Genomic DNA, 70,360 nt, shown 5'->3' with positions numbered 1-70,360 from the left:
CTGGGTTCAGTTAGTGTAAGTGTAGATAGTGGTAGGGCTTCACAATATGGACAAAATATCATTTGTCAATATTTATGCCAGATATCTTAATAGCAGTACAACATACAATATGACTCTGGGTTCAGGTGCAGTGACAGTGAGAATTAAGCATTCTTTAAAGAACAACATAATATCAAATGGATGTAGGAAATGCAGTTACTTCACAAAGTATTTTTTGACCAGAACAGACCAATCAGTGTCTTAGGCTAATCCCTAAATTTGATATCATCCATATTGGTACCTTTTTAGATATTAATATCTCGCATGTTCATATCTATATAACAGTTATGATATATGGTTCAGCCCCAGTGACACCTCTTCGCCATGGACCGATGGCTTTGTGACTGATCAGCCACATGCACAATATTTATGATACAATTCTGTCTGTCCTAAGGTCTGAAATCTATTTATGTATCCGTTTTTTATATTCCAGTATATTGCTGTGCACATCGTCCCTGACCAAATGATGATGTTTGGGGGAAAGGGAGACCCCTGTGCCCTCTGCTCCCTCCACAGTATTGGCAAGATCAGCGGCGCCCAGAACAAAAATTACTCCAAACTGTTGTGTGGACTGCTCAACAAACACCTGGGCGTCTCTCCTGACAGGTAGCAAACACAGGCAGCGAGCACGTCATCAGCACATGCGTTGATAATGTAGTGACATGTTGACGCGAGCTTTCTCGAACTGCTGCATCTCTCAGATCTCACACAGTGTTAACGTCTAACCTCATTAACCCGGTGTCTCTGCGTCTGTTTCAGGATCTATATTAACTTTGTCGACATGGATGCAGCCAACGTGGCCTGGAACAACAGCACCTTCGGCTGAGCTGGAGGTGAACACAAGCTTTCAACATAAGAGCATTCCAGTATTGTCCTACATGTGTGAGCTTAGTTAAAATTGGCTAAATGAAGAATCGGAGACACCCAGCAGTCCACTGGGCGAACACAAGAGTAGTTTAAAAGCACTTAGCTGGACCCCTTTCATTGACACTGGACCTTTCACCTTGACTTCCAATAAAGTTAACCCTAGACATCACAAATGGCTCTGCATTTTCTTGTTAGATATTATGGGACATGATTATTGCATCAGCCTGGTATGAGGCCGCAATCATTTTCATTGAACTGAATATAAAACTAAATTGATTGGCAAATGCTTTTTTTTTTTTTTTTTTTTTTAAATGTGTCCTACACATGAGTTCAGTATTTTATTTTGTATACATTTCTGCTTTCATCTTAACGTCCTTACACTGCTTGTTTAAAAAGTTTGTACACATTTTGACATAACTCGATCTCTTTTAAGAATCCGAATCAGAAATACGTTATTGATCCCCGAGGAGGAAATCGGGTAACTAGAAGATTGCCTTTCTATCGATTGCAGTTCGTTTTATTGCCAGTAGGTGTCAGTAATGCACCATTTCCACTTGCAGACAAAGCTGAGAGTGGACATGCAGATTCCACTAAATGGAGTTCAGGCTAAGGGATCTTGTATTTGTATGCATTGTATTTTTCAACAAATTTGTGTAAAATGTCGATATTTCTTGGCTGTTTTACACAACTAAAACAGCCTGGGGTCAAACTGACCACAGACACATGGTGATGCATATACATACACTACTCACAAAAAGTTAGGGATATTTGGCTTACGGGTGAAATTTACGGAAAATGTAAAAAGTTCACACTACAGTGATATTATATCATGAAAGTAGGGCATTTAAGTAGAAGCATGCACTGGTGATTTCCTCATCTCAAACAATTTCTTGAAACAAAAGCCAACAACAGTGGTGGGTATACCACAACAAAAAATGTCAATGTCTCAATAACTTGTCATGTGCCCTTGAGCATCAATTACAGCTTGACAACGACGTCTCATGCTGTTCACAAGTCGAGTTATTGTCTGCTGAGGCATGGCATCCCACTCTTCTTGAAGGGCGGCCCTCAGGACATTGAGGTTCTGGGGTACAGAGCTCCAGCCTCTACACGGCGACTCAGCTGATCCCATAGGTTTTCTATGGGATTCAGGTCTGGAGAAAGTGCAGGCCACTCCATTTGAGGTACCCCAGTCTCCAGCAGCCGTTCCCTAATGATACGACCTCGATGAGCTGGAGCATTGTCGTCCATGAAGATGAAATTAGGCCTGCGTTGTTTATGCAGGGGCACAATGACTGGATTAATGATGTTATTCAGGTAGTATGGGCTTGTCACAAAGTGTAGGGCAGTTCTGTACTGACCAGACACACCTGCCCACACAGTAACACCACCACCACCAAAGGCTCGTCTGGTGACAACAGTGGCTGATCCATAGTGCTCTCCTTGACGTCTCCAACATCGTTGGCGGACATCATTTCTGCTCAACATGAATCGGCTTTCATCAGAGAACAGCACTGAGGCCCACTGGTCCCTCGTCCAGCGTAAATGCTCCCTGGCCCATGCAAGACGATGACACCTGTGCCTGGTGGTGTGGTCAGGTACCCTTGCAGGTTGTCTAGCACTCAGACCATGCTGATGTAAACGGTTTCGAATGGTCTGATGTGACACTTGGGTGCCTCTCACCTCCCTTAAACGTGCCTGGAGTTGAGTGGCATTCATCATCCGGTTCCACAGGGCACTGTTCACAATGAAGCGGTCATCAGTGTGGGATGTGGCCAAAGAACGTCCACTTCTATGCCTTTCTGTGACTCTTCCAGTCTCTCTGTATCTCTGTTGCAACCTGCTGATGACACTCTGTGACACTCTAAGCTCAGTGGCCACTTCCGTCTGAGAACATCCTGTTTGAAGCCTCGCAATGGCGAGGTGCTGCTGATCAATTGTTAGGTGTCGTCTTGGTCTCATGATGTCAAAATGTGAACAGCATGATGAGGAGGACTGTTTAAATACCAATTCTAATTGAACCAGGAAATTTATTGGTCGATTCATGGATCAAACACCTGTTGTGAATTTTGCCGTTAAGCTCCTTGTTAGAGAACAGCAACTTGTGCAAAAAGTACTGAAACATTGAACAGTTGGACATGTGCATTCAAAAGTTTACAGAAGGTCACATTAAGTTCACCTGTAAAGGTTATAATGCTTTTTAGGTTCATCCTGAAATTTCACCCGAAAGCCGAATATCCCTAACTTTTTGTGAGTAGTGTATGTGTACAGACCATTGAAAACATGACGTGAAGAAAAAAAAGTCGATCAGATTAGAAAAGAAAAAAAGAAAGAAGAGAGGGGGTGAAAAAAAAATTTTTTTTTTGGATGATCAACAGCACTGATTGAATTAATGACCAGCATGTACACTGATCTCTGATCTGTCGCACAGGACGCAGTGGCAGTAGCTGCAGCCCTGAGATGCTGAATGTATTTGTAACCCTGTATTTAGTGTGAAACTGAACTGTAGTCCAGCTGCCACCTCCACCTGGGCTGGTGCTGCCTTCATGTGCACCTCGTAAGCTATTACCTCGGAAATTAGAAGTTGTAAATAAAACTCATTTGCACTTTGATCAGCAAATGCATAGAGGTGGAGGCAGCGACCCTGCGGAGCTCTGTGCTCATGACTTCCGGGGACACCCTCATCAAACACGGCTGGGAAACTACACGCCAGCTGGATGGGGTATGAACTCCAAAATAAGAGCTTTATTACACGACAACATGGTTTCTGCTGCTACAGCAACATTTTATTGGAGTGATTATGTTAGTGATAGTGACTGGAAAAAAGTTTGGTCCTGACCACAAAAATTCCCTTCAACAAATAAGGCAAAAGAAGTCTCATTTAAGTTGATCCATAGATTTTATCCAGCAAAACTTTTCTTATAAAAGTTAAAAAGTGACGTAGATGTGAATTGCCTCCTGAAACTTGCTCCCCATTTATTTTGGTCTTGTAAATGTACAAATGGCCTGTTTAAGTCACCATTCACAAATGCAAATTTACAAAAAAACAAAACAAAACAAAACAAAACAAACAAACAAAACAAAACAAAACAAAACAAAACAACTAAATTCTTTGTATTCATGAACGAACTGGACCGATTTCTTCCTCCCAAAACAAAAAAGCGGTCAAAATGAATGTATGCATTAGTTTCAAAATCTTTGAGTAAGTTTTATTTATTATTATTTTTTTTTTCTGTTTCTGTCTTTGTTGCAATGGTATTATCTGTGTTAACTGTCTTGAAATAAAGATTTACAAAAATAAATAAATAAACACACAGCAGCACGATGCCAAACACCGTGGAAAGGAAGAAGAAAACTACACAGCTAATGCTCTCGATGATGATTTGAGCAGGTAAATCTGAAAGTCTCCAACATACAGTGCTAAAAATTTTATGTTTCGTGGCAACTTGTCTTTGTTTCATACCGGTTGCTATAGTGACGGCGTTGCGCAGCGTACGCAAGCGTTTCAGCCGGCAGACACAGTACAGACGGAAAACCTGTGCAGTAAAAGCTACAGCAGCGTTACATTTGACGTTGGAACAGCGGGTTAAAAATACCCTGTTTTTAGATTAGGATTTTTTTTTCTATTTTTCCCAATCATACTTGACTGCTATTGAATTGTAAAACTCATTGTAAGTTATTTTTATATTATTTATTTTTATTTTATAAATGTATTATATATTTTATATATTATTTATATTATTTTATAATATTTACACTGAAGCATATTTACAGCAACTTGTTTAATGTAAAATGTACTGTAACATGTACTTTGAGGAAAAAGAAAAAGGACAGATGTTGGAGCAGCGGCAGTGACGTGCAGGTGAAGTTCGCGCATGCGCGGCGCCCTCCCGCTGGTGCTTGTCGAGGAAAGATGGCGGAGGGAGAATTTGACTATGTGGTCCCTGCACAGTAATTAGTTCCTTGACGCCAAAGAGGTCGAGTAATTGGATGTTTTCTCGGGTCCGGGGGGAAGCTGTCGACCTTCGTCACGGTGGACGAACTGCAGTGTTGCCCTTTGAGCCCCCTGGTCAGTACTTTTGCCCCGACTACACGCACCTGAAGACACAGCGCATCATGGTCAATAGACCGCCATGTCTAACGCGCTGAATGTAAATTTATACCTGCACTTTTGTTCATTTTTTCCTCTACAGCGTGGAAACTGTGAGCGCAGTAGTTTAAATAATAACACAAGTGCCGGCGTCTTGGTTTTTCGTTGAAGGCGAATATTTCCATTGAGTCAGTCATCGTTGTTTTTAGTTAACTAAAGAAGAGTAAAAAAAAATGCTAACGTTAACTTTGTCGACTGAGCTTCCATACAGTGTACATTAAGGGATTTGCCATGTAACTGCATTGTGTAAGGTGTGTTTGTTTTTGTTGCCTTCAGGCTAATCTGCCTTCTTGTTTGACAGATCAGCAGCAACCCTCCCCATCATTATGCACTGACGGCCTGTGGGTGGACAGTAGGCTGGCATTAGGGACGCTGCTCTTCAACAACAATTCCCAAGGTTTGAAACCCTTTTCAGCAAGAATGTCCCTGAACAAGAAATTGAATCCCTACCAGCTGCACAGGTGCTGTTCTCTGCCTGAGTCAAACCTCTCAATCTCTGTTTACAGGGAGCGTGATAAGAGAGAGTTTCCTTACTTGGATCACTGCAGTATCGTGAAGGGCTATCTGAGCCAGGAGGCGGCTGAGCAAGCCGCCAATCCTCTGCAGCGATGTCGGACTACCTAAAGAGAGGCTTCAGGGCACAGGTGACCCTGACTATGGACTCGGTGCTGAGGACAGCTGTGTTTGAAATCTCCAAGATCTTTGAGACCTGCCTACATGACCATCAAGTGGAGCTGGCGCAGAAAGTAGAGGAGATATCCAGACTTCAGATGAAGCTAGAGAGGGCAGAGAGGAGGCTGAAAGAAGCAGAGAGTAAAGACCTTGAGGGAGACAGGCTGAGTGAAACGCAAAAAGAGCCTGAAGATGGGTTGAATGCACCTGCGGAAACATCCATCGTTCCTGAGATTGATGTTGAAGGTATGGTGTGTAAACAGTTTGAGGTCGTTCAATAGAATATGCTGTTCACTGCATTCAGGCCCAGTTTATTTTTCAATTCAAACATGGCTTTTTGAGTGGTAACACTAAACAGAAAAACTCATGGTTCATTATCTAACCAGCCGTGGCCAAACCATTTTACAGTCAAATTTATGCTGTTATCATTGTTTGTATTTACCCATTTGCAGTATTTTTGCATGTTATGATATAGTTTAATTCACTATAAATATCACTGTTTATTTTGCTAAAATGTGGCTGGCTCTTGTTTTAAATGTATGCATGGACGAGGGCGGCTGCACAACACCAGCAACCAAAAATCGTGATGTTGAGAGCTGCATGGGCTTTGATGTCGAGAGGCTGAAGTTATTCATAAAAGAGAAAGTAAAAAGAAAATTGCTTGACAGGATAATCTGGTCTTGTAGCATGTCTCACTTTTATATCCATGACAGATAAGCTTTTTGGATTTAAAAAAAAAAAGAACTGATTCATAAAATTTGTGTGCATCATAATTTACGAGTGCGACAAGCAGAATTAATAACAGTATTATACAGCCTGGATATTTGTTGAAATCATGCGGTCCAACTCATCAGTTTGTCATTTGTATGTGTTTCTTTGTGCAGTACCTGATGACTGGTGTGCTCCACTGGGCTACGACAGCATGGGCTGGACCAAGCAGGACGATGGTGCATGCCCCAGCGTAACCCTGCGGCCGCTCTCCATCTCTCTGTGGCACCTCCCAAACATCAAGCAGGAGGTGTGTGACATTAGAATTTAGCAGCAGAGATCAGCAGAGAGCAGAGGAAATCAAACTTGATGATGCATATTGTTTGAAGCCACAGATTGGAGGAACAGTCTCAATCAAGAGAATTGAAATGCTGATTTTATAGTTTCATCCAGGATAGTTGCTAGTGCCTTTGAGGGAGTGAGACATGGTGCGGCTAAAAATACTCAAAACCCAGGAGCTTTGTCAAACAAGGCTGTATAAATGGTGTTATGGTCAGTTTCTGCTTTTACCAGACCAGATTGCAATTTGCTCCTCTGATGAAAAGTATAATAAAAGTGAGGTGAGAAGGCTTAACCAGTTAGAAATAGAAAAATAGAGTCCGCATACCAGATGATATGCCCCCATCAACATTTAATTGTGTTCCACTGTTACAATTAAATGTTGACAGGAGCATATCATCTGGTGTGCAAACTATTTTCTATTTCTCATATGTTTACATGTCCAGCACCTAGTATTTATCGTTTGAATGTACATGCTTTTGTGAACTTTGTACATAGGCCTAACCAGTCAGTCACAATATCTTTGACCAAATATCTGTGTTGATATTGTAGGGATGACTGTTTGAGATTTCATAAGATATTAATACATAGTCGATGGTCGAGTCATTATTAATGTGGATATGGTCACCACGCAGGTAGAAGCAAATAAAGCAACAGCCACAACAGAAAATTGTATCCCTTTACTGCAACACAACCTGTAAAGCCAGGACAAGACAACACTCATGCTAGTACTATATTATGATATACTTATGATATTACAGTATCCAAAATTGTAGACATCTAGTGTCATATTATGATAACAGTAAAATACTGATAAATCGCCCAGCCCTGTTTGGCATGTAGTTACTGTCTAACAACCTTCGGTGATAGACTGAGTGCACGATGTATTGCATTTTCTTCAGATGCATTGTCTTGCTGTGTTGCACCCGAGCTGACATCAGGATGTCCAGGAGAAGCTAGGGGCTGACATACAGTACTAAAGAGAGTTAATCTTATTTTTCTCTTCTGTTGGAGATGATGTTCCTAATGAAAATACACCCTGACTGCTTTGTTGTATTGTTAATTACTGCAGAATGTAATCAGTGCATATATTTTAGGTGGAGGATGATGGCTTTGAATCCAGCAAGCTAACAACTAGGCCTACTCACCACAGATCCAAGAAACGTGAGTGTTGTAAATAATTATTGTTTTGGTCAGCATGTACACTGCTACATCTACCCTCACTCGTTTACAATCCCCATGGCTGTTGTGAATATGAATACTGCTACTTGTGTCCTTCAGTTTAACACAAATTTTCAGCTCAAATTAGGAATTCATACCCCTTTTCAGTCTAATGTGGACTTTTCCACATTTTGTAGTAATACAGTCTGGAATTCAAATTGACATTATTGTGCTTCTTGCCATGGTGCATTGAGGGAAAGGGGGAGTGCAGGAGGTGGTGGCTGAAAGACAGCCATAAGAAGTCCCTTTGGAGTTTGTTAAAAGCCATGTGGGAGATAAAGCAAACATGTGGAAGAGGGCAATCTGATCAGATGAGGCCAAAATTGAAGTTTTTGGCCCTGCTGCAAAACACTATGTGTGGCAGAAATGGAACAGTGCACATCTCCTTGAGCACACATCATCCCCACCATGAAACACGGTGGTGGCAGCATCATGCTGTGGGTGTGCTTTTCATCAGCAGGTACTGAGCAGGGCAAGATGGATGTTGCTAAATATAAGGCAGCTCTTAATGAAAATTTGTTTTCAGGCAGCAAGAATCTTGAGCCTGGGGTGGAGGTTCACCTTCCAGCAGGACACTGACCCAGAGCAGACAGCCAGAGCTGCACTGGAATCATTTAAGGCAAACAATGTTAATGTCTTTGAATGGCTCAGTCAAAGCTCAGACCTCAGTCCATTTGAGAGTCTGTGGGGAGACTTGATAATTACTGTTGACAGGCATCCATCGGGACTGATCAAGCTATTTTGCCAAGAAGAATGGGCAAAAATTACAGACTCTAGATGTGCAAAGCTGGTAGAGACATACCTTACAAGACTTGTTGCTGTAATTTCAGTGAAAGGCACTTCTACCAAGTATTGCCTTTTGGGGGGGGGGGGGGGGGGGGGACCAAAACAAATTATTGTTTGTGTCACAACAAAAAGTATTTTTTGCCTTCAAAGCATTGTGCATGTTGTATTTATCAAATGACAAAAAGCCAAATAAAATCCATCTGAATTCTAGGTTGGAACACTGCAAAATGTCGAAAAGCTCAAGGGGGTTGAATACTTATGCAAGGCACTGAAACTTTGAGACCTTGAGCATCCTGAAATAATGGAGGCATGCACCTGCAAGAAGATAGGAACTCAATCTGTTTATTTCTGTTGGTAACCATAAACAAGGTTTTTCAAAAGCCGTCAGTCAAATCTCACAATACTGACATAATTTGGGTATCTTTACATTACCAGCTCCCTTGTTTAAATCATACCACAAAATTGAGAAAAGCAGATTACATTTCACCGCACATTTAAATTACAGCATAACTTTGTTAGAAAAATACAATTTCTTCCACTGCCAAAGACAGAGGTCTCCCTACTGATGGGAATATCTGTAAAGTAGATTCTTAAAAAGACAGGTATTTCAAATTCATGTAAAACCATCATGTTTTATGGTCATTATTTTAATTATTATCAGTAGAATTAGTTTTAGTATTTGTTGTACTTATCTTGTCCTGATTAACCTTCCTGTGTGGGGAAAAAAATATAAAGGGGATAGTTAAGACATTGCAACATCAAGAGCATTAGCTTTAATAAAATATTATAAACAGTGGGCTAAGGTGTGCACCTTGAATTTACATCATGGGTTCAAACCTGGACATTACCCTTTTCAGACCTCACTTTCTCACTCTCAGCTATCTTTCCTGTCTCCACTGCACACTCACCAAGCAATACCAGAAGTAAAATAAAACAGTTTTCATTGTGATAACTGATTTTTGGGTGTTGTATTCATGTCACAGATTAAACACTTTTCACTCTCCTCTGTTGTAGGCTCATCAGCAAACAAGAGGCTCAAACATATCAAGGACCAAAGCCTGTCCCTGCATGGGCCAAAACGCCGCGGTCGAGGTCGAGGTCGTGGTCGAGGTCGTGGTCGCGGTCAAACAGGCAGCGCTGAATATCTGCTCAAAGCCATTAAACAAGAGGATTCTGACCCACCAGCCCCCTTGGGTAGTAGACGGAGAAGTAGAGATTCTCAGACAGAGGAGATCAAGAGGACAGAACAAAGAAATGGGGTGATGACCAAAACTGAACCTGGCTCAGATGAAAGACAGCACGCGATGGTGAATGACAGTGGCAAGACTTACTTATGCAAGTTCTGCAACAAGGTCTTTGACACAGAGTTTGGCCGAAGTGTACACACAAGGTCACACAAAAAATGCCTAGCTTGCCATAAGGTGTTCAATTTCCCATGTTATCTCGCTACTCATAAAAAGACTTGTCGGAAACTCAAGAAACTAAACTTAAAAAAAGCTAAGACAGTTGACCTACCAAAACAAGAACCTGAGTGCGACAATGCGGACGAACTAGTCTCACCAGGAAAAAAACAGCCTCTCAAAAACAAGGATTGCAAACCTACCTCTGGCAGCAACAACCCAGCTCCTCCCCTCAAAAACGCATCTACTTCCAGAAAGCACTCCTGCCCAGTGTGCAAAAAGAAGTGCTATTCTCGCTTCACACTCAGAGATCACATGCGCATTCATACCGGTGAGAAGCCATTTGCTTGCACTGAATGCCAACGGACATTTCGCATCAAACACTCACTGAAAATACATATTTGTAAAGCCCACACGGGGAAGCCTAAATATGAAGAAGCTAATGGAGACCTTGCATGGACCAGACCTTTAGACGGCGCTGAAGCTCATCGAGTGGACTCAACTTTGCCCGGCAACAAGCTGAACCCACCAGATAAACACAAAGATGATGTGTTAGACCTCAGCCAAGGTAAAATAACACAAAGTCGGCCTGTGGCGTGGCAAAGCATGGGCACGCAGGGCCCTGACGGTTTCGTCTGCTCAGCGTGCGGGAGGGTCCTGAAGTCCAAATACTTACTGATAGAACACTTTCGCATCCACACAGGGGAGAAGCCCATCAAGTGTGAGAAGTGTGGCGCGATGTTTCGCTGCCGGTCATTAATGAGCCTGCACAGACGCAAGTGCCAGGGTACTCTAAAGATCACTTGTCAGAAGTGTGACAAGAAATTCTCCACCCAAATGCTGTACAACAAGCATGTAGTGAGTTTACACAAGGATTGGCCTCATGTCTGCCAGCTGTGTGGCAAAGGCTTCATCACCGCAGGACGCCTCAGCAACCATTACGAGCGTGCCCACGTGTAGGGGAAGATAACCGACATTTTTTACCTGTTAATTTCACACCCAAAGTGATGCGATCCTGGAGGCAAAATATCAGTGTGCTGCTGTTCAAGTACGCATAGGAGTCACTGGACATGAGGGGACATGTTTAAATCTGTAGCTTTGTCCAGCACTGATCTGATGGAGTTGGTTTTTCAGAACATACCCCGTTCAAAAGAATTGATCAGATTAAATGTAGTGTTTGTATTTTGAAAGTAGTTTGAAGAAATATACCCTTTCTTTTCTTTATTTTTTTTTTATTTTCCAAACTGAAAACTGTTTATTTTATTATGTATGTTTTTGTTTGTTTTTTCATTGTTCTACATTGTTGTGGTTGTACTGAGTGAAACAACTACCCACTGTCTTATTTTTATTAACATAGGTATTAACATACGATTACTAGCTGCATCAAAAACTTTTTCACTTTACCTCAATAAAGTCCATTTTGTGGCATTATGACTCAGTTTTTATAAATGTGTGTATGGACATGGTGTTAAGGTGCTTTCATCTTTAGCCCTCTTTACAGTAATGGGAAATGCCTTTTGTAGGAAATAGTAACACAAATTAGACCAGAACACCCTCGTTATTATCAAATTTAAATAAACCTAAACTTAAGTAAAGACAGGTTGACAGCATCACATGATTGCTGTTGACTTTCTTCAGTTTTTCTCTCTGCAGTATGACAGAACGACCTCCTTGCAGCTTCAATAAGTTATCGCGAGATTTGTCAAGCCCATCACATCACACATACCTCGACCTGCTAGCGTTAGCAGGACGACGAGTTACCACATCTCTGAATGTGATGGCTAAGTATTTAAGCTGTATTCTTTGATTTAAAGGCCAGTGAGAAATAATTCTGCGCCGGTTTCGAGGAAATAGTTGAGGCCTTGTTTTAGTTCCCTTTGCCTTTAGCCAGTTGGCACAATGGCTAGCCCGAGCAGTAACGTTAGCTAGACCAAAACCAGTAACGATACTGGCTACGCTTCGGTGGCTCCCTTGTTTACACGTTAGGTCGCCAGCATGCTCACAGGCTCACTGACGCTGGCGAACTGGTGACAACCTGTCTGCTGTTTGCTTGTAGCTGCGTAGGTAGCGCCGACAGTGGATTCGGGGTGTTTTATTAAGACTATGCGGTTTGACCATCGCTACAGTCGCTGCGTCATTTGTTACTGCTGTGGATTACACTGTAACATTAGCTTTCGAGCTGAAGTAGCTGATTTGACTGAGATCTGTGGAAGACCACGCTGAGTAACCCCCAAGAGGCTCCAAACAAGGACGACTGGAACATGTCGATTGCAGCAGAGGTGGTTGCTGGAGAGAGCATGACTCGCAACATGGCTTAATCTCAGGGTGAATTCATACATACAAGTGCAGAGGTGTGGATCTGGCTGTGGTCTTTGTGAGACCCCTAGTTCCACAGTTGCTTGTGGAGGCCAAACATAGAATCAAAACATAGTAGTGTCAAGACCTGGTCAATATTATCGTCATTACCCGAAACAAAGGACAATGGAGTCTGTGAGGAGTGCCTTCCATGCTCAGCTGGCCACCGTCATGGACTCATTGTTGGCAGCTGCTGTGTGTGAGATTGCCAAGATCTTTGAGAGCAGCCTGTGTGAGCAGCAGGCGGAGCTGGCGCAGAAGGCTGAGGAGATCGCCCTGCTCAGAGGCAAGCTGGAGAAAGCAGAGAGGAGGCAGAAAGGAAAGGGGGGAGGGGGAGGAGGAGGAGGCGAAGAAGGGGAGATGTCAACAGGAGACAGACCAGAGGACGGCTGCTTGAGGCAGCAGACTGTGACAGGACCAGGTGAGATAGCTGACTTTAACTCAATCAGGTCAGGTCAGTGTTTGTGTAGAATACCATAAAAGAACTCCTTGCAAACATCAGTTTACCCAGGATAAACCCAAATCCTGAAAACATTTTAGATTGCAATTAACCCTCTATGATATGGTCAACAGATGGTCCTTTGTTGGATGTCAGTTGACTTTACTCATAGGTCTTATTTGACTCTTTCTGTGTGTGTTTGTGTTTGTTTCTACAGGATTGATTGTGGGGAAAGATGTGTCGTCTCATTCAGACCCGGTGGAAGGGCTCACTCAGAGTCTCCGCAGGCTGAAAGAGGAGGCTACAGGCCAGGATGGAACCTCTGTGAAACATGAGGTCGGACCCTCTTTTGCCTTCAAAAGTTGTCTCTTACATGTTCTGAATCAATATTTGCCGTTTCTGCACAGAAAGCATCACCTGACATTTTAACAAGTCTATGTTCTTGGGTTTTCTGCATATTGCAGACCTAATGCTGCTTGTTTCCCACAGCGTACAGGATCACGGCCCTCCCTGGGCTCTGTGGCAGTTCAGGCCTCAGAGGGAAGCCTTGCTGCTGGGGACCAGAGGCAGATAGACCCTCTGTCTGCCACACAGGCCAAAGCTAAATGTAAGCATTCTAAGCACATACTAAACCTGCACAGCTGTTGGTATAATTTCAGGGTAAAATATGAATCACAACAGCTGTTTTCGTTGGATTCCTCTGCAGTGTCTCACTGGGACCAGGGCAGTCGAAGTGCAGACCACAGAACCCTCCAGGAGCAGGCCTCCACGCCTTTTCTTTCTATTTCCCAGAGCGGCCGCTGCTCCCCCAGGCCTGACCCCAGCCTTGCCCAGCCAGGGGAGTGGTTACCTGGTTTAGATGCCAGCCGAGCTGGGGTGTCTGGTCTGGAGAACCTCCAGGCAGAGGGCACCAGCTGCTCTGGTCCTGCAAGCAGCAGCACCGGCACCGACACGCCCTGCTTCCGACCTGGCTTTGGCTCTGATGAGACCAGCAATGAGGATGATGATAACTCGTTCCCTTTTCTGGACCAGGAGCCTGAGAATCAGAACTCCAACCAGAACTCGGTGCAAGGCCAGGTGGCAGGGCAGAGGGAAGGCCGGCAGGACCAGTCCCAAGCCCAGTCTGGGGATTCACCATGGAGGCCCAGAGATGACAGGGGTGGGAGGGGCCCTGTGCCTCAGACCAGGAGGGCCACTTCCTTTGCCACCAGAGACCCTCTCCGACTGCAGTCCAACACTCAGTCACACACGCTCCGACACACAAATGCTCTCGGCCACCCTCCGGCCTCTGGCGGAGGGAGCGGACGACCCTACACCTGCCCGTACTGCACCAAGTGTTTCACCTACCCCTCCCACCAGCGCAGACACCTGTTACGCCACACAGGAGTCAGACTGCACCCCTGTCAGTTCTGCGACAAGAGCTTCCTCACTCCCTCCGAGCTCACCGTGCACACTCGCACGCACACGGGCGAGCGGCCGTTCGGCTGCGCCCAGTGTGGCAAGCGCTTTGCCCGCAGCGGGAACCTGAGGGCTCACCAGCGGGATGTGCACATGGGGAAGAGGCCCTTTGCCTGCACAGAGTGTGGGAAGAGGTTCGCTCACAGGGGGAACCTGAGGGTGCATAACCACAGGGTTCACCAGGGGGACCCCTATTACATGGATGATCAGCCAGAGCCAGACATGGGCCAAAATCCCATCTGAAAAAGTAAAAAAGGCAGTTCTGAAATGGACATTATTGATTTGTTCTAGGATTGCTAATGTGGCCTGTCTTGCACGCCGCACCAACTTTTAAACAAACGCCTCAAACTATTTCAAAGTGTTACATTTTTTTTTACAGCATTTATATTGCCGCCATATTCGATGTTGAGGAGTCACCAAATTAACCGTTACATTTCTCTCTGTGGTATTTAACACTAGACAGACAAGAAATACAACTTTATCGAATGTGTTAGTGTTGTTTTGTTCTCACTTAAATATGGGTCACTGTCAGAATGATGGTGTATGTTAAAGGGGAAAGCCTCCTTGATGGTCCATTCCATTTCCAGTTATCTATGCATTACACTGTACTGTAAACGACTTTGGATATAATTATCCATGATAAGTATGGCTATTGTTGTAATAGGAATGATTTCACTCCAGCATAAGCTAATCTTTTTTCTCATGTCATTCCTCACTATTAATGGAAAAACACTGAACAGATGTGAGGGCAGCTTCATTAGCTGAGTTGAAAGACCTGCAAAATGATGAATTTCATAAAGCCAATAAAGGAACACTAATAGGGATTAGATAGTTTAATTGTGTGGCATGCAGAGGTAGGATAGTGCATCTCTCCCCTTGAATATTGTGCTCATGTACTACCCATCTCTTCAGGCTTTTTTTTATACTGACTATTGTAAAAACATAAAAGTGTTTACTGGAACAAGTACACAAGAGCAATGGTACTTTTCGTATTCATGATGTTTTTTGTTCATGTAAAGTGAAATAAAACAATGTATTCACGTCCAGAACATTTTGTGTACATCAAGATGAGATGCTGTGCAGATACTGTTGCACCATGCCTTAACTAGCCACCAGAGGGCAGTGTTCACATATACCAGCCAATCACAGCTCAAGCGGAGACATTTCTGAAAGAAGTGTGCTCTCTCAGCATGTTTCACCATGTGCCCTGAATTTTCCAGCCTTTTTTTTTTCTCCTGATGTATGCATTTATGTCATCATGCCATCCCACTCATGAAATTGGTGTGTAAGCATGTGCTTTTAAGGCAATGTCAGAAAGTGGGTATGCGTGTCCTGCAGAGAGAGAGAGGCTTGGAGAATTGGGTCACTCAGTTTACCTGCATGAAACCCAATATCTCTCCTGCTGTCTTGTATGCACAGAAACCCCTGGGGCCGCATGGCTAGAAAAATTAATCAAGTGTAATTCTGCTTGGATTTATAAACTGCACCCTCAAAGTACAAATGTACCTTCAGTCTTGTAAACTGTTCCCTAAATACAAGGGTCCAGATTTGCATTTTGGAATTGGTTGAATGGAAATATACTAAAATATCCGTGAACTGCACAATCATAATTGTAAACCATACCATTGGACTGCTAAACTGCACCATATATATGCAGTTCCAAGTCAGCCGGTGATATAGGCCAGATAAGTCTAATTTATCAGTTAAGGATATATGTAACAGTCAGTGCTTGTATATTGTGCTTCTCATATAGTTTTCAAAGGGTATGGCTTATGAATCTGTGCATACAGATTTGTAAATCGAGTTTTAGATTTGCACATTATTTTTTTTTTCCATCATGTGACCTCAGGGCGATTCTGTGCGTGTCTGTGGTCTGCAAAATAAATCCATGTGCACATTAATGCACAGTGCCACTTCCTCTACGGTGACCATCTGACCCGAGTCGTTAAGCTCCACGTCGCCTCTATCTGCTCTCCTCTCCTAAAGGCATGACCCATATTTTGCCTCAGCTCAGGGAATTCCTCACCTAATTGCCTTGTATTCCTCTGTCATTATCATCACCACACTACTACTTCACCTGCTTGTCCCACATATCCGAATGTGTGAGGTATATGCAGGTTACAGGGGTCAATGGGACATTTGTCTCTGTCTTTCACTCACTCTCTCCGGTCCTCACACACACATACACACACACACAGTCTCAAATGCTGAGCGGGGCTTGGCCGAGCTGTGCCAATATGTATTCCCCAGGCTGCTGAGTCCTTGGTTTGCTCACTGAAAGATTACATTCAGTGACCCCCTCCAGCGACCTCCCTTCCCCCCAAGGTCACCTGTGTCTGTCTCTCCCTCTGGGTGTTTGCGCTCCCGCTGCAGAAATGAGACACAGTTTTAACAGTGCACCAGCTGTAAGGCACTGGCTCCAATACGGGGCAGAGAAAGAGAGGATGGCGTGCAGGATGCAGTCCTTTGGCAATGTGCATGCGTGTGGGACTGACCACATGCACAAACTGTTCACAACTTTTAAAATCAAATTTGTCGGCCTCATGCAATTCAAATCAGTGTCATGAATCAGTACTTTTAGCGGAAAGTTTATATCCATTAAAGCTGCAACAATTTACGTTTTGAAAATGAGGGTGGTTTAGACTAATTGGTGGAAAACAGAAAACGAGTAAGATGTTGATTCCCCATTTTTTTGTGAGCTGAGTCTCACTGGCCTTCACTTAACCCTCTGAAACTTGGATTGATGTCCTGAACAAACTGGCTTGATTGCTTTCAAAAACATAGGGGGAGAAAAGCCAATGAGCAACTTAGCAAAAAGAAAGAAAGAAAATGTCCTGAATTTTGTTTAAAAAAATTATTATATATTTAATGTCATATTACAGGAAACATATTCTCTTTTTTTTTTTTTTTTTTTTTTGTGGCTAATTTCAGGTCATTTTTTAAATTTTAAGGACTTAAAAAAAGAAAAAGTCAAGTCATTTTAACTTAGTAATTTCTTGCAAATTTCAGGGTCATTTCTTGGTAAGTTGCCTTTTCCCCATGATTTTGAAAGAAATCAAATGAATCTGCTCAGGTTTCAAACAGTTAAATAAACCTTTGACAGTTCTATTTACTGCAGCTTTAAATAAACAATAAAGGAAAACTATATTTTTTCCTTTGCAATGTAAAAACAATCAGGCAACAGCATTACTTGGCATAAATGTTCGGGGAAAAACAAAATTACATGACGCCGTTTATTGCCGCTTTAAGTCTTTCCTTTCAAGAATCATAAACAATTCGATTCAAAGCATTTAATATCGACTCAGTCTGAAGTCGGAATGATTCAAGCTATTTATTTCTTTTAGCAGATCGATGAAGTTGAATCGGCAGGATTTGTAACCGGTGCATCAATGAATTAATCTTTGTACCTTTATAACACACACACACACACACACACACACACACACACACACACACACACACACCATTAATGTCTTCCTTTTCTGTTTATGGTTTTCTGAGTCAGAGAGGGCAGTGTGTGCGAACGAGTGTGTGAGAGAGAAGAAGACTATTGATGGGGGAAGATGATGGGATTCTCTCTGAGTCAAGCTGCAGGCTGCTACAGACCTTTTAGGTGCATGTACAAGCATTAATGTGAATGAAGGAGCCGGGTCAGACAGAGCTGTAGACAGATTTGGGTCTCAAAATAGAGTTGTTTGTGTGTGTGTGTGTGTGTTTACAGGCTTGGCTCGCATAGGCTTTGCTGTGTTTTCTGTTTATATATTTGGTATGTGTAATCTTCTTGCTAGCCCTAAGCAGCTTTGCCCCGGAGGAAAGGCAACAAATGAACAGTTCACCAGGCTGTTAGGACTCTATATAGTAACAGCAACTTCAAGTGTAAAAAAACATAAAAACCACTGGTATGCCAGAGTGAGGAAATGAAGGGCTTTGCTGCGCTGAATAAAGTCATCTGACCCAAATCGAGCGCTAAATGTAATTCTTCCGCCGCACATACCTGCACTTTCTGGATTTGCCCTGCATTACACCATTCTTCCGGTAGCCATATTAGGCCGATAATAACATCTATAACACTGGCAGGTTACCGTGTCCCGGTCAGTGTCGATCAGCAGCCAGTTGTGTTATCGTTCTGTGTTGCAGCAGGGATCAGGCTATAATGTCCTGTTTGCCTTTTATGTTGCCCTGTTTTAGTTTATGTTTCCTACCCCTCAGGCTCTTGGTTTAATTCTCCAGGGAAAAAAAAAAAAAACCTCAATCTGCCATTGCCTCCCTCGCCTCAGCCCAAAAGAACCGTTCCATCACCGTCCTGCAATCCTCCAGAAGCAAAATTACCCCCCAGACACCCCCATTCCTGCAGCCCCTTCCCCAAACAAGTCATACACAAGTTTAAAAAAATGAAATATTTCCCCCCGCTCAGCAGGGGGTGTGTGTGAAGTGAAGTCACTCACATCCTTATTGACGTTTTGTTTGTGCGTCTGTCTGTCTTGCCACATTGATCTATGTGATTTCTTTTTCAAAAATGCTTACGCATGTGAGTTTGAGTGTGTGTGTTGTGTTTGCGTGGGTTTATCCACTTATCTGGGTCTCCTTGTGTGTGTGTGTGTGTGTGTGTGTGTTGGGAGCCTCTGTCAGCAGTGGGGTTTAGCATCGCCCCAAGGCTGTTCATAATCTACCCAGTCCCACCGCTCCCCAGGGGCGGTGGTTTCATTTGGGCTGCCATTACTGTAGTGAAACCCCGTTTAGGGGATTACAGCGCTGTCTTGCGCTCAAGGCCCTGAGATGATCCATCGTCTGCTGACTGTATTTAAGCACTCACTTAATGTGCTAATAGTGTTAGGCTGGGGAGACGCTGTGGAGCTTTTTAACTTTCATCTGCTAAAGCCCTTTGTTGGTTGGAAATAAGAGATTTCATGGCTGCCAGGCTTAAATCCACTGGAAATCATTCACTATCATAACTATCAGTGTTTTTGTGGTTTTGGATGTAGATGTGACATGATAACAGTTTTTATTATTATTATTATTATTATTATTTATCAAAGACACAGGCTGAATTGTTATGTATGTGTGACGCCTACTCTACTGTTGAATGCTTGGAGTGAATTGTAGGAAAGCTTTTTGCTCAGGCTCTGGGCTCTCTCTCTCTCTCTCTCTCTCTGTGTGTGTGTATCAGCACTGAGGAGCAGTCACTGGGCCACGGTTACTGGGTTGAATCTCCTCCAGGCAGTGGGCCTGCAGATGACTGGGAGCGTGCTACCCGACCTTCCCTCTCATGTTTGGGGAGCACGGAGCGTGATGGTGGGGTGGAGTGGGAGTTCATTATCTTCCTCCCTCAGAGTTGCTGGATTTTCCAAGTGTGTGCCTGTGCGAACAAGCGTGTGTGTGTGTGTGTGTGTTCTCCATAGGCTGCTGTTACGTTGCTAGGCAACCGTGTGTCTGCACGGTGGAGTGGGGGTGGGAAAGAAGAGGAGCACCAGGTCAACAGAGACAGACAGTCACAAGCAACGCCACATCTGATTGGACGCATCAGCGCTCCTGATGAATGATGATGCCTGATCATTATCATGCCGACTCGGTGTCTGGTGGGCGTTGGGGTCTCTGTGTCCGCTCCCTTCCTTTAGGTAATGTCCATTTATGTGTATCAGGAGCTCTGCCTGAGATCCTGTGCTCCCTGACTCTGAGCACAGATGGACATGTTGTATTTTTTGAGAATTTTTGAGAATTTCTCAGTCTTTTTGGACAGTCCTTTTGTTTCTGATGCAGGTTGGCACCTTTTGATATGTGACAAGGCAACTGGTCTGTGAATCAATGATGAGTCATCGGTGATTCAACAGATGAACTGAATCACCCCTCATTACATTTCATTTTGTTTTTTAGTTGTTTTTCTTGATAGGAGTCATCTTTGTTCAGTGTGTGTGTGTGTGTGTGCATGGGGGTGGGCTCACCACCTCTTCCCTTTTGCCCACAAATATCATTCAAAGATGCAGCGCAGCCTTGAGATTCACCCCAGTGCACTGAGTTCAAGCAAAGGTGGTGGTGCTCTGCGATCACCGAGGCAACAGGGCCGGTCCAAGGCCAAGCTTTCACGGCTGAGTGGTGCAGTCGCTATTGGAGACAGACCTGGGGTTGGCGCCACACAGGCCTGGGGGGCGGGGGTCAGGGAGGCAGATTAGCAAGGACAGTCTGAACCAAACTCACCTGATACACTAAGATTACCTGGAAGGATTACGAAGAGGAGGAGGATAATGACGACGTGACGCTGATGATAGACAGGCTGTCTGGCCAATAGGAAGTGCGTGTTGCAGTAAACATCTCAAACCGAGTCCTTAGGTTAGAAAAAACAAAGTCTGTGATTGGCTGTTGATCAGTTAGTATATCCACTGGATTGTCTCTGTGAGGCAGCTCTCCTCTCGGTACATTTTCCTCCACATAAAAACTGTAATTAAGATGTTTCTTACAAGTTTGAACTAAGATTTCCTCAGAAAAAAAAATAGGTGTGCAAATTTAACTTAATTTCTGTCCCAAGGAGGCAAAGGCAGACTTAAATGTTTGTCCTTTAAAAGAGTTTATAAACTTAATGAATTCCTTTAAGGACTATTTTGCTCAATTTGTTATCAGCTGATTCTATCTGAAGTTTATTTTTCTTTCTCGATCTTCATGGTACTAGTATGTTTTTTTAAATACAGAAACCAGTTTTCAACAAATATCTGGGGAAAATGCTTTTTTCTTAACCCCATAAAGCCATTTGTATCATATATGATACACATTTTCGTTTTCAGTTTAATCAATACTTGACCAAAATACTGTTGTATACCTTTGAACACTTCCCCTGTTCACCCTGGACCATACCATTGGCACTTCAAGTACATATCATATATCATATACCAGAAAGGTTGTGTAATAACATATTTTTTGAAATTTTATATATATATATATATATATATATATATATATATATATATATACAGTACAGGCCAAAAGTTTGGACACACCTTCTCATTCAATGCGTTTTCTTTATTTTCATGACTGTTTACATTGTAGATTCTCACTGAAGGAATCAAAACTATGAATGAACACATGTGGAGTTATGTACTTAACAAAAAAAGGTGAAATAACTGAAAACATGTTTTATATTCTAGTTTCTCCAAAATAGCCACCCTTTGCTCTGATTACTGCTTTGCACACTCTTGGCATTCTCTCGATGAGCTTCAAGAGGTAGTCACCTGAAATGGTTTTCACTTCACATGTGTGCCTTATCAGGGTTAATTAGTGGAATTTCTTGCTTTATCAATGGGGTTGGGACCATCAGTTGTGTTGTGCAGAAGTCAGGTTACTACACAGCCAACAGCCCTATTGGACAACTGTTAAAATTCATATTATGGCAAGAACCAATCAGCTAACTAAAGAAAAATGAGTGGCCATCATTACTTTAGGAAATGAAGGTCAGTCAGTCCGGAAAATTGCAAAAACTTTAAATGTGTCCCCAAGTGGAGTCGCAAAAACCATCAAGCGCTACAACGAAACTGGCACACATGAGGACCGACACAGGAAAGGAAGACCAAGAGTCACCTCTGCTTCTGAGGACAAGTTCATCCGAGTCACCAGCCTCAGAAATGGCAAGTTAACAGCAGCTCAGATCAGAGACCAGATAAATGCCACACAGAGTTCTAGCAGCAGACCCATCTCTAGAACAACTGTTAAGAGGAGACTGCACGAATCAGGCCTTCATGGTCAAATAGCTGCTAGGAAACCACTGCTAAGGAGAGGCAACAAGCAGAAGAGATTTGTTTGGGCCAAGAAACACAAGGAATGGACATTAGACCAGTGGAAATCTGTGCTTTGGTCTGATGAGTCCAAATTTGAGATCTTTGGTTCCAACCGCCGTGTCTTTGTGAGACGCAGAAAAGGTGAACGGATGGATTCCACATGCCTGGTTCCCACTGTGAAGCATGGAGGAGGAGGTATGATGGTGTGGGGGTGTTTTGCTGGTGACACTGTTGGGGATTTATTCAAAATTGAAGGCACACTGAACCAGCATGGCTACCACAGCATCCTGCAGCGACATGCCATCCCATCCGGTTTGCGTTTAGTTGAACAATCATGTATTTTTCAACAGGACAATGACCCCAAACACACCTCCAGGCTGTGTAAGGGCTATTTGACCAAGAAGGAGAATGATGGAGTGCTGCGGCAGATGACCTGGCCTCCACAGTCACTGGACCTGAACCCAACTGAGATGGTTTGGGTGAGCTGGACCGCAGAGTGAAGGCAAAGGGGCTAACAAGTGCTAAACACCTCTGGGAACTCCTTCAAGACTGTTGGAAAACCATTTCAGGTGACTACCTTTAGGGTTAAATTAAGCACAATGGACTTGTACTTTTGCATATTTCCCAGTACATTTTCGAGTTAGAGTAGATTCCTTGCCGCTGTTGTGAATGCTTGTCTGCCACGCATGTTCACTAAAATTCCTGTTTTCCAGGTAATTAAAAAAAAAGCTTCCTTATAACTACACTAGAAACAGTGGGAGTGCTATTCAGCCTGGCACACACCTCAACCAAGCAGCTAGCTTCAGCATTCCACTGGTGCACTTGGGAGTTAATAACAAGCGGAGTGAACAAAGTCTCAAGCTCTGTGTGCAGATCAGTGTGCATATTTTAATGAATTCCTATAGCATAAAACAGTAATTTTAGCAAAAGCTTTTGCTGGTTGTAGGACCATATGGATTTACCTAATCATGGCAAGTTTGATTGTTAATGGAGCAGTTTTTTAAAAACATTTTCAACATGAATAGGGTAGGCTACATTTGGGTTAGTAGCCTAAGCTTTGACTTCTAAGCCAAAGCATATCCGCTAGACACTTATGCAACCAATATTGGACGGTATAATCCTTTCAAATCAGTTTTAAAAGTGGAGAACAACATACCTCAAGCAACTCCATGAATTATGTGCTTTATTCAATCCAGTTGGTACCTTCATGATTGGAATGAATAATTCGCTTGAAGCTTTAGTCCGCCTGCATGGCTATATCATAGGATTTGAAAGCATGTCAGAAAATATTAAATGTGATAAATCATATGTAATGTTTTTTTTTTTTTTTTTTCCTTCACACCTTTGCTTGGAGGTGAGCAAGAGGGTCAGAGCCTGCCTTTAATGAGAAACGAACTTGACATCTTGAGCCATGAGGGGGTTTTTGGGGGGCATATGGTTCAGGGTGAAGCACGGTTGGTTGAGCATATAGACAGTAGGTGTATGCAGGAGCAGTGGGTGGGCTTTGGGGGGGGTTTGCGGTGGATGTTAGGCTGGCAGGGGGCAGCTAGGAGGGCAGATATGGCCGTGGTGTGTGGAGCATGTCATTTGTAAGTGTGGGGGGTGCGGGGAGGAACATGTTGGCAGTCTTGGGGCAAGTCAGATAAACAGCTCGTCTTGTTCCCTGTTGAGTGTGAGGGGTGGTTAAAGCCTAATGGCAGACTGCCAGCACCAGAGATGGCACCAACTGTCTACTGCCCCACCACCCTTCCCCATGCACACACACACACTCTCTGTCTCCACATTTACTGTGTGTACATGTGTGTGAGTGTGCGTGTCACTCTGTACATGCTCATTTCTGCTCTCTTCAGTGGTAACCTGCGCTCTAAATTGGGATGCATGTATGTTTTTAGCTATTGTGTGTGTGTGTGTGTGTGTGTGTGTGTTAGTGCTGTGTCAGTGTGCCTCTGTGTTAATAGAATTATGTCTCTAGGTGAATCCTCTAGTAGTCTCTGTTTGCCAGGCCAAGTCGTCGATCCCCCCCTCCCGCCTCTTTCACTCCCTCTTTCTCTCTTCTTTTTCTGCCTCTCTGCCTTTAATCACCGCTTTACTTCAGCCACTTCCGCTCTCCCACACTCTCTTTCATCCTTCTCTCCATCTCTCTCTCTCTCTCTCTCTCTCTTTCTCATATTTAATCACCTGCAGTCAGTGGCCAGGCAGATCTCAGCTCTGCGTTGATTGGCTGGGTCGGGGAGTAGGTGGGGCCTGCTGTGATGCATCACACACGTACCAGCACAGCAGGACAGATCCTCCTCTCTCTCTCTCTCTCTCTCTCTCTCTCTCTCTCTCTCTCTCTCTCTCCCTCTTCCTCTCTCTCTCTCCCACACCGCCTTTCACACATACGCCAGAGCTCAGACTGCCGCAGAACGCAGAGCCGGTAGGATTTTCCTCCTCCTTTTACCGGAACAGCAGAGGGAAGAGAGAGACAGACGTTATTCATGGAGGATCCACTGAGGAGTACCTGACCCAGAAGCTGCCGTGTGTGTGGGTGAGTGTGTGTGTGTGTGTGTTTGTTAATGTGCTAGGCACTCACGGTGTGTGTGTGTTTGTGTGTGTGTGTGTGTGTTCACTGCAGAAGCAGCAGCACTGCAGATACACAGACCAGGGGCTCCGCTCATCCCTCTCTCTCCCCTCCCCCCCTTCTCTTCCTCCTCTTCCTCCTCCTCATCTTCTCTGCTTCTTTTGGAGCACGGAAGGAGGCACCCCCCTCTAAAAGCACATGTGTAATGCTACGTGTGTGTGTGTGTGTGTATGTGTGCGCCTGTGTTTATAACAGAGCCGAATTCGCCTGGCCAGACCCAGGCCCAGCAGCTCTAGGACAGACATGAGGAGCGTTTGATTTATCTTAGCTCATGAATCACAAGTCCCCTTGTGAAGCACTTGCGAGTGCCTGGGCAGTATAAATCAAGTGCACCCCCGGTACTGTTTCAATTAAATACCCATATTCAAACACACATCCTCCGCTTTAGGTTTGGCACCTGGCTCTCAGAAGCGGTCTTTGGACTCCGCCGCCCGGCCACCTACCCAGCTACTCTTTTGGGACCATCCCGACTCCCCCTCACTCCTCTCCCTGCCCCCTCACCCCCCTCCTTTCACCCAGCCCTCCCACCCCTCGTCCCGAGGATAGGATGCCCGGCTCTGCGCCCCTGTGCTGAGGAGGCGTCGGCGGGCAGCAGTATGGGCGCTGTACTGGCCGGCATCCCCACCATCCCCACCACCACCACCTTCACCACCTTCACCACCGATCTGCCACCATTACGCTGCCCCACCAAGACGGGCGCTCCCCCCAGCCCCGCTGATGGGCGAAGACACTGACGCCACCCCGACGCTCAACCACCGCGGCTTCCTCCCCGACCACAACTATGTGACTGAAGGTAAGCGGGCGGGAGTGGAGGCTGTGTGTCACCATGAGTGTGTTCTAAGTGTCCCACCATGTGCTGTCTTTATTTGTACATTGGCCTGCTGAAGTTTGTGTGTGTACGTGTGTGTGTGTGTGTGCGCTTGCCTGTCAGACAAAACAAGCCCCTGCGTTCAGGATGGCATCCTAATCTGCTTTTATTCCGTTAAGCCCTCCTATGATCAGTGTAGAGTTGCAGACAGAGCAGTGAGATCTCGGCAGCGAAACACTCCTCCCCTCTCCTCCTTTCTCTGAAATTAATCCCCCTCTCCTTCCTCGGCTCCGACTTTCATGTAATCTCACTTTCTTTCCCTTTGTCCCGCACCTTTCCTGTCTCTCTTTCTTTTATTATCTGACTGTTTGTGATTGTGTAACCGCTCTTTACCTTGTGTAACACCACCGTGAGGAAAGAGCTGATCGGCTCTGTGTGTGTGTGTGTCAGTGTGTGTGTGTGTCAGTGTGTGTATGTGTCAGTGACAGTGAGAGAGAGAGAGCATTTTTTTTTACGTGAACAGCAGACAAAGTAGAAATCCCATCATGCCACGTTCTTTCATACTCCCCTTTGAGTGGTAGCAGTATGACATGTCATCCATCACATGGTAATACAGTCACACACGTTCGCTCTCTCTCTCTCTCTCCCTCTCTCTCTCTCTCCCTCTCTCTCTCTGCCTGAATGTAACCAGGCGTGGGCATCAGATTGAATATACGGCATATCAGATGAGAAGCTGGGGGGAATCTAAGCGGCAGCAGCATGCAAGGCGTGCAAACCCTGAATTTGCGCTGGTTTGTTTCATAAACCAGACGGACTATAAGCCCTCAACAATCTCCTTCTGCTAATCTCAATTACACCACTAATCTCACCTGTATGTTGGCTTGCATGTGTGCCTGTCTGTCTGCCCCAGTGTGTTTCTTACATACACTCAGCTCATTGTTCACCACGCCTCTGAAACCACGCCAGTGAGTTGTGATCATTTGCGGTGGCGGGGTGGGTGGATCATGAACATGTTGTGAACTCATTTGTGATTCCCACATCACGACAGAAAGGGCATTATGATGCTTCCTGTGTCTGTGCTGTAATGTCATTTCCCTCACAAGCAGAAGCATGGAGAAAGGAGGAGAGCCATAGTGCTGCCTGTGGATTATGTGTAAAAAAAAAAAAAAAAAAAAAAAAAAAAAAAAAAAAGCGTGTGTGTGTGTGTGTGTGTGCAACATATTCTGTCACTGAGAGGAAGCACATCTGTATGTGCATTTGTTTGTGGTTGTGTATGTGTGAGTGTGTGTGTGTGTTTGTCTGTCCATTTGTTCTTGTTTGTGTGTTTGTGCCACATGTGTCTTTGGCCACCTCACATGCTCCCATAAAAGGACTTTGTCGTATGAAATCGGTCTTAACGTTCATCAACATCCATCCATCCATCCATCCATCCATCTATTATTGCCATAGCAACAGCCTGTGATGATAAACATGCTGCTTTTTATGGTGGGCCAATATGATTGACAGGTTGTGTCCGCCCACCAATAATAGCTGTATTAATTATTCCATGCCACTCAGCCAGACACAGCCATTATTCAGGGAGAATTGATTATGAGCCCAAACCAAGGTGGACACACACGTACACACACACACACTCTCTCTCTCTCTCTCTCTCTCTCTCTCTCTCTCTCTCTCTCACACACACACACACACACACCCACACACACACACACAAAGGGCTAAAAGGCTTGTGCAACACATGCATACGCCATGCTGGGAATAGACGGCTATATAATGTACAGAAGAAGAGGAGGAAGAAGAATCAGTAGAAATTGTGAGCTGAGTCTGGATCGCTCTCATCAGACTCCTCCTGCAGACCCTAGGAAATCATTTTCTGTTGCAGATGAACAATATGATTCATCATCTGCTTCTCCCTTTCCATCCACTCCAACCCCCCTCTACCTTTTTCTCCACGTTCACCCCCCATCCCCCGTCCTGCTCCCCAGCTCCATCCCCCCTCTTCTGTCCCTGCCTTTCCCCATCGGTCCTCTAATGCAACTAACAGCATTGCCTCGCGCTGAAGTGGTGCGTCTGCCAAACAATTATCCAACAGTGCTCTAAAGCCTGCTCTAAAGCCTGTGTTTGTGTGTGTGTATGTGTGTGCATGTGCGTGTGTTAAACAGCAAGAGTGAGAGAGAGAGAGTGGGAGCAAAAGTAAGAGAGCCAGAGTTCATGTGATTTTTATGCTTGGGGGTATTTTGCTAGCTTCTGTGTGCCTCCACCTCTCTTTACTTTTTTTTTGCCTGTGTTTCATTCATATATGTGTGTGAGTCTTTGAGCATGTATGCCCTTTTGTTTGCACAAGCCTGTGTGTATGCAAGGGTGTGTGCATGTGTTTATATATATATATATGTGCGTGTGTGCGTGCGCATCTGTGTGTGTGCGTGCTCCCGCATACACAGCAGTGTGTCTGTAGGACTTCCCATGGGGATTCCCTTGCCCTATAAACACAGTACACACTACAGGGGAGGGATGCTTAACCCTCACCCCTCCTTCCCTTCCTCCCTCCCTTCATCTCTCCCATCCCCTCCCTCATCCCTTCTGCCCTCCTCAAATTCCTACTTTTCACCTTCAGATGGGGTAGCAGTGGGTTCAAGGATGGAGATGGAGGAGGCTTAGCACTTTGGCTAGTTACAGTAATTTTAACAAAAGCAGCCAAGGCTTCATGTCAACCTTCAAAATTTTGACATTCTGTGAAGTTTTGCTAGACTTTATTTATATATTTATTAATAGTTAAAAATAGGTGGAAAGCTTCTATTTATTAACACAAGTTGGTATGGTTTACTGGCTCTTATCGATGCACTGACATTATCTCCAAAGGTGACTCCTGTGGTCAGAGCTGCAGCTAATTAAGCCACAAAACACTCACTAAAAAATGTTTAAATAATCCACGACAAAATTCCAAGAATAAGAATGTACTCCAGTGCTTATCTCTCCCATAGACTGATGCTCTACCTTTGAACTATTTTGTTCTCTGAATAACACTAGTGCACATTTCCTCCCTTGGAGTGATAGGTGAGCAGATTCTAGTGCGATGATATTCAACCTGTGGGCCCCAGCATGGAGACAGGTGGGTCATGAGAAAGCCACATCGATGCATTCTTTTCTTCATAACAGTGGACAGAAATTCAGAAAATCGTGTCATGCAGGGGCAGCATCTACGTCCATCAGGCCCTCTACAGCACCACTGAATGTGATGCCCAATGAAAGCGACAGTGACTGGAGAATGAAAGCTGTCTTCTTAGCTGGCTACCAATATGGACAGGCTTTTAAAACCAGCAGATGCACTGCAAAAATATAATACTAAGGATCAAACTCCAAAGCAAACAAAAAAGGCATCACAGGAAATCATGATGAGTTGTCTATCCACAATGGTTTTATATCCTGTCACAGACCTGATGGTGAAGTAGCTGCCAAAAGTGGTGGCATGTTAATGTCATGCAATATCCAACACATATTTAGGAATTTGATTGATTGGCTCATACTGAATGTATGGCAGTGTTTTATAACTAAATGTAGAACAAATACAGAATGGTGAGGCATATACATGTGGCTTAACTACTTTTTAACAACTTTATTTCACGTCACAAAATGTTCGGTGAGCCTCGAGACAAATAGTACCCCTACATGTGGGCCTTAGCATGAAAAGGTTTGGCAACCCCTATTCTAGCATGTAGTAATACAGTGGCATCATTCAGTGACCAAAATAGTACCAAGATGTAGTGTCAGTCTAATGGGAGAGATTGGACTGCATTGCTGTTGCTGCACTTTGTTGTGCATGCTTTAGACATTTTTTTTGCAGGTTTTTTGTGGCTTGAAATGCAACTGATTGGTTGACCCTGCTGACTGCTATTAACCTTTTACATTTTACCTAGCTGCTCTCTTGGATAATTATCCACAACCTGACCACATCATTTCTGGAGATAATATTCATGCATTCACATCAGCCTTGATACAGCACGGATACTAGAAGCCAATAAATCATACCAACTGGTGTCATACCAACTTGTCCCGTTAATGTTTTCTCAAATACAGAATGAAAGCACAATTTTTTACCCACTACCACACACGCATTGTGTAGCTTATATAGGCATGGGATTCTGAAAATTGTTGTTTGGGTGAACATCTCTTCTATCCAAATGGTAAGATTTACAGGAACTACAAAAACAGCCTTGCTTTAGCTTTTCTGACAATGCATTTGTTGACATTATGCAATTGGCTCTGAGAAGGTTTCATCAGCCCAGTGGGTCAGAGAGCTTTTTCAGCACTTAGCCTCTTGAACCCTGTTGGTCCCGGCAGTGGATTTGTCCCTGCTGCGCAACTGAGCATTGTTCAAACCCACAGAAGTTTATTTGAAATTTTAGAGATCCCAGAGTTTCCAGAGATGGCAAATATGTTTGTTTAGTTACAGGCAAATGTGGAGAAAGATGTTGCATAAAACATCTCGATATTTTCTGTTGATGTAGTGGTTCAGCCTTAAAACACTGGCATCTTGGTTTTTAATATTTCCCGCAGTATAAGTGTAATGTAGCTTCAGTGAAGTGTTGCAACCAGAATACATATGTGATATTGTCATAGCAATGTTGTTTTTAGGGAAAAATTGAGTTTGAGGGTTTTAAAGGAGCATATAATCCTTCAGTTGCAGTGAAAACATTAAAATGACCAAACTGGTTTCATGCAAAATTAATGTGCCTGACTCCTCGGACAACACAAGTGAACCAATAAAAAAAGACAAAAACAGAAATACTTGTATATTAACTGCCCATTGTAAACAGAACACATATATTTATACACATGGGGAAGTTAGCATTCACTCCACTCAGGCTGCTTTAAAGTCTTACTACTGAGAGTGAGTTTGTTAACTTTAGTCATCACACCTGGAGAATCCGCACTATCTCGCTTCCAATCCCTCGTGAACTGTAGCACACAAACATTTACCCAGAATGCTTTGCTCACAAATGCTTTGGTAAAGATCAGGGGAATAACATGGAAAGACTGAGATTCCAAGCTTTCCTGTCCCGTGTAGATAGCCGACATAATGCTGTCTCGACGTGGTCACAAATAGTGTTTTTTGGTGGGTGCACATGGCCGATGTGGTGATGCAGTAACTCAGTCCCTACCCCCGACCCCCCCGCCTAACCCCCTCCACCCCCATCCACCCTTCCTTACCCCCTGCTCCCCCTTCCCCCTGCTCTCCCTGTCCCTCCATCCTTGCTCCTCTTGCAGGGCTGCTCCTGGCTATAGCCTGAAGAGCTCCGCCCATCCTGTCCACCCCTCTCCACCCTGGAGTCCTCCCCCAGGATGTTGAACCCTATCCAGGTCCTGTGCTCCGACATCACTACCCTTTCTCTGGAGCCCGAGCCGTTTGCCTCTTACACTGAAGGTGTGTGCTCTATCCTCCTATTCTATCCCGAAGATCCATGTCACACACACGCTATGTGGCCCCGATGTGAGATATGAGGTCAGAACCAGAGTCCTGTATATGTGTGTGTGTGTGTGTGTGTATATGTGTGTGTGTTCAGTGGTGAGAGAGTGTGTGCATTTGAGTAGTGTTTCTGCACACTTGTGTGTGAGAGTGAGCATCTGTGAGTCACTTAGGGGAATGGTAATGTGAGTCTGAATGGTATAAATATCCCAAACTTCATTTTGTCTGTGTGGACGTGTGTGTGTCTCATCTTCTGTGAGTGTGTCTCTATTTCTGTTACAGTCTTTTTTCTCTCAGTCAGTCTGAGCTCTTTGATTATGTGTGTGTGTGTGTGTGTGTGTGTGTGTGTGTGTGTGTGTGAGTGATCAATTTCTTTAAATAGTTTGACCAGACAACGCCCTGTCTCCTCCACAGCAGAGCTGTCCTACTTTTTCTGTCTGAGACTGAGGAAAGCACTGATCTAGGGGTCACACACACACACACACACACACACACACACACACACACACACACACGCACACACCTATACACATGCAGGCACGTGAATATACACAGATGCACATACATATCCATACACACATACAAACTCACATGCACACCAAGGCAGAAAGATAGAGTTAACAGAGAGAGCAACTGAGAGAGATGGAGCAAGTTAGAGTGTATTCTGTTAAAACCTCCTGAATATGGGATTACATATCAGCGCTTATGCGATGTCGACACATAATCTGAGTTCTCAATATAGCTTGCGTGACACTGGGTGTAAAACAGCTAAGCTCTTAATCTTTTTACATTACATTCTTCACAAATCTTTTGGAGACATAAATTGATTTTTATCAAAAAAGAAAAAAAAAAAAAAATGAAATCACACATCAGGACTTGGAGAATTAATGCACTGTGATTGACCGCTGGAAGCCGCTCTCACGGCTCGGTAACGCGGGATCGGACGTGTGTTCCACGCGTGCGGGAATTGGCTCGATGTGTGATGCTAATTGTTTGTGTCCATAACCATTAGGCTCACACCAGCTCTGCTCCATTGTGCCATTGTGTGTTTGGAGAAATGGCAGATTCCCTGCTGTGCCAGGCTTAAATCACTTCTCCCCACACAAACACACACACACACACACACAGACACACAGTTTTTTTTCCAGATAGCTCCAAAACTGCAGGACAGGGATCAATTTAACTTCTCCCTCTGGCGATCTCTCCACTCCTCTACTTTGCCGCCTCGCCTCCCTCCCCTCCTGCTCACCCTCATTCCCTTTATTTCTTTAGAGGATAATTGAGTACACACGCTTGTGCACACGTACACAGGAAATATGAGGTGCTTGAGCCACAGCACACACACACACACACACACACACACACACACACACATCTCCTGCTGGGCGGTGGTTTGTTGTCATTGTTAAAGAGTGTGTGTTTTCTGCTGGGCTTTAATGCCAGACCTAATCCATCTATAACTGGGAATGGAGGATGTCTAGCCCCTCTCCATCCATTATTGTGGCCCATTGCCAAAAAATATACATTTCTCCCTCCCTCCAAACATCATTATCATCCCCATATCCTTACACCAACACGTTTCTCCTCTCTCCTCTCCTCTCCTCACTCTTCAGGCCCTCAGCAGTGTGTAAGTGTCTTGGCCAATTTTGCAGCCACACATGAGTCCTACTCTCAAGGTGCATAGTGGAGACTCCCCCATTCTTTGATCTGAGATGAGCTGCTGTCTGTAGAAACATCTCAATGTGTGTGTGTGTGTGTGTGTGTGCTGGTTGTGTGGATGCATCACTAGTATAGATTCTTACTCCCAGCCATGCGCAATATTCAGCAGAGCAGCTACATGTGGATGAAGTGTCACCGGGTGCGTTTGTATTTGTGTTCATGCGTGTTCTCCTCCCGGTTCCCATTCACTTCTACTGCATCTACTGCATAATTGTCTGTGTGTGGGTGTGTGTTGTGGATGTGTGTGTGTGTGTGTGTGTGTGTGTGTGGGCGCGTGCACTTGCAAATCGCTGTGTGTTCCCCCAGCTCCTGCAGTGTGCTGATGAGTCAGACAGGGCTGCTGATGCTAATGGACTGTCTGTAGGAGACGGAGAGAGCCAGCTCGCTATAGCACACGCACACATGCACGCCACAGGACATCGACTTAGAGCTTGACAGCCTAACAGACAGACCAGCAGATACACACACACATGCACACACACACACTCACACACACATCAGTACACTGGCCAGTAGTGATTCTTGGAAGGGATCCATAGTGCTGATGATGCTTGCGCCTGCGCTTGTTGTTCTTTCGTTCAGTGGTGGGGTTTATGTGGTGTAGAGTTCTTCCAATAGCACGAGAGAGAGAGAGAGAGTGAGCGAAAGAGTGAGAGAGAGAGCAAGATGGATGCAAGATGTAAAAGAGAGAGAGAGTGAAAGATACAGAGGAGTAGGAGGGAAGGATAAGGGACAGAGGGAGTATGGGAGCAGAGAGGAGAGAGTGTGCTCCATATTTTGTTCAGCTATTTTGTGCTTTTGCTTAGCTTAGCTATTTCTTTGTGACTAGAGATATGTGACTATGAGTGTGTTGGACATGCACACACACATGCACACACACACACACACACACACACACACACACACACACACACACACACAAGGTCACACTTATTTGCATCCCTTTGTAACCGCCTGCATTCATGTTTATGACTACTTGAAAGGGCTCTAGTGTGCATACATTGGACTGCATGTTCATGGGTCTGTGTGTGAGTATGTCTCCTCATGTGTGTGTGAATGTGTGTGTGCATGACCTATCTGCACATCCTCTATATGAAACACAGTGCCTGGTCCATCTCCTGGTATTAATCCAGCATGTGTGTCAGTGGACAAAAGTGCAGTGCCCAGACCCGTAATTATTTTACCACGCTGCCTCTTCCTGGGAGGATTGGATTGATGATTCCTACTTCCTCCTTTTGCTAGAATGCCATATACAGCAAACTGTTACGACTACCGCCGCCGCTGGTTGGCTCAGCCTGTTACCATGGCAACCCATGTTCAACCAGAGGACCCCCCACCCCCCACCCACCCACCCACCCCACCCCTCAGCCCACCGCCCCTTCCCTCCACCTCGCTTTCCATCCCTTCCTCCCTCTCCCATTCTTCCACCAGCAGCACCACCATACATACACACTAACATACAGCCAAACAGTGGAGTGGCGTGGGGGAGGGACGAGCGAGAGAGAGAGAGAGAGAGAGAGAGAGAAAGAGAGAGAGGGACAAATGGGGTGAAAGAGAGAAATTGAGAGATGGAAAGATGAGAAGGGGCGGTTGGAGAGGGAAAGAGAGAGGAAGACTGAGCTAGAGGGAAAAAAATTGAGAGGAAGAAATTAAAGAGGGATTGCCATGAGAGAGAGATGTAAGCTTGGCCAGAAGGGAGGAGGGATCAAGAAATGGTGAACTGGTAGGTAGAAAGAGGCAGAGAGAGAGAGAGAGAGAGAGAGTAATAGATGAAGAGTAAGAGGAGCAGGGTGAATAAGGTTGTGCTGTGGTGATGAGAGAAACAGGGGGAGCCATCCCCACCTCCCCCCATCGTTCAGTCTCTCTCTCAAGGCCACCTTATAACAGGCAGGGTTCACAGCTCTGGATCACTCAGCCTCACAATAAATAGACTATAGACTCTATTTTTTATTGCAGTCCGCGCTTATTAAAACCTGCACCCTTTTCTATCAAATCCGATGCTCAATGGACTCACCCCTATTAACCTCTCAGTTTCAAGCAGCATTCAGTCTTGAAAATGTTATGAGAGAAAATTTAAGACATTTTTTTTTGTTGTTGTTATTTGCACAGAGCCACTGCGGAAAGAGAGACAATCTAATAGGCCTCAGCAAAACTTCAGTATGCAAGTTCACTAACTAGCACACAAGGATCTCTAGTCAAAATAGAAATCTGACATATAAAAAGTAATCAATCACTATTTCCTTTATGCATGACCGTGGCATTGAGGGTCTTTTAGTTTAGTTTATTAGCCAGCCTACCTAGAAGCCCTACCTAGAAAGCCATCAGCTAGTTTGGTTCATTTGAATGGGGAAGGTCAGCGAGGCTTACTTGCTAACCTAAATAACTAAATAAGGCTGGCTTGCATTTTATTTTTTTTTAGTTTATATAGTATGTAGTATAGTTTCTCTCTCCTTCTCCTCTTGCTTTTTTCACTGTGTCTACAAATGTAGAGGAAACACTTCTTACGCACACATTTCCAATGTAATCTCACAATACAACGCCAATAGAGGCACATTTACAAAATGCCCTCTTGTTGTTTTCTCCATGCTTCTTTTTCACAGAGACTAAATGGCGGTTTTATCACTTAACTTTACCATTACTGCCACCAAGATGGTATAGAACCAAGATGGTTCACTTGCGGGCTACAGTTCCCTTGTCCTTATTTTTTTTTTTCATTGCTGGAAAAAATAAGGACACCTTGGCACCGTAACTTTATTGGTTCTGACGTATTTTTGCTCCGACCAATAAAAGTGCATGACAATTATTTGTTTGAGCAACATATTTGAAATATCGATGATATCAGCAGTGTTGTGGCTTTTCACTCAGACTCTGATTAAGTGCTTTTTGGACTGGGTGTGATGTGATGACATGGCCCTGTGGTGTTCGAATGGCCAAGTTAGTTGTGGCTAAAAACTGTCTTAGCAAAGGGTTGTATTTGCTGACAATGCACAATGCATATAAAACTGGCTGTTAAAAAGTAACAGAATTATGCCTACAATATGAATAGATAATAGTCGCTTCATACATGAGGTCCATTAGAAGCAATAGCCAACTGGTTGAGGATATAATATAACATCAGGGCTGCTCACTGTATTTCTACGGCTGAATCGTCCCAATTCACAGGTGCTGGCTTTGACAGACACAGTCCATGAAGTTGTGATCTCTTCCTGCCTGTTGTAGGGCGTAAGGGGATGAAACATCTGTCTCTCCACAACTAAAGTTTGACCCTCAGACAATGGATGTAGCCAGAATCCCAGAGCTTCACTTTAATCAGCACCTCAAGAAACTTTTAGTTATGCCAGTTATCGTCGCCTAATGGAAAATGTGAGATAAGGCGTTTTAATTTTGCATTCCCTCTAAATTGTCATGTGTATAAACAACGTGCACTATTTGCATGTGAAATCTTCATTTTCCCTTTCAACGCTCGCAGCCACGTAGCTTTCCATAGTGACATCTGTATGGAATGGATTTCGGGATATGGAGAACAGCAAAGGATACGTTGGTTGTGTCCTCCAAATTCTTCCGAAAGAGGGCTCCATATCTGGGCCACATTCAGAGGACACTTTGGATTGGGGCGACCTTGATGAGCGAGTATGCGGTCTTGAAATGTGACCTTCAAAGGAGGCAGCCCCTGAATTGGGACACCGCTATTTTTTTTTTTTTTTAGCATGATTAACCTTTATTCTTTGGCTCCGCCCACTGAGATGTAACTCAACCAATGAGAGTATTTCTGCTTCTGAGATGTAGCTACACAAGTGGAAGTGCAATCTGCAGGAGCGACAGGAAAGGCGTATGTGGGAGACAGGGTGGGTGACATGCAGTGTAAAAAAAAACAGTTTCAGAGGTTATGGTGTGTTTATGTGCTTTAACTGAGACTTCCACTGACAGAACAAAAAAAAAGTGATTTGTGTTTCATGCGCCTCGTGTTGTGCGATGTAGGATGGGGACACTGAAAGCACCAACTGAGTCGGTAAATCATAAGCAGTTAATAATGTGCTTACTCCTCACATCACCGCCGAGTCTCGTCACTGAGTCAGACTGTGTGGGTGTGTGTCAGTGGGACACAGAGCTAGTGACGGGGACATGCCTGTCACACATACACACACACACACACACACACACACACACATGTCCCAGTGATGAGCTCAAGAGAGTTCACATTGTAGTATTGTGTACTGAGTGGAAATGTGTCATACTGGCACATTAATAACACCTTCGCCTGGTGTGAAACAGCTGCATGTGTGCGTGTGTGTGCATGTGTGTGTGTGTGTGTGTGTGTAGGTGGGTGGGTGGATGAATATGTATGTGGGCCAGCACTTGCTGTATGGTCTTTGTAGTGCCTGTGCAAGTGCATACACATATAGAAAAACATTTGCATTAGTGGTCAAATATTTTTGAAGCATATTCATTTGCATATTTTAATCCAATTACATGTTAATGTATTCTCTGTTGACTTGGTTGAATAATATACAGGCAGATGATCATAAACAGATTATGCAGATGAATAATAATGTGTGTTCAATTAACTAATGGATACCCTCTCTCTCTCTCTCTCTCTCTCTCTCTCTCTCTCTCTCTCTCTCTCTCTCTCTCTCTCTCTCTCTCCAGCTGATATTATCTCCACTGTCGAGTTCAACCACACAGGAGAGCTCCTGGCCACAGGGGACAAGGGGGGCCGAGTGGTCATCTTCCAGAGGGAACCTGAGGTAGGGGCACACACACACACACACACACACACACACACACACACACACACACACACACACACACACACAGTTTTTACTCCAGCTGTGATAGTAGTGATGAGCACACACTGTTCCTCTCCAGCTGCAGTCCACATTGACAGATTGATAGTTGATGCCCCTACTGTGTGTGAGAGTGTATTATTACAGGTGTGCAGGGCCCGTGTCACACTATTTCTTGAGAAAATCAAGGTGGAGGTGACTGACTCGAACCTCCTGTGCTACACTGCACTTTGATTTCACATGTGATCGAGTCAGTGCACAGTGGAAATTTATCGCTCACCTCCTCACCACTCCACCAACCTTGATTCTCACCTTTTTCCTTGCCCACCTCCATCCCTTCCTTTCCCCATGCCTCTCTCTCTCTCTCTGAGCTTCTCTTTCTCTTCTCTCCATCATCCCTACCTCTTGCTCTGTCCTTCCTTCCTTCCCTCTCTTTCCCCACTAGAGCAAAACCGAACCATTCTCCCAGGGAGAGTACAATGTCTACAGCACCTTCCAGAGCCATGAGCCTGAGTTTGACTACCTTAAGAGTCTGGAGATCGAGGAGAAGATCAATAAGATCCGATGGCTGCCTCAGCAGAACGCCGCCCACTTCCTCCTCTCCACCAATGGTGAGACAACCCCAACTCCGAAGAAGCACAAAGTTGGAGCATGCTGAATTGTTGTCGGAGCAATGTGACGCAACAGTCGGCCTTTATAGTTCTTTGATGTCAGTTCGGTGTGTGTGTGTGTGCCTTAAGGTTATGGTTGAGTGAAAGCTTTCCAAGTTATGTCCACTTGGTTAAGGTTAGACTCATGTTTACGTGAAGGCTTATATCAACACTGTTTTAATGAATGGGCAATTAGCTAGTGGGATTTATAATAGTATGCTGTGACGTACTGGGGTGATATTGGCTGAAACTGGGTCTGTCTCATTTAGAAGGAAACTTCCTAGCACTTTGGTACTTAGTTAGGAACGTCCCCTTGATACCAGTTTAGTACAAAAGATAACATGAAGTCTGTGATCTCCATGCAGTGCTGTGCCAAAATAAAGCCCAGTAATGTAATGTGATGTAATGTAACTTAATGTAACTTTGTGATGTTTTAACTGACCTTGTTGCCGCTCATGCCCAACATGTTCCTCATGACAAACAGAGCCATGACGAGGCTGTGTAGGAAAAAGATGTTGCTTTTGCGAGAGAGTACATGTGACAGTCTGCATCCAGCCGGCTGTTACACTGTTTTCAATGCTGAAACCCGTGCGTCTTCTGTCTCCATCCTACAGGAAATCTCTGATATTAGCGACTACACAGCTAGTTGGCCAATGTTGAGTAAGGCTTCTTCTCGTGACGAGCGCCTATGTTAGGGGAAAAAAAAAAAATTCCAGTTGTCAAGGGACCTAACTGGGCTTAACTAACTTAGCATAATGTAACTCATTCCCCGACTGATGAATTTAAATTAAAACCTAAAATAACAGGTCTCATAGTTTTGGTTTTAATAAACATTAATATAAACATGCCTTTTAGTGATCCATATGTAAACAATCCTAATCCGGCATATTTCCAAAAATCATACCACATTAGCAACCTTCCTTGCAAATGAGGCAGAGGCCAGATTTCACCCTGCATATGAGTTATGACAAGAGATCATTTCTGTCTCTCAGGGGGGGAAAAAAAAAAAACCTATCTATCCAATATTGTGGCTTCTAGGTAGGAGATAGGCATGGTTTCTAATATTTGACTTTGGCATGGTTGTTTCAACTATCTGTGCTCACAAGTGTTTACTTTCCTGGCAGATATTTCACAAAATATATCCATGCAGCGTGTAGAGCATGGGGTTGATCCCACCAGTTGGAATAAAGCCCACATTTGAATTTGGGTCACTTGGGTCAGAAAGCAATTTTTCCCTAAGAAGATGGGATATTTAGGCTTATAGGTTTGCAGTGCATTAAGGGCTTTTTTTTTGCATGCATTGCACAACATAATTCTTCAGTTACACAAAGGCAACAGTAGTACATTAGGATCTTAGTTTATACCCCTTGGAGGAGAGACCCCCCCTCATCAATGTGCATTTAAGTTTACAGCTTTATTGGAAGGTCCACAGATTGTTCTTGAGCAGATAATTGATTTCTCTAAGCACTATATTATTTATGATTGAGGGTATGAAAAATGTAAGACCTGCCTCAGCAGTTAGCTAATGCTGCTGCTGAAACTCTTCATTCGGTATAATACAAAGACTTTGTGTTTCTGTGAGGGTTAATGAAATAATCCGTCAGGGTGCATGTTTGGTTTACAGTACAAGCTGTTTAGCAGTGTGGTGGATTTTTCTGTTTATCCATGATATCTAATGTGTTCACGTGCCTGAGTGGACTGTCTCTTTATGCCAGAATCTTAAATTAGCGCCTCTGTAAAACTGTCCTTTACAGATTGATGGTACATTCTATATTTAGCCGGTTTTGATGCCTCCTAATAGCGATAAAAGTCAGACTGTCAAATTGCTGGGTAACTGTAGAGCACGCAAAAAAAAAAAAAAAAAAAATCTGCTGATTACATTTTATTTTTAAATCATCACCGTTATTAAGTGTCTGATTTGCTAATGCTCCTTTTTGTCTTCCAGATAAGACCATTAAGTTGTGGAAGGTGAGTGAAAGAGATAAGCGGCCGGAAGGATACAACCTGAAGGATGAGGAGGGCCGCATCAAAGACATTTCCACTGTCACTTCACTACAGGTTACCATCTATCTATCTATCTATCTATCTATCTATCTATCTATCTATCTATCTATCCTTGCGTGCACACACTCGCGCACATGAACACACGCACTGAAACATTCATAAACGCAGTAGGTTGGACAGCAGAAGTAGGTCAGTGGGTACAGATGTGTGTGCATGTGCAAAAGTGGGTCACTGGCACAAAGGTGTGTGTATGCTTGTGTGTGTGTGTGTGTGTGGCTCACATTCACTGCTGCCAGCTGCACAAAACAACAACATGACATCTGCAGAGGATTTAAATCCATGTAAACGTCGGTGTGTCTGTTTGCAGTAATAATCAGATGGATTCTTCACTGTTCATATTGATATACAGTCACATCGCAGCGCCTGCGTGTATGTGTGTGTCTGTACATCTATGTCTGTGTGTATGCATGCATGTTTATGTGCATACTTCCCCCACCCCCCCAATGTGATATATGTAAATCAGGATGCACTTTAAAGCTGTGAAGACTCAGATTCTATGTAAATCATGCACTGGCACAGATAAATTTGTTAATGCAAATGATGCTATGTAAAAAAAAACAGATGGGCAACCAAATGAGCTCACGTTAAATGTAGACTCTGAAGTCATACATTAGACCTGCAGTCTCTACTGTGCAATTAAGGATATATGTGAATTTGGTGTCTGGCATTATATGTAGTATTGATATCAGAGGAAATAGTACGCTCTATGGTCATTTATTTGCAATATTTTGACCATTTCTCTCCCTCTAACCAGCAATTTGCACACTCAGGATGTTAAATTGTTGTCTCTCTCTGCTCTAGGTGCCGGTGTTGAAGCCGATGGACCTGATGGTGGAGGTGAGCCCGCGGCGGGTGTTTGCCAATGCCCACACCTACCACGTCAACTCCATCTCGGTCAACTCCGACTGTGAGACGTACATGTCAGCCGACGACCTGAGGATCAACCTCTGGCATCTGGGCATCACTGACCGCAGCTTCAGTATCCTTATGGTGTGTTTCTCACTGAGCGGACATTCAGCGAGGTTGGAAATCAGAGGAGCAGTGTGAGAAAAAGGCAGGAATAGATTTATTAACGCGCATATTTAAAGACACAGTTATTCATGAGCGTGTTAACACGTAGCTGCATGCAAATGCTCAGTAATCTCCCCCCCTGCCCACACACTTACACACTCATAAAACAAACTCAAGCACTTCAACTCCCCACCATGCCGTTGCTCCCCTGTATAAAGAAATGCACAAAGACACACTGCAATGGGGGAGGGGGAATATTATTCTTGAGGAGTGAAAATGTAGCTTAATGAATAATTCAAAGGCTGCATAAATATTTCAACCCCCTTTTTCTGGGTTCTAATCCAGCTCAATAGGACACAGTAGAGTCATATCCCCGTCCCAGACGGGATTTATGCTTTTACAGTTTATCTGAGTATGGAATTACTTTTCTCCCAACAATTCCCCGAAGACACATTTATATTGGTGTGTTTTATTTACTGCTGTAAATAATGGGGAATGTACACATTTACATATGCTCGTGGTATCATTTTGAGTCTGGACCCCCTTTTTGTACCCTTGTGTGCATTTCCGCCTAAATACAAGCAAAATCAAATTAGTTTTATCACTCCGTCAGTGAGTGACTGACTGACTGACTGACTGAATGAATGAGTGCAGTCAGTGTATATAGATATTTATGTACAGTATTTGGTGGAATGCAGCACATACAGACAAGTGTCTGGCTAAAACAGAGCGCCAGCCCTGGGAACTGCTTTCTCTTTGTTGTTTCCCTGAACGACGCCTCTCTCCCAGACATCGTGGACATCAAGCCAGCCAACATGGAGGATCTGACAGAAGTGATCACAGCGGCTGAGTTTCACCCCCACCACTGTAACTTGTTTGTCTACAGCAGCAGCAAGGGCACGCTGCGCCTCTGTGACATGAGAGAGGCAGCCCTGTGTGACAAGCACTCCAAATGTGAGTATGCAGCCTGCCGAGAGCCAGGGTGCAGGCAGACATAAAGATGTGTGTCTTGCAATAAATCCTCCAAATGTAAAGGTGCAATAGGTAAAATGTTTTCCAGCCCAGTAGCACATAATATCTGCTGAGGTTGGGCAGGGTTGTTTATCAACACTAGTAACTCACTTTCCAGTCTGTTCTCTGCTTTGGAACCAGAGCATGTAATAACACATTTCTTTGCACTGCAGGTCCTCTCTTTGATTAAAACACAACAAGGCTACTGGTATAATCTACACATGATATTTTTGTTTTCATTTTGTTTTGTTTTTTATCTGATTTTCTAAAAAGACAACAATTTTCTTCTGTCTTTTGTCTTATACTTCCCATTTACTTCCCTTTTTTTTTTTTTTTTTGTTATTTTAGTTGTAAAATTAGTTGTAAATTAATTCCAAATGGCATTAATTCTTAATTTTGCCTTCCTGAAACCTGTCACTCTTTGATTACACACAGACAAGCAGGGCCCAGCCTTTGTGCGGACACACAGCAGTCCTCGGGATGGTCCCGCACACAGACACACGTCATGTTTTCATTTGTTTTCATTTCATTTGTATCACACAGGAAAGCGACACCACAGATTTCAAAATGTGTTACAGTTAAAAGTGGTCCAACTCCCTTACAAACAGTTTTGCAGCAGGTTTCTGTTCTGCGGCACCTATAAGACAAAGTCACTTCATAATACAAAATAAAAAACAAACAAACAAAAAAATCTCAAACACAATGCCACAAACAAAGCATAAGAGCTACAGAGACACGACAGGGGAGAGGACGGAGGGGGTGGGATGGTTATTTGAGCTGAAATCCGTGGTTGCAGGTGTGTCCTTCCATCAGATAACATTTATAGGCTTGTTTGAATTATATACTAGAGGTTATTGATCTAATGTAGAGAAAGATCTCATATCAGATTCTCGTGTATGTATGGAAAAATGATCTCTGAGCATAGCTGTTTTTATAAGCCGGTATTCACTTAAATACATGTGAAATTGATCTTGATAAATGTATGTGAAATTGATCTGATGTGTTGGAGGAGAGATATTATTTATATTAGAATTTAATGGCTAGATTATTGGTGCAGTTCTGAAAAGTCACAGTGTTAAAATCCAAGTCTGCCGCACAGTGGTGTGTCCAAGGGCGAGGGGAGTTTGCCATGGATCTTATAAGCTCTATTGTGTAGTCTTGCTATTGGTTTCAATGATTTCCTACGATATTGAAGCGAGAATGACTGCAGATAGATATGGTTCTGAGACAGCACGGGTGCAATATGCTCTGATCTTGACATAAACACACAATCCCCAGTGATTTCCAGAATGAGTGGGTTCAGACACAGGGTTCAGATATAGATTTCTCAGGGGCATTTGAATGATTTATGTCCGTCTGTAGTGTTTGTCTATGTGTGGTCGCCAGACTTGTAACCCTGTTTTCATGACTCGTGACTCGACTCAGACTTGAACTTGTGCATTAGCTGCCTTTGAACTCGGAAGCCGTAGTTAAGCACTTGAACTTTTTCTTTTTCTTCTTTGTCACACTTAGGGTGTAGAGACTTACTGTACTTAGTAAATGCGGTAGCGGAGATGACATTCATGCCTCTTGTGAGTTTATAAAGTATGCTGCATTAGAAACATAAGTGGGTTCAACTTCTCACCTGCTCACAGTGTGCAGCGTGCAAAGATGCTGAGGAAAACCCCTCAAGTTACTAGAAGTAATTTAACACACTCCACTGTTTACCTCTGTCTGCCCAATTTGTACTATACATGGCTATCAATATATTTTGAGGCACATCCAATTAATAAATGACATAGCTGTCATCAGTTTTTGTTGTCATTTTTGTTTAATTTATACCTTTTTTTAACATACTGTATGTCAGCTTGACATACAGTCTGATTCTTCACACTGTTTTTTAACCTAGGAGTACACTATTTTGTTTCTTTTGTACTCAGAAGAAATGACAAATAAAAACTTTTGACCTTTGACCTTTGATTCGATTTGGACAACACTGGTGATCACATATGCAAACACACTCACACACGTAATGTATGCTCATCATGTAACAAATGACACAACAGTGGACAAGAGAGGTTTTTTTTTTTTTTTTTTAGGGAATCATTGAAATGCCGTCTCATCTGCATGCCACATTAGCCTACCTCTTGCATAGCCATTGGCTGTTGTGTTATTTAGTGTGATTGATGGTACAACCTCCTGCTCAAATTGAGTCAGCAAAGCCGGTTCAGGCTCAGTAGACGATGGCAGCCCTCTTAGCTGAGAAAGCTAAAGTAAAGGTCTGTGCATCCCAGCCCTCCTGCACAGAGGACCGAGGTGCCTTGTGTAGTTTATGTTTTGAAAATGCTGTTTCCCCAGCAGTGAGTGTGAAGCTCCATTTTGAGAAATCCATCAGAATCCATCAAATGTGCCATGTCCAACAAAGCTAACGTCTTCAAAGGCTTTTTTTTTTTTGATAACTCACCACCGAGAAAATGTGGTGAATCCTCAAAGTCTGTTGTTGCTGTGCATGTTGCATGTATGGATGGAATAAAATTACAGATCCGTTTTGAGATTTTGATTTTCAGGTGATGCCGTAATTGAACTTAAATGTCGATATGGCATGCTCTTCTCTCCTCTGCAGTGTTCGAGGAGCCTGAGGACCCCAACGCCCGCTCCTTCTTCTCTGAGATCATCTCCTCGGTGTCGGATGTCAAATTCAGCCACAGCGGGCGCTACTTGCTCACCAGAGACTATCTGACCACCAAAGTGTGGGACCTCAACATGGAGAGCAAGCCTTTGGAGACATACCAGGTGGGATCGCATGTGTCTGACTGTGTGTCTTAAGGATGGAAAGTAGTGTTGAAATACAGGAAACTTGCATGAATTGTAGTGTCACGGCATAGTGTTTCCCCCCAGGTTTCTGTTTGAGTCACTCTGTGGAATTTAGACCTCAAAACACTCCACTAAAATGCACTCTGATGAAATTCCTTCTGACAAGGTGCTCTCTCGATTCTAGGCAAGGTGAACCAATCGATAGTCTGGGAAGCATTTATGTAGAGTGTGTTTTTATGCCGTGTTTGTGATTTCACTCAACTCCTAAAAGGCAAAGAGGCAAAACCGCAACTAAAATGCTGATTTGGAGTAATCCTCCAGTCTCCCCACCAGTGCAAAATGTCAAGTGCCGTCTCAGGCACTGTTTCGGAGTTTCCATTAAATAGCGCTGGCACACGGTGAGCGTCGCTGTCGTGCGCTTCAAACTTATGAGGTGAGTAATCGCGCCTTACCGAAAGAAAGTGCTGTCATCCCGGGGAAAATATGCATCCCATTTGTGAGAGAAATGCATCATGGGAAGATGGTGATCTCTCAGAATCATAGTGGAGAGAGATGATGAGATTTTTGTCCAAAACCTTTTAGGGATAATTGCCTCTGTTGCATGCCAGCAAATACACTCCTTGTCAGCGGAGAACCGGCTTCACTGACTTTTTGATTTTGGACCATATTTTGTAGACGCACGTGTGTATGTGTAAGTGCGTGTTTGTGAGAAGGCTGTATGCATAACAGAAGCCGCCACAGAGAGTTAATTATTATTATGGCACTATGGCGTGTATGTGGGATGAGAGATTAAGTGTGCCTAACATGCTTTTGAATATGCACGCATATACATATATTAGAGAAAGGACATGCTTTAAGTTAATCCTTATACAGTGCACTAAGCATTTTTTTCTCTTTCTCTACAGCTTTCTCTCTGTCGCTCACACACACACACACACACACACACACACATGCACTCAATTTATCTCCAAACAAATTTGTAATGTCACCTGTGAGTGTTTACAGTAGGCCGTACAGTCGACTGTTTATGCATTTATGCGCAGTAGAACTGTCTGTCAACTCTCTTGTTCAATATGTGCTTAGTATTCCTGCCGCGGGCATGTGGGTGAGCTAACGCATGTGTGTGTGTGTGTGTGTGTGCATGTGTGTGCGTGCCTCTTCTTGACGTGTGAGAGGCTATGAGGCAGCCGAGAGTGGGAGGCTGAGACGCACTGCTGCTATTTATAGGCGCCGAGCCTCCACTCATAAAGTGAAGCGGGAAGGAGGGATACCTTACACAGCCCTGACACCTAGATCTGCAATGCAGCAAGGAGAGGGAGGGAGAGAGAGCGGTGTGTGAGTGTGTGTGTGTGTGTGTGTGTGGGGGGGGGGGACGCTGTGGTGAAAGGGGAATGACGGGGTGAAAAAAGGGGAGAGTTGTAGATTAGGGGTTGAGAGAGGTAGAGGGACAGGAGAGGTTGCGGCATTCGGGAGACAGCTGGATGACTGGAAGAAAGTGGGAGAATGCCGGGTTGAGGAAGTGAACGGTGTGCAGCGCTAAATCAAAGCAAACATGGGCAGGAAAAAAAAAAAAAAAGACTATATATTCAACTGAGGCTGACACAATATCATTTCAGCCCCGTGCTGAAAGACCCACGGGGGGCAAACAGAAATGTCACCGAGTTTGATGAACGGGCCGTGAGCCGACCTCAGCTTGACCGTGTATTGATTGAGAGGAGACTGTTGACTGCTGACTTTATGCAGAATGTGAAAAACAAGGGCTGGAGGGGTGGGGGTCTGGCAGAATAAAGATATGGCGGTGTAGATTTCAACCCCTTGCATCACTGAGCGGACACAATGCTGACACAGGCACGGAAAATGAAAGCGCCAGGGGAAAGAGTTATTAGTCAGTGAATGTATCTGTGTTCATGTGTGTGTGTGTGTGTCTGCCCTCCTCGGTGGGCATGGTAATGGAGAGGTGGATGTTAATGGATTTGGTGATATGGTAAAGGAGTTTTGATTAAAACTGTGCTCCCGGCCCTCATATTGCTGAGGGCTGGTGTTATGTCTTATTAGTCTTGCCTTCAGGGAGGTTTGTGTTACAACCTGCCCACATTTAATGTGTTTTTGTCTGTCTGTGCGCTCTCTGCTTTGTGTGTGTGTGCGCGCTTATGTGTATGTATGTGTGTATGTGTGTGTGTTTTCTCAGCGCTCCTCTGCTCACACTTCTATTTATAGCTTGCATTTTGGATCAACACTTGGGAGTGAAGCTATGTGCTGGACCCATTTTAAATCATATCTATGTGTGTGTGTATGTATGTGTGTGTGTGCTTCCTCAGGTTCATGATTACCTCCGCAGCAAGCTGTGCTCCCTTTATGAAAATGACTGCATCTTCGACAAGTTCGAGTGTGCCTGGAACGGCTCAGACAGGTAGCTGAAGTGTGTGTGCACGTCTGTGTGTGTTGCATCTCCCCCCATGAGGAGAAAATAAGAGAAAGATCCAACAAAGTGAGCCATCCCATCTCTTCAAGGCTATTTTAGGGGTAGGACTCTAAGATAAGTTTGAATTAGGGTTAAGTTTAAATTAGGCTAGGTTTTAAAAGAACAGTTCACCAGAAAAATGGAAGTTTTGTCATCATCTACTTTGTCCATTCAACATATAGAACGATAACTTGCAAAAGTCTGTGCAATCACTCAAAACAATTGAAGTCAATGGGAAACACATTTTAGAGTTAAAAAAAAAAAAATGAAAACAGAAATACGCCATGCAACTTGTTCTGCATGATCCAAGTCTTCTGAAGGCAGACAATTGCACCCTGTGTGGAAAGGCCCTACTGTATTTTTACAGTTATTCAGCGTGAATGTTCTTCTTAGAGAGAGTTCATGCAAACGTGCACCAAGCCAAAGATACTCCAGTAAAGGAAGATGATGCATTTCCACTGATGCCAGTGATAAGAAAATAGAGTACACTTCCTCTGTAATAGGTGGGTGTGGATGGGTTTTTTTCTGCCTAGCAACATCTCTGCAGCAGGGAGCACCAACGGAAAGCTGCAACGGAGCGGAGCAGACAAACTCACTTTTCTCCTGATTTGACCAGATTCGACTCCACAGCAATTTGCAGGAGTTCCCTTGTAACGTACACACTCACCACAAACTGTGCTTTATTTACGTGTTTACAAGTCTACGCTACGCATATGCTAACAACACATACGCTGACAGAGTTTGGGTCATTACCCAGCTGTTGTAGCTTTGCTCCCTGGAGATCTGGGTAATTTTATACCTGCAAGTAAAACTTTTTCTCTTCATGTGCCACTGAGCAACTTTCAGAGGAATGAATGGGGTCCCACCTCTGACGCTGTATCCAGTTGTCTTTATACACCCACGGTGAAAGTGTGTGCTTTTCCTGAATGTTGAACCCTCGCAAGTTCTCGTCAAGCTTAATGTGGATAGACGTGTGAGGCTTGGTTGCACATCTGCGTGAACTGTTTTGTTATCGAAGCCTATTACTTTGTGCAAAATCAAGAGGCAAAGTCCTTCCGCCTTTGTTTTTGTCTCCATGTTTAGGAAAAAAAATCAGCATGGTAGTCAGCGACAAGACACAAATAATTTCTCTATAATGGTCGACTCAAAATCCACTTGCTTCGGAAGATTTGGATCATGCTGAGTCATTTTGTTGTCATTTTTTTTCCTTTTTGAACTCTAAAATGTGATATCTATTGACTTCGGCTGTTTTGGACAAGGCTGCTACCTCCCTGTGTCCTTCTCTGGCATATGGGGTGATTTGATCATGACAGAACTTTCATTTTTGGGTGAACTGTTTCTTTAAGGTTAGGCATGTAGTGGAGAGCGTTAAAACAGCCAGTGGACAAGTATAGCAATACATTTGTGTGTGTGATAGAGAAAGAAAAGAGAAATGAAGAATGCATAATAAAGTCTCCATGTGGTAGGACATGGACTTTAACCCTCAGATTACCCCTGGACATTTTTGTCCACCTCTCATACTTTCCCAACTCCGCACGGTCAAATGAAAGGTCATTGGTGCCTGATTTTTGGCAAGGAGGTGCACCTTAGGGTAAACTCTGGATGTCCCGAGTTTTAGCATGAAAGACCATTTTTTGGACTCATTATGCAATTTAAAAACATCCATGACCCTTCGTGGACAAAAATGTCCACGAAGTCGGCCCATTTTTACATGTAAATTTTAAACTTCATATTTTTATGAATTTTCACTCTGCTGGTGAAATTTTTTCTCAATCGGACAACATTTACCCCTCATCGACCTTGAAGTTTAGCCATAGACTTAACACAGTCTTTTTTCACATGTGAATAGGGAAAAAAATTTATCCTATAGATATCACCATGAAACTTACTAAGTTGATTACTTATAATAAGCCAAACAAAAAATGTATTACAAGTTCTCTGAAATTCTTTGTTTACATGAGCATATTTCAAGTTGAACTTTCAGTTTAGCCAGTTTTCAACACGATCCTTATATGTTTTTGCAGCAAAAACAACTGGTCAGGAAGGGGTTAAAATCTTGAAACCCATGTCAAAAGTGATGTTTAGTCATGTTTAGTCAAGACCCAGCTCTATATGGGTCACAAAAACAGATGTCTAAATGTCACTCTCTATAGGTGGACATTTTTGTCCAGGGGTCATGGATGTCGTCACAATTGAAGGAGCATCTGAGGGTTAAAGGAACAGAGTTTTACGTTTTGTATCCTTTCTCTTTTGTCACTCCCCTCACTCCTCCTGTCCCTTCCTCTCTCCCCTTGCCCAGTGTGATCATGACGGGCGCCTATAACAACTTCTTCCGCATGTTCGACCGGAACACCAAGCGTGACGTGACCCTGGAGGCGTCCCGGGAGAGCAGCAAACCCCGGGCCGTCTTGAAGCCACGGAGGGTCTGCGCCGCCGGTGGAAAGCGCCGGAAGGATGACATCAGCGTGGACAGCCTGGACTTCACCAAGAAGATCCTCCACACGGCCTGGCACCCGACGGAGAACATCATCGCCATCGCCGCCACCAACAACCTCTACATCTTCCAGGACAAGCTCAACTCCGAGATGCACTGAGTGATCGCACGGCGGTGGATACGTGTAAGAGTTTACACCCATATACACACCTATGCCAGAATGTACACACACAGACAGGCCTGTACACACACTTTCACATGAACGGAAAATATTTCAGAACAGGAACGGAGACACACACACACTCAAGATCATTGAACACACACACACATGCAGGCCTACTCTTTCACATGCTCCCACACTACTTCTCCAGCTTCCCAGAACTGAAAGGACCCGCTCCAGGGCTAGAGAGGGAATGGGCTGGATTACGCAATGGATTATGTATTGCAAAATGTTCTAAACCGTGGATTTCCTGATTGTTGACCTCTGGATTTTGGCTGATGGTGTTCTGACTGCTACAGGTCAGTCGTAGAGGAGCATGAACCCCACACCCCAGACAGGAAAGATGTTTCGATGTTTCTGTCTCTTTTTCTGTTCATTTGCTTTTTCCTCCACCTCCTCCTCCTCCTCCTCTCTCTGTATTTGGCTGTGTCTGCACTCGAAGAAAACCTATTCCTGTTCCTTGCCCACTGTTTGATTTGTGTAACAAAAGCCTTTGTGGTTGTCAACCAGCAGCAGTGATGAAAAATGGGGCGTTTATGTAACTCGCTGTTTTGTTTGATTACTAGTTCAACTACCCCCACTCCTATTTTTTGTAAATTCCCATTAAAAATGATGTTGATGATGGTGATTTTGATGGATGTGATGATAATGACCGTGACAATTAATGATATGTGATGTGCAAAGATGAACTTGGGATGCTGCCCCCCCTCCAACCCCCCCAGGTGCACCCAGACGCCTCTGAGCTCTCCCTGTAAGTCAGGAGAGAGCAACAATGTACAACAGGGCTGTGTTCAGTGAGGTCAAACATTTACAATGTTCCAGAAACAGAATCCAGCAGATTACACTATGGCCTGTTATGTGGGCACACACTTATATCCGTTCCACACAGTGTGTTTCAGTCTCAACATTGTGTAATGTTTCCTTTGCTGAAAAGGGCCCCTTCACCTCCTCCGTTTGATTGTGAATTACGCTTCGGAATTGGGGCTGCGTCATGTGCTACTTTGCTGTTGAACACAACATGAGCAAAAAAGAAAAAAAAAGAAAAAAAAAAGAAAAGGAAAAAAGAAAGAAACTAAATAATTCCAACAATCAAGCAAAAAGATGCTGCATGTCAAACAGATTTAGCCTATGTGTTTATAAATTGACTGACTGACTGACTTGGCTGCCTTCTTAACCATTTAGACCCAGCTGTACAAAGGCTTCAGGGGCCCCGGGGCCCCGTGCAGCACTAGTAACCATAGATGACCGAGCTCTCCTACCTTTCTTTGTGTCTCAGGACACTGAAGCATGTTTACCAGTGTTCGGTTCATACACTTACATGTACATTTTGAATGAAGCCGCCGAGAAATCAGTTTCTACGCTATGAAGCTGAGAACCAAGAGGAATGGGGAATGTTTTCTGATTAATGTTGTATTGTAAAAGAAAAAAAATACTTCAAAGGGCCTAAATGGTGTCTGTATATACCAACTCTCTTTTTGACATGTATGAGGATTTTGTTTCTTTATGATGACCACCCATTAATTAATGGACTGTGGACCCAATCGTCTCTATCGATGATTGCTTCCAGGGCAATGGCAGAGAGAGATAGTTCGTTAATCTCTTTAGCCTTCCTCACTGATTACTTTGATGTGCAGAATCTCTTTCTTTTATTTTTAGAAGACAGTTTATTCTTTTATTTATCCTATTTTTGGAACATCTGTCAGTTGATTCCACGTCCTGACCAAGCTAATGTTGATTCACATATTTTTGTGTTAATGTATTTTGATGAAAAAATTGTCAAATGGACAGTTATAAATAATGTTAATATGTTTTTTTCTGAATAAAGATTTCAACGAAATTGCATCCAATGGGCCTGCAGGTGTGATGTTTTTTATTGAAATGCTACCAGTAGCATAAATATTGTGGTGCCATCATAAATGTTATTGTGAGTATTGCACAGTTTATATGGGGTCATCTTGTTTTCAGTGTGACAGGTACAGAAGTCAAGTGGTGTAGAGCACCACCTAGTGTCATGACACATCACAAAAACATGTAAGTGTAGGGTACTAAAATGATAAGCTCACATTTATGCACAACTAATAATGGCACTTGCTGCCTATACATTAATGACTTTTGCTTGTTACTGTTGATTTTTCATTAAAACATGAATGCATTTCTAGTCATTTAAAACATCCAACAAGTGACAGATTTTGTCAAGAATAAGAAGGCAAAAAACAGATTTTTCATCAATTTATTGGTCACAGTATGGGGATACAGTAGTGACAAACTAACCTGAAACACTTACATCATCACTGAGGGACAGCAAATGTTCGATATATTAAAACCCTGCACAGCAGAGATGGGAAGATAAGAAAGGGCGAGGGATAAAACAGCTAGAGGAGGAACAGAAAGGCACATGAGGACAAAGAGAGCAGAGATATACTTGTAAGTGCACGGTGATAAATATGAGCTTTGAAGCAGGTGAGCTTCCAAAGGTTGAGGATTAGGGAAATAATTTAGTCTATTCACTCCCAAAGTTGCACTGCGGAGCACATTAGCATTACTGGCTGTACATCTTCAAACCTGAATAAAAAGAAAACAATAACCATGTTTCACAATATCACATGGGATCCGCATGTGAGATAATATCTTGTAAGGCACTTCAGAGCCACCTCTCATACTAAGCATTTCAAAATGACATACTAGGAATATCATATAATGAACCGTAATTAAAGCTGTACAACAGATGAAGACCTCTGTGTTCACAACAGTACCATAATCATATGAAAAAAAAATCTATCCATAATTTTATGTAGGCCACAGATAATGCATCAGCAATTTCTGATGCATTCTGACAACACTGAAATGACAGTTTGGTAAGGAAACTGTCAAGTACAAACACTGCTGCTGATTTTGTAGTTACAATGCCAAACAATTGATGACAATTAGACATACAAATGTTTGCAGATTTATATACAAATGAGCAACTTGACTTCATTAGTGGATTGAAATGTTCATAAACACACTACTGACCACTGACAGGGGCTGACAGTGTGAGAGTGTGAGTGTGTGTGTGTGTGTGTGTGTGTGCGTGTGTGTGTTTCTTAAGGTAGTGTCCTGTGTTAATTATATTACTTAATCTAAAAACTTTTAAGTTTGTGTTTCTCCCCTACCTTACTTCTTGTTTTATACTTAAATGCCTTTGTATTCTCAAACACTTTGGCTCAAAAACTATAAAAACACAAACACTCAAAATGCATATTTACAGTGGCACACATTCAAGTAGCCATACAACACTACTACTGGATCTCATCGTGGGCAACTATGGTGTACAACCGTTTACGTTCTTCAACTGCACATAATGTAATTATCACACATGATATTAGCGTCAACATTTTTCTCCCCCAGTGTATAAATATATATACACTAAAGTGTGCACTCAATGCAGGTATAACATTATCCAGTCTACAATCTGCTGCTTTTTGTAGTCCATAAAGCATTTTTCATTCTGTAAATAGCACACCCACTCAAAAAATTATCATGTAGTCATGTGATGTACAAAATATCCACACTAAGTGTCTCTCCATCTACCCTCCCTCCTGTGGCCCACTCTCTGTCTCAGTTTGGGCCTCTAGCTCTATCTGAGCAGTCAGGAAGGGGTTAAAGAAGAAGTCAAAGGCAAATTGCAGCGCACTCCGGGACGTGCGCCTCCAGTCATGTTCGATCTTATACTGCCGGCGGCTGGGCAAGAGGGAATCAGCACATGAAATGCAGTGGATGGCTTTGAGTTCAAACACAGGCCATTTGGAGCCTAAACGACCCTCGAGAACGGTGCTGAACTCCACCAGGCTTCCTGTCTTCAAGTATAGCAGCACGGGCCTAAACTCATTACTTGCCCGCAGGACAATGTCTTTAGTCGCGTCCTCGTCCTCTATGATCGTCCCGTTCTTGGTCTTCTTCTCTAGTGGCATACCCATTGTGACTTCAAATTTGTATCGATCGAAGCGTTTGACGTGACACTCGTGCTTAGCGAGGTTTTTCAGTTTACAGAGGGGATGTTCTGGAAGGAGGACAGGGGCAGGGTGGGGTTGGGACTCGGCTGTGGCGTTCTTCCCCTCATCGCATAATGGATACGCCTCACCGTACAGACACCGCATCCAATTCCCAACGAATACCGGTAACAGGTTGATGACCGACTGTGCTCCATTCTCAATGTCTGTCACACGGACGTATTTGAAGCGTCCCGTCCAGGTGACACGGTGTCCTTCGAGGTGAGAGCAGAGGATCTGAGTTTGGGCCATGTTGGACTCTTTCCAGGCTCGTGGGCCACAAAGGTTGCCGTACTCAGGCCACGTCAGGGTGGAGTTGTAAACCTTCATGCCTTCTGACCGGTAGACGTATATCCAGCAGAAGAGCACCACTGCACTGAGCCACACCAGGATGAGCTTGACAATGCTGCTCCGCGACAAAGATCGAAACACTACGATGGGGTTGAGGCTGAACCGGGTCCATAGTCTCAACACTACCGGCACAAAGCAAACTGTCACTGTAACCACCATCTTGGTCAGTTCCAAGGCTACAAACCACTGTAGCAACTGGATGAGGAGCATGGCAGCCAGGCCCAGTGATAGCACAGGAAGGGCAAACAGGAAGAGGAAGTAGCCCACGCAGGTGCGGATAAGTCCGATGGTGGAGGAGTTATTGAGGAACACCAAGCAGAGCTCACACCAGGTGAAGCACACCAAGTATGGGACCAGGCACAGGTAGGTGCCCTTGAAGCCTTTCAGCTGGGCCATGCGAAACAGGAGATAGAAAAGGTGCCCATACAAGAAGCAGGGCACACCTAGGTTCAGCACCACCAACTCCCCTAGAGGCACAGTGATAAAAGTCTTCCCAAAGGCCTTGAGGAACCAGAGGGAGTCTGGGAGGAGGTGAGTGAGGGAGCAGGCACCAGAAAGGACCTCTGTGAGGAGCGCTTTGCGGGCAAAGATCTGAGCAGAGGAGTGAAGGCTGAGGAAGGAGGTGACAGTGAAGAAGAGAGCCACGGTAGCCAGCTCTGAGCATGGGATCCAGGACTTATCGGCCACAGGGAAGGAGAAAACCACAAAGACCACCGACAGCAGGAAGTACCTGGGAAAATGAAAAGCCAAGATTTAATGATTTTGTTGCACATAGGCTTGTCATCTTGATTTCGTTTAGGTTTTATTATTTGGGGTGAGTACTTCAAATAGAAAGTGTAGAACACGCAGATCCAAATCATGGAGGTGCAGGACAGAACAGTAATAGAAAACTCCTCAGAATAACCAAGGTGCATATTTCACCTGCATACATTTTTCCCTGCTTCTTTATGTTCTGTGATTGTTTTTTCTGTATGTCTGTGTTTTTATCAGTGCTCTAGTAAAGATGTTGATTGGAGAACTTCTGCAACCAGCAATCATTAACCCTTTGATGCATGAATTATGAAAGCCTGAGTCAAGATTTTTATCTTATGTGTGTTTACTCTTCTTAGGGCATGAACTTTTTTGTGAGTCTTCATACTTCTTTAAGGATGCAGGACTGGCATTATCATGTAATGATACTAATATTAATATGTGTTCAGCAACACGAACTGACAGTCTCTGCATAAACCTCAATGGAGGGGAGCAGCAGAGAGCATTATAACAGCTGATATGCAATTCCACCATAGAAACCATTGCATTTAGGAGAAAATGTCTTTTAAACAGCTGTCCACTGTAGTGACCGCTATGCGCCAAAGGGTTAAAAACTATATTAAACAATGCACACAATAACAGTTACATGAATCAATAAGAACTCAGTCTGCACTAAGACAGACTGCAAGAATGTTGTATCTAACTAAATAGGTTTTCCTGAGGTGTTCAGGAAAACTAGTCAAGCCTGAACTTAACTAAACCTCTATTTGCATAACAGCAAAGGAAAAAAAAAAAACATGCTCAACTGAGTAAATGAAAAAATGAATGAAAATAGATGTGGATGAATCGAGGTGCACTTACAGGTAGGGTTCTAAGTGTGTCCATCCAAAGTTGGTTTCAGCCTGCTCCAGGTCCAGACCCGGTTCAAAGTGAGACAACAGGTCTGTCAAAGCTCGGAAGTTTTCCCATGCTTTTGAATTCTGTAGAGAATAATTGTTCGTTATTTTACCTTTCTAATTTTCCCCCTCAGATAAGCACTTCTCTACTTCAAGGCTAAAGTGGGTCTTCTGACAGAAGTCAAAAATGCTTACATTTCTACAATTACACAGGCTATGGGTAGTTATATTAACAAGAACACAACAGAACTGAGCTCTGTTCAAAGTGTGGAGCTTTAACTGTAATATCAGTAGTCGCTGACCTGAAAAACACGCAATGTGCAGATGACCATGGAGAAGAAAGAGAGGTAGAACACCAGCAGAGGGATGATGAAGATGAAGAATTCAATGGTGAGGTTGGAGATGATGAAGAAGAAGATGAGCGCGTTCACATGGTGTGTGGGAATCAAGGCACTGAGCCACTGCATGCCGGCTCGTGATGCCCAGTCGATGAGATGCTCCTTGATCTCCAGCAGGGCGTGCAGGGGGAACTTCAGCACCTGGTGATGGCAGGAGAACAGAGGAGGAAGGCAGGGGTCAATACGTCACTGAAGTCTAAAATATGGAAATGAAAGAACAGAATTTCCCTGGAAAAAATAGTGAAGCTTTGTCACTATTGGACAAGCACCGGGACCAGAGCCCTTCTTGGACTCAATGGGACGTAATTGAAGCCATGGTGTTATGTGTAAGAACAGAAAGAAATCAAAGGAAAGGCAGCAAATGAATTAGTATTTAAATTGTCATGATTTTACCTTTTTTCAAAGACACACTGAACTTAAACAAACAAATGCAGCAATGGAAAAAGACAAGAAGGAAAAGGCAGAGAGCAAGAAATAGTTCTTTTGCAAGGATGTTAGACATCATAGGCTAGGTACATCCTTATACACCAAGTCTGAGGGCTTCATACCTTTTGGTGGAGGGGCAAGTCATCTGGGTTCTTCACAACTACATCATCATCATCGTCATCATCACCTCCCTCCCCAGCCATGGCCGGCGAGGGCGCAATGCCTTGTGCGTACTTCTTAGTCATCTCAACAAAGTCATCCATAGCAACATGTGAGGAGGCTAAAAACATGAAAATGCAAACATGAAAATGTCATTTTATCTGTCTGGATATTAGGCAATCACATTAGGCATCCCTGTTCTCCTGCTGCAAATGGCCTACAGCTCCTGAGACCACTTGACTTACAATGAAGGGACACTTCAGATCAAACGTACCATCGCTGCTGACCAGACTCTCCAGGACTCTCCTCTGTTTCTTGGCAGAGCTGGAGAGAGGACCTGGGGAGGGTGGCTCCCCTGTAAGTGGAGAAAAGACAGCATGATAAGGTATCTGCTCCAAGTGTGTACAAAGTATCACATAGATTAAAATTAATCGTCAGTCTGTCTCCTCTGAGTACCTGGCTCTGCGTGGATCTGCCCAACGTTCTCCAGCATCTCAGAAACGGCCACTGACTTCTTCCTCTCTGGGTTCAGCTTCCAGTACATGAGTAGAGCTGCCTTCCTCACTCCCCTCTCGAAGCGCGTCTCCTCACACAGCTTCCTCACCTCCACTAAGTTCTCTGATGTGATGCCTGACAAACACACACACAAACGTGCAGGGTGAAACTGACAGTACAGCAGGACCTGAGCGGCAGGATGAACTACTCCCACAGAAGCACTGACTCTGACTGTGAAACAGGCTACGCTACAGTGAGGGGTATATCGTTTACAGTTCAAATATATCATCATCAGCAGCATCTGAACAGATGTTACACCACACAGTGACAGTATTCACTGACTTACCCGGCATATGTGGAGAGGCATATGCAATTCCTTACGGCTACAATATTTCTTTTAAAACAGAAGTTATTAATATGTTAAATGATTTGACAGTCTATGGTTAAATCCAGATAATTGAGCAGATGACTTTATTTTGGAACATCTATTAACAGTAAATATAAATGTTGCAGCAGCAATGGGATTATAATAAATTACAATCAAATTAAAACATTATCAATATCATATCTATATCGTAATACATGGTCATCAAATCCACATTACTAATTATTGTTTATCACAAATCACGTGGTGTAAATATTTTGTAAAAGCACCAATAAGCATCCTTTGAATTTCACCACAATACTGATATCAAAGTATTCAGTCAAAAATATTGTGATATTTGATTCTGTCCAATTTGCCCAACTGTATTTCTTTCTCACCTGCTAGCCATTTTTAAGATACTAATTAAGCTGTGCATTACTCATGCACAGTGCTTTTCCCCTCACTCACTGTGAGTGGGAGTGGGTTTATGGTGCTAAAACAGATTCATGGATGTGCATATTTGTGTATAGCGGGAAAAAATATGTGGTTTACTGCCCAAACCAATCAATCATCTAAACTGTTCCAATTATTCAGTGAAAAATCATACTTCAATTGATTGAAACAGATCATAGTTCATAACTCCACTATCTATGTCATATCAAAATAATCCTTCCATAAATAAGAATAAATACTAATGATATGACGTGGTTACTCTACAGTTAAACTGGGTTTTAGAGAAGTGATGGTGCTAAAATCAGCTTTTTAAATAAATAAAGTGATCCTCAAACTTTATTGATCAACATAAGGAAGTTCCTCTTGCTCACATCCCTCCTCAGAGAGAAGAGGCTGCAGGTTCAAATGCCCTCAATAAAAAACACTTCAGCAGAGTTGATACTTGCCAAAACAGGGTTTGAACCTCAGTCCTCCAATTAAACTGACAGCTGACAGTCACTCTAACCACAAAGCCATCCTAATGTCAAATTAATGTCCCAATTAGAGTTCTCATCGGGCCTGAAAATTAAGACCCGACCCGACCCGGGCCGGACTGGGCCAGCCCGAGGCCCGACCCGACCCGACTAATTAGCCGAACTTTAGGCCTGACAGCCCGATAAAGCCCGAAAAAAAAAAAAAAAAAAAAAGGTAGGCCGCAGCACCGGGGCACCATCAGTCGGTATCAGGCAGCTCACCTGTCAGATCCGGCAGACCTGACGGGTGGGCGCGGTATCGGACGGTGCCGCGTCCGGCCCGCCTGATGCCGACTGATGGTGCCGCGGCATGTGCGGGTCAATACATAGCAAAAACCGTCCCTGCTGCCGAGTCTGCCAGCACAGCGAGATACTGCTGCAACTCTCTCTCTCTTGTTTGCGCTGCGCTCGCACAGCTGGTTGTCTGTCTGTCACTGAAAGTTTAGCCTCCAAATCCAATCCAGTCTCTCACTCTCTCCACCAGTCACATAAAAATGAAACGTCATAATCAATAACAGAACACATAATTCTATTTTTTTTATTTAGAAAAAAAAAAAAAAATCCCCCACAGAACCCGAAGCCCGACCCGACCCGCCCAATTCACGTAAATTTTAGGCCCGACCGGGTTCGGGCAGAATATGAGAACTCTAGTCCCAATGTAACCTTTTGTCACAACACAAAGCAGACATCTGCTGGGTGTACAAATACACCCCTGCGTCAGTACTTGGTAGAAGCACCTCTCACTGCATTTACAGCAGCAAGTCTTGTGGGGTATTTCTTTACCAGCTTTGCACATCTAGAATCTGCAATTTTTGCCCATTCCTCTTGGCAAAATAGCTGAAGATCAGATTGGAAAGTCAGTGAACAGCAATAATCAAGTCTCCCCACAGACTCTCAAATGGACTGAGGTCTGAGCTTTGACTGAGCCATTCAAAGACATTAACATTGTTTGCCTTAAATCATTCCAGTGCAGCTCTGGCTGTCTGCTCTGGGTCAGTGTCCTGCTGGAAGGTGAACCTTCACCCCAGTCACTAGATTATTCCTGTCCAGTTTCTCAGTACCTGCTGATGAAAAGCATCCCCACAGCATGACGCTGCCACCACTGTGTTTCGCGGTGGGCATCCAACAGATGTCTGCTTTTTCGTATTAGTATTTTGCACCTTCAAGGCATTATGCATGGTGTGTTAATCAAATGGTAAAATTAGAATTCCAGGTTGTAACACTGCAAAATCTGCAAAAGTCCAAGAGGGGGGGATACTTACGCAAGGCACTGCACCCTCATGAGTTTAGTGCTAAAAAAAATCACTTAACATAAATATCACAAATCTTAAAGGTGGACGTTTCGTCACCTTTGCTGGAGGCCAGGCAGCGCTGCAGCAGCTTGACGGCGTCCTTGCGGCCCTGTTTAGCAGCCTGGACCAGCCAAGTGACCGCTGTGCAGTTGTTCAGCTCCTCATCTCTTTCTTCTGCTAGTGCAAGGAAGAAACGTCCCATCTGGACATGGGCACAAAAGGACACACACACACACACACACACACACACATACATTTTGCTCAGCAAGGCAAGCATTCTTGTGACTTGGTCAACTCATGACCTGACCTTCCCAGCAATATGTCAGTCCAAAATAACACTGATCACTGCCTGGCTGACCTGTTCTTTGCCCACCATATGGCCATTAAAGTCAATAAATATTTAGAGTGCAGTTTTGACACCCACCTTGGTCTGTGCTTTGGCATCTCCAGACTTTGCCCTCTCCTCCAACTCCTCAAAATTTATCTCTTCCTCTGGCTCCTCTGGGGGAAAAAGAAAAAAAAAAAAACAATTTATCATACACTGTACTTTGGTTCAAAGGTCTCCAAACTTTTCTCCAAACAGATGCACATTATGTCACAGACCTATGTAAGACAGTGTCCCATAAGACCACCCTATAAGACTTCTGTTTGGTGATTTATTGCAGAGTTGTACTGTGGGTGGAGAGATAACATTAGAGAGAAAGAAAGCTATGATCAACACAGCCATGATAATGATATTCTGTTGTGCTAATTTAACAGTAAACTTTAACTACTCTACACGGATTATCATACCACTGAGTAGACTAGATAGTCACTTTGCTGCAGAGCTATGTGTGTAGTGCATTCATCATAGCCCCTTTCTATTTATGAGAAGGTACAAGTGTTTACAAGTGGCTTTGAAGTTTGACAAATGCATCATTGATATACACAGTGGTGGGTGTATGAAATTCAGGAAAATATGATAGAAAAATCAAAGGGATATCCTTGCATGTGCTAGCTCCAGTTGCACCACCCACACCCACACTTACAAAATGTGTTGTCGGTCTTACCCCTGCTGTCTCTTCATCGATGTCCATAATACTTTATATTGAAAACAGGACATTCAAATTACATTACTACAGAGCTACAAGGCTGAGCAAGCTGTCTATATTCAAGTCAGAATCTTAAATGGTGATGAAAAACATTCTACAAATATCATCATATTGTTGAACTCCTTGGATTATTCTTACCGGCCCAAAAAATGGTGGAATCATTTGTAGTATAAAATAGTGTTTTTTAAATGCATCCAGTTCTTTTTCCCCCCTCAGCTCTGCTTTTAAAATAGCCTGCACACACAGTCCAGAAAAACATCAGTAGTCATATGGAAAGAGTCTAGCTCAGACATCTTCATTCGCCACTTGATAAGAAAACTGATCCCAACAGAGAGGGTGCACAGCTATATTTTGAGCATGAGTCAGATCCTTCCAGAAACAACTCCTGTCCTGACAGGCCGTTCCACTGAACATTGTTGACTTATTATCTTTTTTCAACCGGTGATCTCAGTTCACCACATGCACTTCATGTGGTAAGCTGGCGGCCTGTAGTGTTATGGCGTCTAAATGCACTGACGTGAGGTGCCAACTTCGCTGTGTCTCAAATACGTGGTGAGTACTAAAAAAGAAAGCAGGGTGGCGAGAAATGTGGAAAGACTTTCAAGTTGCAAAACACCCAGAGGCTGTAAGTGATACCGGCGAGGAGGCGGTGGTCTGTCTGTGCCTGTCCATCACTAGGGAGCAGCCGGAAGTCCGAAGAGGATCCGATAACTTCCATCAGACGCCTGTAAAACCTACTCGCATGGTGCTCATACCCAGCCCTCTGCGTCTAAGCGCCAAAATAACTGTTTGTTTAGCACAAGCAACAGCAGCTCCAATGATGTAACACACAGGACACATTCCAATGCAAGCTGCCTACATGTTCATCAACTCCCTTTATGATTGTGTGTTCAACTTTAGACAGGACACATGGTGCATAAAGCTCAGTTTTTGGAAGACAGACAGAAGTCTGCTGGAAGAAATGCTGTGAGTGTACACTTCTGTGCTGCTGAGGTGTTAGATTTCACACTTCCCAGTCATACTGCGTCTTTACATGCCTGGAAATCACTGCCACTGCCAGCGAAGCAACAAATTAAAATTAGATATTCCCAGTAGCACTGAAAACTCTTCCCCTGTGTTAACTTTAAATGCAGGCTTTGGTTAGTGGAACCTGAGTAGTTTTTTTTTTTTTTTTTTTTTTCGAGCAGCAACAGATAGAGATAAGGCAGGTTTTTCTCCTCAAGTCAGCAATAAGGGATGGGCTGCTTTACATGTTGTGGTACATGTGTAGGGTTGGCATGGAGACACAGCACCTCACGCAACATGAATGGGAGTGTAAGATTTGCTGATTGGATGTGAAGCAGGAAGTGAAACAGTCAAAGAGCTGCTGACTGGGGGTTATAACAGCAAAAACTCCAATGATCAGAGAACGATTTCATGTGTGTATTAGGGCTGAACGGTTCATAGAAATATTATCAAAATCGCAGTATGGCCAAGATGCAATTTTTTAATAAAAGTAAAATGTGTGACAAGACGATGTTGTAAATAAATTATTATGATGCTGCAGAGATGCTTTGGAATACAAATTGTATTTTCCAGATGTAAGAAAACATGTTTGTTTGGTACAGACCTCAGCAAAAAAACATCATCATTTTAATAGCTTTTTTAATTGAAAATAAAAAAAAATATCATGCAAAGTTACAATTCCTGCTAAAATCATGAATCACAACACATTCCCAGCATCTATAAAATGAATTGCAATAAGACTTTTTTTTTTATCATATCGTTCATCCTGAGCGTGCATGCATGTGTTTTGGGAGAGGGGTCCATCAGCGACCTTTCTCACCTGGTTCAGGAGCGGGAGCCGGCTGTGGACCAGCAGCATCAGCTGCTGAATGTCGTCTGGTCGTGGAATTCCCTGTGGAAGCTGCATTGAGCTGAGATCGGCCCGAATGAGAGAGGCTCCTTACAGGATGGCGGAGGGGGGAGGTGGGGGGTGCAGCAGGAGAGGGAGAGGGGCTTGACTGAAGCGGTGAGGCACAAGAGGAGGCAGTTGAGGAGGAAGAAGGGGAGGGGGAAGGGGCAGGAGAGGCTGGAGTGGTCGGCCTGGCAGGTTTAAGCTTTGGCTGGGTTTCGGCCGGGGCAGCTTTTGGGGCAGCTGGAGATGCGGCGAAGGAGGCAGGGCCAAGCTTCGGGGCGGCGGAAGAGGAGGGGGTGGGTTTCGGGGTGACGGGGGTGACGGGGGTGCCAGGCGGCGATGGTTCCATGTCTGAAAAACAGCGTGAGATAAATCACTGCAAACCTGTCCTTCTGTATGTGAAATCAACAATGTTGAACTAGAATGGCAGTGGGCACATATTTAACAGCCCACAGCTGCAATGGCATACATGAGTGGCAGGCCAGAGGGAGAAAGAGTGAAGAGGGGGCGGGACAGCAACGTGTGCTGGATTGAAAGTGCACATAAGGGCAACTGGTGCACCTGTGGGAGAGTAACAGCTGTCTCAAAGGGACAGTCTCTTCCTGTCAAAATGCCTCTGGTGACTTAGCTCTTACTATGTAAGGCATCCACTGTACATTAAAGAAATCATTAACACACATCATATCTTCTCACAAAAAAAGCAGTGCAAAAAGGGCACTAGGGATGAAATTAATTAATTCCAAGATGGATTTAGGCTATTTAGGATGTAGGTCGGTGATTCTCCACCATGTACTATCAAGGCCCAGTTTTGTCCATATCGTCATTCCAAGTTGCAACAAGACACTGTTAACTGATTATTAACTAGTAACTGATTTCACTGACTGGTATACGTTCAACTAGTGAGGTGAGCTGGTTTAACTTTAAGTGGTCAGCAAGAAAACATGCAGCTCTTGGATCTTGATGTCACTGACCCACATCCTAAAAAGCTTCATTCAAATCATGCATGCATTCTACACATCCCCACTGCACCCTATGTAGTGTCAGAAGTTTGTTTTGGTTGAGCAGTGTCAAACACCCGCTTATCAGGATACTCTTTAGTGTTTTTCCTGATAGCCAGTCTGCCATGTGGCCTCCCAACATACACACGTCACAGCCTCTGCTTTTGGCAGCAGCCTGTCAGTGCCACCACCATGAGGCTATATTGAGAAGGAGGTGATATCCTTGGACTGGCGTGCCATGAAACGTGATGTACCCTGCTGCAACTCAGGGAATCCCCCTTTGGCCGGCAGGAATAGACTGCAGTGACATTGAATTAACTGGTGGGGTGGACATGTAAAGTGATGTCCAAGTGGCTAATGTGCAAAGTAAATACGTTTTCCACAAGAATGAGGCCGGTGCCGGAGTCGCTCCCGCTTTCATGTCTACTACCTTTATACTTTCTGTATCTACAATGTCATAAACAATAAATAATATGTTAGGGACAGTCTGTTCCACAACAAAATTAAAGTTGGCGTCGGTGCTAACATGCTAGCATGAATGTTTACCAAACATGTCATTCCGCTGTCTGCTCACCTTCACGACCAGGACACCAGTTTGACTTTAATCCGCTCGGTGAAAGCTTCTACAAACGTCTCCAAATCTTTGTTTCTCAAAGTCTCCTCTCATTCATCCCTTTCGCTTTCGTAACCTCCGCTCCGTCCACCGAGTCGGTGGTCAAACTCCACACACACTGATGAAACACAGGGCAGCCGCTCAGCTGCTGCGGACCACGTCCACGCCCACTAGATACTCTGCGTCCTCTGATTGGGCAATTCTACATCTACACTCGATTTGATTGGCCACACAGGCAGGAAGTTCAAATCATTTCTCTCAGGCAAAAGTAGTAGACAACGGAACGTTTTGAAATTACAGATACATAATTAAATATTTTTCAGAGCAATTTTAGGGTGTTTTAAGAGACATGAAATAATTAACTGTTTAATTTATACATGAACCATAATTTTTAAAAGTCTCCACCCTGGTTTGGTAGATCTTGACCATCTTGACTCGACTGCTTTTTGTGTGCTCCTTCCTGTAATGCCATTTTCTCACCAGGAGATGGCGGTATAGGCCCTATGAGATTTTATGCACTTTATTTGAATGAAATAAAGCAGTTACCATGTAGACCAATAAGGATGTAGTCTCTCGCATAAACAGCAGAGATGGAAGTAACTAATTACATTTACTCACGTTACTGTGATTGAGTTTTTGTGTACTTGTACTTTTTGAGTATTATTTTACGTCAGTAATTTTACTTGTACTTAAGTCCATTCATGCTCGAGTATTGTACTCCACTACATTTTAACTCACATCCAATGATCAATGACAGATTTCAAAAGGAATGCTCAGTCAGCAAAGATGACAAGAGAGATCTGCCTCTATTTGCTTGTTCTGCTTTTTGTTGTTTCCAAATTTCCAATGAAAAAGTGCACAATAACAAACTGCAGATGGTCGATGGAAGCGAGGACCATTCAGACTCAGTGTGGAAAAATGAGAATAATATCAATGAGCTGGCCTGACGATTAAAACCATGTGGACTCAACCATCATATCATGTGCTTATTCCACATTTGTCAGGTGAGTCGACAGGGCCCTCACTTCAATAAACCCTGCATATTTTTGCAGAATGCCACTTTAAGAGAATCTTGTTTGAACCATGTACTCTCACCCTTTTATAACTGCATGGAAAAGATCACACCTAACATTGTTACTGTTTTTAAAAAGTAACTCAGTAACTTTGAGTACATTTTAAATGAGCTACTTTTTACTTTTACTTACATAGATTTTTACAGCAGCATTTCTGCATCTACTACAGTAAAATATCAGCAAAGTAACAGTACTTCTACTTGAGTAGCAATATGTAGTACTCTTTCCACCATTGATGCAGCTTCATGACTGGTCCTCTCTCTGACTCAGAGTTTGGTGTGCTGATGCAGGACGTTGGTAGCTGTGACGTGGAGGCAGCGGATGAGCGTGTGGATGCTCACGGGCTTTGATTAATACAGCAGCCAAGTTTGATCAAATTTTTACTTTGCAAAAACTGAAACTCCATCTTCTGCTTTTCAGTGTCTTAGAGCTGTGGGGAACCTGAAAACAACAGAAACCTTTACATTTTGCAAAACAAATGAGAGAAATGGGATATGGTTATTTCTATTTATACATCATGCACATACATTTAAAAAATGTTTTGAATGCACATATTTTTATATTTCCTATTTTGTTTTCTATTTCTTATCATTTCTCTTATGTTTATAATCTTCTCTTCAGAATTTGTGGGAATGAGAGTGAGTGATTGTAATTATGATTATATGATATCCGCCTGAATCTATGATATTTTCTCTGTAATGCAAAAAACATAACTAGCTGAAACATTATTAGGGCTTTTATGGTCACAAGAGTGTGGACGCCATTTCTTGTTCACACAGTGCCGCCTGAAGCACTGAAGAAAAGTAGAAGGGCAGCAAAAAATTGAAGTGTGGTTCGGAAGAGAGTCTGGGCAGGGGAGGAGAGAGAAGAAAGAAAGGACTTAAAAAGAGGATAAGTAACAGGGGCAGATGAGAGGGGGAGATAAGTTAAAGTCTGGGAATGAGAGCAGGTACAAAAGGGCGGGAGTGAATAATTGCTTAACTGCAGCTGCATTGAGGCAGTTATGTAAATGGCTCTCGATTAGTAGATTATCTCAATCCAGTTGAGAGGATAAGGAGGCCCTTTACTGGTTTTGCTCTTTCACACGCACGCCTTCAATCTATATTAAGCAATCTGTCTTTCACATGTGCTTAGACGCCCCGTGCACGCATAGACACAATTCTTGATTTAAATTAAGTAAAGCAGCTCAAGCGAGATATTTTGAATAATGGGCTTGTTATGAGAACAATCCTCCTGATTATGCAAATCTCCCGGCAGATTTGTTGGGTCCTACGCTGACCCTACCTGAGACGGTCACAGCCGGCACTCACAGCTATTTACAACGTGGCTGTTTTTTTGCAGACAGGAAATTGAAGCTATATGGCTGCAATCACGGATAAGAGTCTCCTGTTTTTCTCTTGCTGTGTCGTCTCCAGTGAGTAATGACTTATTCTGGAGGGGAATGCGGCTCAAGAGATGGAGGCTTCCCCATCTAATCTCACATCTGGCAAAGCCCTGTGCCTCATCTTGTCTCCCGCAGCGCTTAAAGGCTGCTGCATGGCTGAATGGAGAGCAAGTGCAGCGGTAAAAAGTGCAAGATGCCCCTTCTTCTTCTCTCTGTGTCTAGGTAACAGGACCCCATGGCCACCCATGGTCTCCCCTGGCGATGCGCACAGGAAGACAGACCTGAGGAGGAGGATGTATAGTCAGTAACCATAGCAACCAGGGCGGTTATGTGAGAACGGACACTGACTGTGGAGAAGCTGAGCATTTCCACTGTGAATGCAGACCAGCCGTGAATGTGACCTTTGAAGTTTCCCATTGCAGGGAGGTGAGCTGTTTTACTAGATGGACCATGGCCAGACTGCAACGTCCCACATACTCGCAACAGTTGTTCCTGAGTCGATGCCTCAAGATCCACAGTGTTTTCACAATTAAAATACATCACGTAGGCTTCTGTGTGATAATACGAGCAGATTTTTGACACAAGCACACAATGTGACGATCAGAGATGGGGTACTTGTTATTAATGAAGGCCTGTGAAGGACCAGAAAGAAGGCAATGCTCAATTTGGCACACAGAAAAATTAGTCCAATTCTCATAACAAGGTGCCACAAACTAATTCAAATGTCTTTTCTTTACCCAATCTCTTCACTGTGTTTAGATCTCGGGCACTTTCTATACAATTTCCTCCTCGCCTGCTTCCCCATCAGTTTGTAATAATGGCTTGCTGTCCCCTCTCATGCTGCCAGTCCTTTCTGTATTGATCTGCTGCTATTCTGAGGCTCTGCATGGAGGGCAGGAGGAGGAAGATGAGGAAGATGAAGATAAATAAGAGAGAGAGAGGAGGGATCAGGAACGTAAAAGGGGGATATAACTGTTCAACCCCTGAGGTTGCACCAAGTTACAGTACTGTATTGCTTGTGCATGTAAATATTATTAATTCTTGGGTTTATCCTTTGTTTTGATGCCTCACTTCTCTCAGCTCAGTGTCCCGAAAATGCCAGAATGCATCTACCTAAAGAGTTTCAAAGCTAGGAGTTCATAATATATGCGCACACAACAATCACAATGTAACTACTATAACTTTTAATCATTCCACAAGCTCAGTTTGTACTGCAAATGATACACTACATGGTTTGTTTGCAATGGCAACCACTGGAACTAATGCAAACACTACTACACTACTGCAGAAAACTAGTACTTGAGTCATACTTCTGGTTCTGTGGCTCCTATTTCACAATTTGCGGCATGATTCAGGGTGTAGGCAGCATAATAGTGTATTGTAAAGTAGATTACCAGAATGTAATGTCTGCATTGGAACACTCAACGGCAAGTATTTCCATGAAACACCTCAGATCTCATTTAGAAAGTCAGTCACATGGAGAAGCGTGTTTACTCTCTTTGAGCCAACATTTACAAATCATCAGAGCTCCAGTAAACATTCTGTGATGTGCAGTGTGGACTGTGAAGCTTCTTTGTTTTTTTTTTGGTGTGTGTGTTTTTGATGCAGTTTTGGGGGATGGACATGGAACATGAGGCTCAGACTTTCTTGTAGACTGACTAATGGTGGTGAGTCATGCTCAGAAAGCCTAATTACCTTCATATGAAAATGTTACGTCACCGCTGGCAAGCAAGGGCTTAACGTTTACACTTTGGAAAATAGGAAAGTTTGGCGGTTGTCCTCAGAAATGGACTGAGAGGGGTCTAATGGATGATCAGTCTGTGTGTGTGTATGTGTGTGTGTGTGTGTGTGTGTGTGTGTGTGTGTGTGTGTGCACTTCCACTGCTTAATCCTATATGTAGGGGAGATTAGCTGGCATCAGATTCCTCATTTGATTCTCAGGTCCCCTCTGAATTCCACAGATCATCCCTAAAAATATATAATTAGTTTAATCTGCTAGGAGTGATGAATATGTTAATCTTATTATAGTCTCTTGGATATGCTGAAAAGGTAAAATGGTTACATAAAGTTAATAAAAACAGTGATTCTTCCTGTTCCTTAGAGTTGAGCCAAAGAAATGGACAGACTGAATAGATCACTGCCAAAGAGTGAGATTATTTTACTCATCATGAAAGAACCAAAGCCTGTCTTCAGAATCCTAGAGTTAATATTTATCTGAGATTAGGATGCTTGTCCGACTTGCCTCACAGGGATCCTCGTCAGCGCTCCTTTCTTTTTCCAGGGGCGCTCTTCACTTAGATCTACCGGTGCTTTTACTTTTCAGTCGTCACTAATATTATCACCTGAGTCTCATCAGACACCGTGGGCTATTCTTTCATCTATAGATGAGACATCACAAGGCCTCATCACAAGGTTATTGCACTGTCAAGATGAAAATGCCTCCTTTCTCTCCCCACCTCTCGCTATCAAAACTCAAATCTCCTGTTCTTCCTGTGAGGAGGGAAACGCAAAATTCTACAGCACCAAAGAAAGCAAAGAAACCTCAGGCAAAGCCATTAACAGAAACACTCTCATTACCTCTCTCTCTCTCTCTCTCTCTCTTTCTCTCTCTCTGTCTCACAGCTGCTCAGGCTATCCTTCACTACTGAAACAAAACATTGCACCACACACACATCCGTCCATCCCTCCCCCATCCCTCTCATCCATCCCTCTTTCTGTCTCCACCACCACCACCACCTCTCTCTTTTCCACTTATCACTCCATCTGTGTGTCTGTGTGCTGGCCTCAGCAGGAACCATTACCACGGGGGTGAATCCTAATGCTCTAAAGTAACCTCCTTTCCTTGTCTCCTCCCCCTCACTCACAAGTGACCTGTGCATATAAATAGGACAAGCCTGCACATCCGGTTAAAATTTCCACCTGGTTTTTCACTTATGGATGTAACTGC

At 43.7% G+C, this 70,360-nt stretch overlaps 5 protein-coding genes across 8 annotated transcripts in view; 4 read left to right on the top strand and 1 right to left on the bottom strand.

Moving 5' to 3' along the window:
* The window catches only part of mif (macrophage migration inhibitory factor), a 2,142-nt gene extending 1,067 nt beyond the window's left edge, over positions 1-1,075 (top strand). The window contains exons 2-3 of the mRNA XM_030061281.1: positions 473-645; positions 799-1,075. Coding sequence (XP_029917141.1) covers positions 473-645; positions 799-865 — 240 coding nt within the window. The 3' untranslated portion in view covers positions 866-1,075. The remainder of the gene's footprint in view (positions 1-472; positions 646-798) is intronic.
* A 3,706-nt stretch (positions 1,076-4,781) lies between these two features.
* On the top strand, positions 4,782-11,610 carry LOC115366990 (zinc finger protein 880-like). 2 transcript variants are annotated; one of them, XM_030062683.1, is made up of 6 exons: positions 4,782-4,975; positions 5,358-5,453; positions 5,563-5,974; positions 6,613-6,746; positions 7,873-7,939; positions 9,797-11,610. In XM_030062683.1, the coding sequence occupies exons 3-6, from the start codon at positions 5,665-5,667 to the stop codon at positions 11,140-11,142; spliced, it is 1,857 nt and encodes a 618-aa protein (XP_029918543.1). In that variant the 5' UTR covers positions 4,782-4,975; positions 5,358-5,453; positions 5,563-5,664; the 3' UTR covers positions 11,143-11,610. The 2 variants fall into 2 exon arrangements, with proteins under 2 accessions (XP_029918543.1, XP_029918544.1); XM_030062684.1 differs by having other exon boundaries at positions 5,333-5,453.
* Positions 11,611-11,903: 293 nt separating this feature from the next.
* On the top strand, positions 11,904-15,480 carry LOC115366883 (zinc finger protein 213-like). The gene is made up of 4 exons (XM_030062544.1): positions 11,904-12,958; positions 13,194-13,312; positions 13,466-13,583; positions 13,683-15,480. The coding sequence occupies exons 1-4, from the start codon at positions 12,664-12,666 to the stop codon at positions 14,675-14,677; spliced, it is 1,527 nt and encodes a 508-aa protein (XP_029918404.1). The 5' UTR covers positions 11,904-12,663; the 3' UTR covers positions 14,678-15,480.
* A 9,031-nt stretch (positions 15,481-24,511) lies between these two features.
* Positions 24,512-52,080, top strand: LOC115366193 (serine/threonine-protein phosphatase 2A 55 kDa regulatory subunit B gamma isoform). 3 transcript variants are annotated; one of them, XM_030061518.1, is made up of 11 exons: positions 24,512-24,721; positions 25,203-25,607; positions 30,888-31,044; positions 37,453-37,550; positions 38,035-38,200; positions 40,185-40,297; positions 41,105-41,282; positions 42,104-42,268; positions 44,928-45,097; positions 47,437-47,528; positions 49,879-52,080. In XM_030061518.1, exons 3-11 carry the CDS (start codon positions 30,963-30,965, stop codon positions 50,171-50,173), a joined length of 1,359 nt encoding a protein of 452 aa, XP_029917378.1. In that variant the 5' UTR covers positions 24,512-24,721; positions 25,203-25,607; positions 30,888-30,962; the 3' UTR covers positions 50,174-52,080. The 3 variants fall into 3 exon arrangements, with proteins under 3 accessions (XP_029917378.1, XP_029917380.1, XP_029917379.1); XM_030061519.1 differs by lacking the exon at positions 24,512-24,721 and adding an exon at positions 24,966-24,976; XM_030061520.1 differs by lacking the exon at positions 30,888-31,044 and having other exon boundaries at positions 24,513-24,721.
* Positions 52,081-52,447: 367 nt separating this feature from the next.
* Positions 52,448-65,080, bottom strand: wfs1b (Wolfram syndrome 1b (wolframin)). Its single transcript, XM_030062479.1, has 10 exons — positions 64,918-65,080; positions 63,274-63,696; positions 60,782-60,858; positions 60,415-60,559; positions 57,698-57,871; positions 57,516-57,596; positions 57,205-57,362; positions 56,561-56,797; positions 56,224-56,342; positions 52,448-55,342 (listed from the first exon to the last, which is right to left on the bottom strand). Exons 2-10 carry the CDS (start codon positions 63,692-63,694, stop codon positions 53,800-53,802), a joined length of 2,955 nt encoding a protein of 984 aa, XP_029918339.1. The 5' UTR covers positions 63,695-63,696; positions 64,918-65,080; the 3' UTR covers positions 52,448-53,799.
* Positions 65,081-70,360: the final 5,280 nt, after the last annotated feature.

This window comes from Myripristis murdjan, chromosome 10 (assembly GCF_902150065.1).
Source record: "Myripristis murdjan chromosome 10, fMyrMur1.1, whole genome shotgun sequence".
Lineage (NCBI taxonomy): Eukaryota > Metazoa > Chordata > Actinopteri > Holocentriformes > Holocentridae > Myripristis > Myripristis murdjan.
The sequence above is the reverse complement of the archived record's forward strand: the minus strand, read 5'-3'. Positions and strand labels throughout refer to the sequence as shown.

Coding starts and splice junctions, on each gene's coding strand:
- LOC115366990 (XM_030062683.1), top strand. CDS start 5,665: ATGTCGGACTACCTAAAGAGAGGCTTCAGGGCACAGGTGACCCTGACT. Junction 5,975..6,612: donor TCCTGAGATTGATGTTGAAG/GTATGGTGTGTA, acceptor TTCTTTGTGCAG/TACCTGATGACTGGTGTGCT. Junction 6,747..7,872: donor TCCCAAACATCAAGCAGGAG/GTGTGTGACATT, acceptor CATATATTTTAG/GTGGAGGATGATGGCTTTGA.
- LOC115366883 (XM_030062544.1), top strand. CDS start 12,664: ATGGAGTCTGTGAGGAGTGCCTTCCATGCTCAGCTGGCCACCGTCATG. Junction 13,313..13,465: donor GAACCTCTGTGAAACATGAG/GTCGGACCCTCT, acceptor TGTTTCCCACAG/CGTACAGGATCACGGCCCTC. Junction 13,584..13,682: donor CACACAGGCCAAAGCTAAAT/GTAAGCATTCTA, acceptor ATTCCTCTGCAG/TGTCTCACTGGGACCAGGGC.
- LOC115366193 (XM_030061518.1), top strand. CDS start 30,963: ATGTTGAACCCTATCCAGGTCCTGTGCTCCGACATCACTACCCTTTCT. Junction 42,269..44,927: donor GTGTGACAAGCACTCCAAAT/GTGAGTATGCAG, acceptor TCTCCTCTGCAG/TGTTCGAGGAGCCTGAGGAC. Junction 45,098..47,436: donor AGCCTTTGGAGACATACCAG/GTGGGATCGCAT, acceptor GTGCTTCCTCAG/GTTCATGATTACCTCCGCAG.
- wfs1b (XM_030062479.1), bottom strand. CDS start 63,694: ATGGAACCATCGCCGCCTGGCACCCCCGTCACCCCCGTCACCCCGAAA. Junction 60,859..63,273: donor GGCTCCCGCTCCTGAACCAG/GTGAGAAAGGTC, acceptor TTTTTCCCCCAG/AGGAGCCAGAGGAAGAGATA. Junction 60,560..60,781: donor ATGCCAAAGCACAGACCAAG/GTGGGTGTCAAA, acceptor GCCCATGTCCAG/ATGGGACGTTTCTTCCTTGC.